This window comes from Oncorhynchus mykiss, chromosome 7 (assembly GCF_013265735.2).
Source record: "Oncorhynchus mykiss isolate Arlee chromosome 7, USDA_OmykA_1.1, whole genome shotgun sequence".
NCBI lineage: Eukaryota > Metazoa > Chordata > Actinopteri > Salmoniformes > Salmonidae > Oncorhynchus > Oncorhynchus mykiss.
In genome coordinates this window covers 65,115,438-65,187,526 of record NC_048571.1, presented here as the reverse complement: position 1 = coordinate 65,187,526, position 72,089 = coordinate 65,115,438, and the positions used below count along the sequence as shown (strand labels likewise).

Here is a 72,089-nt window from a genome sequence, read left to right as displayed (position 1 = left end):
AAAAACTCCAGTCACCCAAGTCATAGACTGTTCTCTCTGTTTACAACGTGGCAAAGCTTGCATGCCCTTAGGCGTATACACTGTAGCTCTCTCAAGGACCAGAGTTCAGTTAGTGACCACAGAACTACAGTCTCCCGGGACACACAGAACTCCGGTCTATGAATATCAGACACATAGAGATCGCCCCCTAGTGACGGGATAGAGCTCTTACAGATGCAGGAAAGGCCTCATTTCCTGAGGCCCAGTAGCATGCTCCGACATACGCTGCAGTACACAGGCTTGTTAAAGTACTTCATCCTCCAGACGTGCTGCCTGTCCATTTCTGCCATCTGAGCGAGGAGAGAGAATTCGAAAAGAAAGAGAGGAAGAGGCAGGGTTCCTTGTTAAAAACAGTCAAGTAAACAGTGGGGTAGTCTCGTTGCATGGTAGACTCATTGCAAAGGAGACACTGTGGCTGTGTGAAGAGATGAACAGCATGGTATAGTAAACAGCACACCAATACAAACAAGTATCTATTGTATGTGTGTACAGACTTTATTTCTGATACAGTCCTGTCAACAAAGTATGAGGGCCATGCATAGATAGATTTTGGATAAGACAGGGAGGGACAAGATAAGACATAACTTTGGGGTGACATTTAAAAGTATAATCTCAAACAGAATTGAATAAAGCTTTATCAAGATGTACAGTAGTTGAACCATTGAGCACATAACAAATGTTCTAGGACATAAGGAGTCTATTGTCATATGCTGAATTGTGTATACTGATTGAGTTAACCAGAGGAGCCAGAGTCTGACTGTCGGTGCTTCTTGTCTTGAGTCCCAGCAGCACCACATTGTTAATCCCAGCATCGATGACCTTCATCATGTCCTTCAGCACCTTAGGGACCAATCAGAGTAGTTAGGCTTCCATTGTTCCTGGTTCCCTGCCAATCAGAGTAGTTAGACACCCACCGTTTCTGGTTCCTGACCAATCACAATGCATGCTAAGTCTCACTGCGCTGCTGTGAGTGGACATCACTTCAAATTTCATTTCGTAAATTCATTTATTGGAATTGAATTTAAACCCAACCCAGCTAAATACTGTTAACGTTAACCACTCATAGCTATTCATTAAAACTCTCTAACCAGGAACTTGCCCAAGGACTGTATAACTGAATGCTGCGGAGTGTAGATTTTGGGCCCAATTCAATCAAGACCGGTAACTAGGTTACTGGGATGAGACAAAACAATTTGAGAAAGTGTATATTTAGATTAATGTGGTCTAATTCTTTCCATGAAAATAATGCTTGCTCCGTCGATCAAAAATAAAGGCATAATAATTCCAACATCAAAACATCAACACTTGCTAACTTGTCCCTGAAACCTGACGGGTAAACTACAAAGCAGATTGGTTAGATGTACTACGAATCTAGCTAGCTTCAGTTAGCTTCACATTTCAGCCCAGGCTTCATCCATATTACGAAGGGGGATATTGGTTCTGCCTCCACTGTAAACTCCAGCCAGGCTTGTAACTATCACGTTTCAGGTATGACCCAAATGCAGACTGTGTCGTTTATTACAGCAACAGGGGCAGGCAAACGACAGGTCAGGTCAGGCAGAGGTCGGTAATCCAGAGTAGTGGGGCAAAGGTACAGGACAGCAGGCAGGCTCAGGGCAGACAGAAAGGTCAAAACTGGGAAAACTAGAAAGCAGGAACAAATGAGAGACAGGATCAGAGGGAAAAATGCTGGTAGGCTTGACAAAACAAAACGAACTGGTAACAGACAAACCCGAGAACACAGGTATAAATACACAGGGGATAATGGGGAAGATGGGCGACACCTGGAGAGGGGTGGAGACAAGCACAAAGACATGTGAAAGATCAGGGCGAGACACATACTGCCAAAATGACAAGATGCTAAGTGTGTGGCGAAATCCTGCACGGAGCCTTCACCGTGCGCTGCCACTTTAAGAGCGCATCAGCAGTAAGGAAGGAGGAAATAAAAGACAGCTCTTTCAGCGCTCTGGGAAGGAGCGACAATTTGATTGTGTCTGCTATGCTGCAGATGTCCTTGTTTATTTTCAGCGTGTGTAGTTTATCAAGTATTTAACTCAAACATCGGTGTGACCGCTCTAGGTCGTGGTTGTTTTCGTTTGGGACCGCACCGGTTATGGATCGCATGGATTAGTAGTAACATTGTTGGGAAGCTTTGATATACAAACCAACAAACCATCAGACAGTACACCGGCAAGCCTGAAGACCACAGCTAAGATCTCCCTAGTTCTCGTTCTCTCTTTCCTCTATCGTTCCAGTGCTTTACCCTGCAACAGACTTAATATTTTTCAAATGCACTTCCCATTGATGTTTGTTAGAGCTGGACTACTGCCCTGCCAGAAGTATTTGGGTGAACATTTTAGTTAAAAGGGAGGTTGCTTGCAAGTTGTGTATTGTTATTTGAACTGTATTGAGGTGGGGTGTACTAATGAAATGTGGCTGAGAAGATTGTGGACATTTTTAAGGCCTTTGTTTTGTCTATGAACACCCCCCCCCCCCCCCCATTCACACCCTCTGCACTCCACTGGAAGGTAATACAGATGATTGCAAATCCTCTGATGACTGGGTTCTTTCTTGTAAATTGTTGCTATGAAGTTGCCGTTCAATTGCTTTGCCATTATTATTGTATGAGGTATTATTGGTGGGGTTACCCATGTGCTGTGACGTGGGTTTATATGGTGTGCTCTATTTTCTCTCCACTGGCTATCTGGCAAACAGGTTACACTCTCTATGCAGTCTCTTCTGCTGATGTGTGTGGGTCTTGTAGTGGTACTCTCTATTCCACTCTTTTCCTTTCGGCATGGTTAATATCTGCCTGGTGCCCGAACAAAATCGTTATAGTTCCGTATACACGGAAATCTTGCTTGTTTGTAGGTGACCAAATACTTATTTTCCACCATCATTTGCAAATAAATTCATTAAATCCTACAATGTGATTTTCTGGATTTGTTTTCCTCATTTTGTCTGTCATAGTTGAAGTGTACCTATGATGAAAATTACAGGCCTCTCATCTTTTTAAGTGGGAGCACAATTGGTGGCTGACTAAAATAACGGGAACACTAAAATAACACATCCTAGATCTGAATGAATGACATTTTTATTAAATACTTTTTTGCCCCACTGTATGTAAAGAAAAAAGTATTTAATAAAAATTTCATTCATTCAGATTTAGGATGTGTTATTTTAGTGTTCCCTTTATTTTTTTGAGCAGTGTACATCATATAGAAAGTACATTTCAGTCAAGTTGAAGTAATTTACTGAGCTGTCCAGGAGTCCGTTGCCATCTGTCGTAAAGTTTGAAAGTAACTGAAAGCACAAGGCTAAGAAATGAGTAAATCGATAACAAATCCTTTGTTTCCACTCTCTGCTCCCTGTCTCTCCTCACTGGTGAATTGAAAGCAGCTAAAATATAAACTTATCGGGGAACACAAACTATCACACAGAATTACATTGGTGAAAAGACAGTAGGCTACTCAGTACTCACGTTCCAGTTTGTCTGGCGTCTCTTCCTCCATCACAGAGAAGTAACATGACACATCTTTGAGGTAGACTTGACCTGAAAGACAAAGCCAGGAGTTTTATGTGGGTTTTATCCACTTCCTGCCCATATCAATTAAGGAGCCATTTACAGTACGCATCAAAGTATAACATATTGTTGGGCTATCGTAAACTCATGAATGTTCACATGGAAACAGTAGACAAAAGGGCTGTGAGACATGGGTTTAACTCGGGACACATGAAAGGTGGGGTGTATACCAAGGGTTACGGGGAAACAGAAGATGAACAGCAGAGGGACTAATCGTTTAGAGATGGGAAACGGGCCAAAAAAACAGGGGGAGAGATTGCGGGATTCCACCCGGAGGGGCAGATCCCGGGTGGATAGCCATACCTTCTGCCCGAGACGATGCCGGAGTCTGATGGCGATCCGCTTGTCGTTGATACCTGAAGGTGGTCTTGAGGGCCGACCTGGCTCTCCTCCAGGTACGACGACAGCGGTGGACAAACATCTGGGCAGAAGGTACGCCGACCTCTACCTCCTGCTCGGTGAAGAGCAGGGGCTGATACCCCGGGGAACATTCAAAGGGTGATAGGCCCGTGGCAGAGCAGGGAAGGGTTGTGTATTCCACCCACACAAGCTGCTGGCTCCAGGTGGTGGGGTTGGCGGAGACCAGGCAGCGCAAAGTTGTCTCAAGGTCCTGGTTGGCTCGCTCCGACCTGCCATTGGACTGGGGGTTGAACCCAGAGGACAGGCTGGCCGACGACCCAATGAGGGTGCAGAACGCCTTCCAGAACCCGGGACGAGAACTGAGGGCTCTGTTCGGAGACCATGTCCATGGGCAGTCCATGGATCCGGAAAACGTGCTGCACCATGAGCTGGGCTGTTTGTGGTTGGTTCATATGAACGCATGTTCTGCCCCTTCCAGCCAGTGTCTCCATTCCTCCAAAGCCATCTTCACTGCAAGAAGCTCACGATTTCCCACATCGTAGTTTTTCTCCATGATGTTGAGGCGATGGGAGAAGGCTCAGGGATGTAGCTTCAGGTCCAGGGCAGAACGCTGTGACAGGACCTTCCCCACTCCTACATTCGACACATCGGCCTCCATCACGAACTGATGGGAAGAGTCAGCATGAACCAGGATGGGAGCAGTGGTGAAGCGGTGTTTGAGGTCCCGGAACACCCGGTCAGCAGCCTTGGGAGAAGTGAGTGTTGACAGGGGGGAAGCCAGGGTGCTGTAACCGCGGATGAAGCGGCAATAGAAGTTGGCGAACCCCAGGAAAAGTTGCAGCTGCACCCTGGACGAAAGGCTGGGGCCAATCCACCACCGCTCTCACCTTCCCGGGATCCCTCTGGACACTCCCAGCAGAGATGATGTACCCCAGAAAAGGGGTGGTGGAGCGATGGAACTCACACTTCTCTGCCATAACAAACAGCTGGTTCTCCAGGAGGTGTTGAAGAACCTGTTGGACGTGGGGCATGTCCTTGGGGGGAGCCGGAGAAGACGAGGATGTAATCGATGTAGACGAAGATGAACTGGTTAAATATGTCACGGGGAACATTATTTACCAGAGTCTGGAACACAGCAGGGGTGTTGGTAAGGCCAAATGGCATGCCCAAATACTCGTAATGGCTGCTGGCCATGTTGAAGGCGGTCTTCCACTCATCCCCCTCCCGTATTCTCACCAGGTGGTAGGCGTTCCGTAGATCCAGCATGGAAAACACGGTGGCCCGCTGGAGCAGCTCGAAAGCCGAGGAGATGAGTGGTAGCGGGTAGCAGTTCTTCACCGTTATGTCATTGAGTCCCCGGTAGTCGATGCACGGGTGCAGGGTCTTGTCCTTTTTCACAAATAAGAACCCTGCACCGGCGGGAAAGGACATATAAATCCTGCAGTACAGTTGTCCCCGGGGCGGAGTGGAGCTAGGGAGAAGGTCAATCCAGCAGTCATATGGTCGGTGCGGCGGAAGCGAAGTGGGCTGGGCGTTGTTGAACACCTCCCAAAGGTCCTGATACTCCGCGGGAATAGTGGAGAGGTCTGGGGAACCTTCCGAGCCCCCAGGAAGATGTCCCGGGGCAGGTTGCGCTGACTTCAGACACTGGGCGAGGAAGAACAGACTCCAGCCCATGATGGCACCAGATGAGGGGATTGTGTCGCTGAAGCAAGGAGAATCCCAATACCAAGGATCATCAAAAGTTGTGCTATAAATTCTCGGACAACCCAAAGATTCCTAGATGCCCTTCCAGACTCCCTTGGCCTACCCAAGCACGTCATAGTACAAAAATTAGTTAACCACCTAACTGAGAAACTCAATTTAACCTTGCGTAATACCCTAGATGCTGTCGCACCCCTAAAACAAAAAAACATTTGTCATAAGAAACTAGCTCCCTGGTATACAGAAAATACACGAGCTCTGAAGCACTCTTCCAGAAAATTGGAACGGAAATGGCGCTACACCAAGCTGGAAATCTTCCGACTAGCTTGGAAAGACGGTACCGTATCGACGAGCCCTCACTGTTGCTCGATCATTATATTTTTCCAACTTAATTGAGGAAAATAAGAACAATCCAAAATGTAATTGTTGATACTGTCGCAAAGCTAACTAAAAAGCAGCATTCCCCAAGAGAGGATGGCTTTCACTTCAGCAGTGATAATTTCATGAACTTCTTTGAGGAAAAGATCATGATCATTAGAAAGCAAATTAGACTCTTCTTTAAATCTGAGTACTCCTCCAAAGCTCAGTTGTATTGAGTCTGCACAACTCTGCCAGGACCTAAGATCAAGGGAGACACTCAAGTGTTTTAGTACTATATATATCTTGACACATTGATGAAAATAATCATGGACTCTAAACATTCAAGCTGCATACTGGACCCTATTCCAACTAAACTACTGAAAGAGCTGCTTCCTGTGCTTGGCCCTCCTATGTTGAACATAATAAACGTCTCTCTATCCACTGGATGTGTACCAAACTCACTAAAAGTGGCGGTAACATAGCCTCAGTTGAAAAAGCCAAACCTTGACCCAGAAAATATAAAAACCTAAATCGGCCTATATCGAATCTCCCATTCCTCTCAATAATTTTAGAAAAAGCTGTTGCACAGCAACTCGCAGCCTTCCTGAAGACGCACAATGTATACGAAACGCTTCAGTCTGGTTTTAGACCCCATCATAGCACTGAGACTGCACTTGAAGGCGTCAGACAGAGGCTCTGCATCTGTCTTCGTGCTCCTAGACCTTAGTGCTGCTTTTGACACCATCGATCACTACATTCTTTTGGAGAGATTGGAAACCCAAATTGTTCTACACGGACAAGTTCTGTCCGTGTACCGACAACTACTGATCACAACTACTGGCCAAAATGACTGACCACAATCACTGACCACAAACAAAAACAACAAAACTACTGACCACAGCTACAGACCAGATCTGACCACAACCACAATTTCTGATCAAAACTACTGACCATAACCACACAAATACTGACCACATAACTACTGACCACAACCACAAGACTTCTGACCACAGCTACTGGCAACAACCACACAACTTCTGACTACAACCACTAATCACAACCACACAACTTCTGACCAAAACCTCAACTACTGAACACAACCACAGAACTACTGCCCACAACCATACAACTGCTGATCACAATTACTGATCACAACCACACAACTTCTGATCACAATCACACAAGGTGGCTTATGGTTGAGAAATTAAAATTAAATTCTCTGGCAACAGCTCTGGTGGACATTCTTGCAGACAGAATGCCAATTGCATGCTCCCTCAAAACTTGAGACATCTGAGGCATTGTATTGTGTGATGAAACTGCAGAATTTAGAGTGGTCCTTTATAGTCCCCAAGCACAAGGTGCACCTGTGTAATGATCATGCTGTTTAATCAGCTTCTTGATATGCTACACCTGTCAGGTGGATGGGTTATCTAGGCAAATGAGAAATGCTCACTAACAGCGATGTATTTGTGCAATTTAAACAAAAAACAGAAATACTATTTTTGTGCGTATTGAAATATTTCTGGGATCTTTTATTTCAGCTCATGAAACATGAAACCAACACTTTACATGTTGCGTTTACATTTCTGTTCAGTGTAGATCCGTCTCTTTACACTACCATAAGTATCTCTTGGACCTAGTTTGTGTCGTCAAAGTAGTGTAGTGTAAAGACGCCCTTAGATTCAGACTCTATTGTGTTCTATGTAAGCCATTGTTACAAATATTTATACAAACTTGAGTTGAGAAAATAAAAATAGATACATTCAACTGAATTATAAGTGAATTGTATATACATTTAAACAGGCATAACACAGTAATTATAAGGGAATATTACTTACATGAGTATTAATAACAGCCTACCCATCACCATTATTAACTCGTTTTGGAACATCAAATTACACTGTAGGTTAGTGTCCAAAATCAGTTCTAACCTTGTTAGTCAAACAAGTCCAAGGCGTCGTGTTAGATAGGCGCCATAGCCTACACATTGTGTGTTATCGGCAGATGGTCATAGCTCTTTCACTAGGCCACATTTGATTACAGGTGGAGATTAATCAATTATAAGGGAATGTAAGAACAGCTTACTTTGCATAAATACCTTGAAGTATGTCCTAATAGATGGCAATGGTGACGAGGGACAAGTGGACCTGAAAGAAACCCTGTGTCCTGTTGGGGAATAATCAGAATTGGTTGGTAACATAGGGAAGATGTTTTATATTCATCATATGTTTGTAAGTTACTTCTCATCAGAATGTGTCTGGATAATACTGTGGTGGGGTTGCAGTATCTGTTCTATGTCAAGACTAAGTTGCTTGGGCCGGAGAGAGGGGAGAGGTCAAGCGTGTATCTCTTGGCTCCACAATGTGTCTGCCCGTCAGTGTGTCTCTGTGATCTTGTCAAGATAGGATGGATTTGATATATGGCTGTTGATACGGAGGATTGGTTTATGGTTCTGAGTTTGAGAAAAGAGCATAGTTTAGGAGACAAAGCTGAACGATAAATTATGCCTATGCTGCCTGGCTATGTGTGTCTTCTGCTATTAAAGGATCTCAGTTGCAATGTGTAAGGGACTCTCAGAGAATTCATTGATAGACACTGAATTGATCTGAGAGTCACAGGGTTGTGATAGAGCTCATATAATTAAAGATGGACTTTGTGATAACTGACTTGTGTGTGGTTTGCTCTCATGATTTGGTAAATAGAGGAAATTTCCACGACAGTCCACAGCAGAATTCAGCCGAACATGGATGAAGTTAGGTGGCCATAGCAGTAGCGTAGCCGTCCTAAGTGAGTAGATGTTTTTAGTGTATTAGGGCCTTACATAAACAGATTTAGTGGGTGGGGAGGGGTTTGCCGCTGGCTTGCAACAAGTTACACTAGCACCACCTTGGTGACAATATAGGACGGTTCCTACGTATATATTTATGCGATAAGGGGTTAAAGTAATCCATTGGGACAGGAGGCCCTTTTTTCAGTTGAATTTATCTTTTGACAAAGGATAACTGACAGAATACGCCAGATTAAAAATACAAGAGCCACAGAATCACTGTCATCAAGAAGAGTGGATAGGTTAGAAAGGATACAATGTAGCTTCTCAGGGCACAGCAGGTAGAATATTTCCTCATCAATACATGAACAAGTTGAGACATGGTTTAGGCCATTACAATGTAATGTTTTTCATTGGGGAAGATTTCCCCTTGTATTTGGAAATAAAGTGTGTTTTTGTTATAAAACAAATTAACACGATACAACAATCCAAACCACCAGGAATTCTTATCTGTTTTAATGAAAACATATCTCGCAAAATAAAACTATGGATAGATACTGAAATGGAAGTGCATCAGTATGTGAATATTGATATATGATGGACATTTACAATAAATGTGTAATTCTAACCCAGTTGTGTGGTATTATTATCATCAAGTCAGTATGGCATCATCACAGTAACACACTAGTTCACATGAATAAGCAAAAAAGGTAGACAGGTGCAGCCCAAAACCAATTTCAAATATCAGGGGTACTTTCAGTTCGATTAAACGTTTGCTACGGTGTGTGACGGTTTGTATCCAAAAACCTTCTACTTTCTTGAACCAACTTTGATGTACGTTTGCTCTGATTGGTAGGGTGTGACTTTTATTTTATTTAACTAGGCAAGTCAGTTAAGAACAAATTCTTATTTTCAATGACGGCCTAGTGGTTTAACTGCCTTGTTTAGGGGCAGAATGACAGATCTTTACCTTGTCAGCTCGGGGATTCGATCTTGCAACCTTTCGGTTACTAGTCCAACGCTCTAACCACTAGGCTACCCTGCCACCATATGAAGCAATGAGTGACGTATTTAAAAGGGCAGAGGCCATGCTGACTGAGTTCCCCAACCCAATCGCTCCCCGTTTATTCAACTGGTCGTTGAAAAAAAACAGCACCGTTTCCATTTAATTGAATGTTACACACCATTTCCCCCTGTACTGAATGCAGCCCAGTTCCTGACTACAGGGGTGTATTAGTCCACACCATCAAACTGTAGCAAAACATTTTGCAACGAAAACTAGCATTTCTTACTGGATAAGTTCAGGTTCGTCCCTTCCAATATTAGGATAAGCTACATGATATACAGTGATGTGTTAGTGACATGCTATTTGACAACGATTAAAATAAACCAAACCTAAATAATAAAATAAAACAGAACAGACTTTTGGTTGATGTTATTTTGTACATAAATGCTTCGGTAGCCTCTGAGTCTTTATTTTCATACAAATTGGACCCACTTCAAACCAACTACATAAATATCATAAGAAAAACAGTTCAAACACAGGACTAACTCAGACAAATCATATACAACAATAACATCACAAAAAACACAATGTGTGAAACTCAAACCAAAAGAAAGTTCCACGTCTTCACTGTCCATCTACTACTCCTACCAGAATTGACATTCCTGATTAGCTCTGCATCCCGAGGATGAACAAGGGCATTCCTGATTAGCTCCGCATCGCGAGGATGAACAAGGTCTGTTGTCGACAAAGGGGAAGGTGAAACCATATTAAATGTGATACTGTAATGATGGAAAATGTCAATTGGTCCTTCCCCCCCAAAATGTGATAAAACACACTGCATTTACGTTCAGCACCCCCCCCCGCATCTATGTGCATACCGGGGCTCACATACAGCAGAGCACATCCAATAGGATTCACTTAACCAATCCAAGCATGCATGCCTTCTCCTGAACAGGAAATAATCCACATTTCTCAGCCCAGGGAGGAGAGAGAGTGCCATGGAAATAGATACAGAGAGCATTGATTATGCAAGAATGGGCTGTCATCAGTGGCCCAGAAGTTAATTGACAGCATGCCAGGGTGGTTTGCAGAGGTCTTGAAAAAGAAGGGTCAACACTGCAAATATTGACTCTTTGCATCAACTTCATGTAATTGTCAATAAAAGCGTTGGACACTTATGAAATGCTTGTAAATTTACTTCAGTATTCCAAAGTAACATCTGAGAAAAATATCTAAAGACACTGAAGCAGCAAACTTTGTGGAAATTAATATTTGTATCATTCTCAAAACTTTTGGCCACGACTGACTGAGACACGATCACAGCTCTCTTTTTTTATTAGTGGGAATTCAACAGATTTTTAGCTGAATTCCTGGTGATTTTAGTATTTTTTGGACCAAAAAAACTAAAATCCCCCAAAATTGCTAAAAGCTTTAGGGGGCCAAAAAAACAAACACTTGAAGGCTAATTTTGGCTCGTGGGCCACCTGTTGCCAACCTCCTGCCCTATACCAGTCTACTGGTGATGGTGTCATATCTCCCTAATCCCTGCTTTGTCATTGGCTCTTCCCCTCCTCTTACAGGCACCCTATTCCCTTTATAGTGCACTACTTTTGACCAGGGTCCATAAGGAACAGGGTACCATTTGGGATGCAACCGTAGTGTTACAGCATCCCCTGCTCCCTCCTCTACTCAGTTCAGGTCAGTCAGAAGTCTCCCTTCTGCTCTCCACCACCCTCAGCCGGGTCATAGTATCTCCTCCACCCCGTGGGCGAAGATCATGACCAGGCCTGGCTCCAGGATCATGTCCTCACCCATATGCTGGTTCTCACAGGCCATCACCACCACTGCTTGTTTCCCGGGGATACGCTTGGCCACGTAATTCTCATAGTAGCGCCGGTTCATCTGCCGCGTCTCCAGCGTGGCCAGGCCAGCGGGCCAGTTCCTCTCGTGGGCGTTCTCGATCAGGTCGTTGACGATGGAAGGTGGGCAGCCACTGTCAATGAGTGAGCGCTTGATGACCGCCTGGAGGACAGCGTCCGGTGTCGAGATCATGCCGCCCCAGCGGGTGACGCGCGCTGGCTGGAGGGAGTTCACCCACCTAGGAGGGGAAGTTGAGGAGAGGATGAGGGGGGGGACTGGGATATTATGATGGCTATTTCAATCATGTAATAACAACTAGATGTGTCCTAATACGTAGTTATTATAATCATATAGAAATGGGACGATAAACCGGAAGTAATCAACACCGACCATAAAGTACACTTATCACAGGCCTTTTGCTGATATTGTTCATTACAATAAGTATCCTATACTTGATAAATGTGAAGATTGAAATGAAATAAGTTGATGGATACCACAACCAAACTAATAGCTAGAAATAATTTAAAGGGAAGAAAAACTAAAACTGGTGCACATTAATGTTATAAACTTGTTCCATTTATCGTTATCGCATCAATTCAAACAATTTATTACGATAAGGATTTGTCTATATCGCCCAGCTCTATAATTATCACTTAAATTAATTATGCTTAAAAAAGGTGGTAAATGATGCAGCGTAGTAAGTTAAACTGTCTGATTGTAAAGTGTTCTGTGCAATTGAGTATTGCACCACAGTGCTTAATAATCCACTCACTCCAGGATCTCATTGTACTCAATAGTCTCTTCGAGGTTCTGCAGGTTGGGGTTGGCACTGCGGATGGCTCTCATGTATGCCTTCAACAGCTGGATGTCCCGTTTCTGGAGGCAGGGAGGAGACATCACACTGGGCTTGCAGACCACGCTGCCGCAACATCACACAAACACTCGGATGTACAAGCACTGACACACACGCGTGAAAGCATATATACACTTACCCACGCATACACAAACACACCCTGACGCACACACACGTATAACTGCAGACACACACGCAGACCTGCTCTGCTAGCTGGTGCTTGTGTTCAGCAGCAGTCTTGTCCAGGTCGGTGACCTTGCCCTGCTGTTGCTGCACCACGCTGCGCAGGTGTTTGATGCAGTTGTGGCTGGACACCTCGTCTTTAGGCATCTCCAGTCTGAAGGGACGTAGGGAGGACATAACAGCTGCTCAGCCGACTCACCTACAGCCCCAGTAAACTACAACCTTTAGTCAATACCCTACCCCCACAGCCCTGTTGACCCACTAACCCAGAGCTACTGTTGTAGCACCACTCGCCTACAGCAGTTTCCCAATCCGATTCTTGCGCCACTCTTGGGGTTGTGCTCATGCTCCCTCATATAGATGAAGTTTACAGTTAAACAGCTTTGCCTACATAATTTATATAAAGGATTAACAAAACATGCTCTAAAATAGAGCCTTGAGGAACCCCTTTGTTGGAGCCAACCCCACTCACCCGCAGCCCTGCTCGCACTGGAAGGGCCTCTTGGGGTTGTGCTGGCAGTCCCTGAGGTGCGACTGCAGCTGGTCGAGGCGCAGCACGGCGGTGCAACCGAAGCCAGCGTTGTCGCAGGTGATCTGCAGCTTGGACAGCATGTTGCGCATGATGCGAGGCACGGGGCGCAGGTGGGCCAGCGTCACCACGCTGCGGTCCACGGGGCATATCTGCTGCTGGGAGAACCACTGGGTGATGCAGGCATTGCAGAAGGCGTGCTCGCAGTGAGGGGCCTAAGGATGGAAGGAGTGTCACACGTAGGAAGAAAGGGACAGCAAACAAAGACCCGCTCCGGTGAAAAAGCACTGTGATGTTAGAAATAGATTTTCAGTTGATAATATAAAATGTATAATATGACAATTCTTCTGTTAAAAACATGTTTTGACAGAGAGAGACATGCCGATTCAAATGTCAAATTATTGGAATGACTAGAGGTAGGGTTGGGCGATATTGCCTAAAAAGCATATAGATTTTTTTCAAACTTATGGGCGATTCACGGAATACACTGGGTGTACAAAAAAATAACCTGTCCTTTCCATGACATAGCTTTCACCTTGATTCACCTGGTCAGTCTATGATCCTTTATTGATGTCACTTGTTAAATCCACTTCAATCAGTGTAGATGAAGGAGAGGAGACACGTTAAAGATGGATTTTTAAGCCTTGAGACAATTGAGAGAGAATGGACAACACAAAAGATTTAAGTGCCATTGAAAGGGGTATAGTAATAGGTGCCAGGCGCTCCGGTTTGAGTGTGTCAAGAACTGCAACACTGCTAGGTTTTTCACGCTCAACAGTTTTCCGTGTGGACTAAAAATGGTCCACCACCCAAAGGACACCCCGCCAACTTTACACAACTATGGGAAGCTTTGGAGTCAACATGGGCCAGCATTCCTGGGGAATGCTTGACACCTTGTAGAGTCCACGGCCGATGAATCGTGACTGTTCTGTGGGCAAAAGGGGGTGCAATTCAATATTAGGAAGGTGTTCCTAATGTCTTGTACACTCAGAGCAAGCTTTGTTGTACAATTTAAAGTAAAATACACTGCATTTAAAACAGTCAACAATAATGAATGAATGCAGGGCATGTGAAATTATTTCTAGACTAAATGTAAACCTTCCACAACCGTAAGACCCACTAATAATTACATTATTTTATCAAAATAATAAAAATTAAAAATTAACCAGAACCATGAATTATGCGCATTCACCAATAATGACTAACTTCTTGTAGCGGGCATTATAGAAAATTAAAACAGGTCTCATAAACAATCTCAAGCCCACATGCTAGTGAGTTGCCAGGTAATCTTTATGTTTTAAGTCTAGCCAACTTGCATCTATGTGCTAGCTAACAAGGTAGGACAGTTCAATTGTTATGAACGCACCCTTCTGTCCGTCTCTGTTTAAACAGCATGCTAGCCTCTTCACTTTGTTCAGATGCTGAAATCAAGTGGCCGACCTTATTTCTCAGAATGAGAACGAGTTAATGGTAGTGGTAAGTGGTACAGCAATGCACGCGCAACAAACTAAGTGTTCATTGATACTCCTGTTATAAACATAAAAAGGATATCTTTAGAAATGTTCACTTCTCCTTTCTTACAGTCAAATAATGTCTCCATGTGTTTCGGTGTCCATATGACCCATTCTGTTGGACCAAATCTCAAATGCAAATAGCGAGTTGAAACGGCTTGTCACAGAGGAAGAAGCGATCGCTCCTCTTTGTTATTGTTGTAAGTAGCAGAGGGAGGGGCTTGTTGTGTTTGGGAGGGCCGTGTGTGTGTGCGCGCGTGTGCGAAAGTAAATGGGAAGGTGCACACAGTACAGAAAGAGTGGAGGAGACGAGACCAAAAAGAAAACATGAGAACAAACTGTCATTTTCATGAATAAAAACATAATTCTTGCAAAATAGGACTTTGGAATATCGTGCAAAACCATAAATTTGAATGAATTCGATATATTGCCCAGCCCTAACCAGAGGCAGAGAGCATGAAGTATAGCAGTTCTGCTGTGGGTGAAGTGCTCATCAACGCAGGGGTGACGGTACTGATGACATCAGTGCGTGACGCTAAGCTAACGACGGTGGCTAGCTAGTTCTGCTGGCTACAATTGCCATTCCCACTGCAGTTCCTGGGTGTGTCAGGAAGAAAGCTACTGGTAGCAATGAATCCCCCAGATACTGAACCTTCTTGCCCTCTGTTCGTCATGCAGTCCCTGGGTAAGTTCCAAATGGCATCCTATTCCCTATATAGTGCACTACTTTTGACCAAGGCCCTGGTCAAAAGTAGTGCATTATAGGGAATAGGGTGCCATTACAGACACAGTCCTAGTTCTGGTTCTTCCCATCTCAGTGGGGTTCTGTGCTGCAAAGCTGCTGATTCACATTGGGCCCCAGAGGGAGTATAAATGATCATCACACAGCTGAGTGCAGATGCAAGCAAACTGAATTCCAATTCTTCCCTCTCAGTATACCATGTCCACATTCCTGTACTGCTGCCAGCATTCTGCACAAAGTCCAAGGACAGCTCTGAATGCATAGGCTACATTGACTGGAAGTGACGCTGAACAGTCACACTAGCTCCTTGCTGAATTAACCTACCAACACATGTTCCCACAGACACAGATGCAATCACTCACTCCTAAACACAGTGCAAAACAAAGAACACTAATAACACCAATTGACCAATCCCTAGGCTGGAAAAAGTGTTTTGTACTATAAAAAGCACAATCCAGCAACCATTTGCTCCAAGGGCAAACATGTAGGAAAACAATGCCATCCTCTTCAAGTGTGTCTATTTAAAGCTACTCACCTCATGGTTGGTCTCGATTTGGGAGATTGTTATGTTAGCAACCCTATGCTTTATTTACATTAACAGGACTAAGCATCGCCACTCACTTCTTCTATCCTGATTACTTACACCATCTTTACGCACCATTATAAACATAAGGCTCTTCTCATTCATCTAGAACAAGAATGGACAAACCTTCCTTCAGAGCTCATCTCTCCATATTTCCTTCTTCCCCCTATCTTCTGTCTTCTCCCATTGCTGTCACTGCATCCCTTTAAAAGTTGATTATCCTGTAAGCTCTCCTCCCTCTGCCCATACCCTTCCTGGCCAAGACGCGATTTAGCCCATTCTCATATGTCTGTTATCGCTCCCACCCATCCCATACAAGCATTGGATCTTCATCAATGGAGGTTTATCATAGAGAATTAAATTACAAGTCTAGTGATATAATGTATATAGAAATGCAAGAACAGCTTATCAGCAAGAGCACTTCGGACAAGATGATAACCATCTTTCTAGCATCACAAAATAAATGGCCTGCGCACGGCCTACAGGGCTGAAATGTCATTTTTTCTCCTTTCTCTACGACAAATCGAACAGCATGTGTGTGGTCAACGTGTTGACAAGAACTGGATCCTATTTGACTGAAATGGAACTGAATTCACAACACGCTGACAATTCCTTATTTTTCAGTGACTGAGGCAGCACTGATTTTTTTAAACATTGAATTGCACTGCTTCTCCAATGGCTGAAATGGTACAGATGTGCACGTCACTGACCTGCACAGGCTCCTCCAGGACTCCACTGCAGATGGGGCACAGCAGGTCCTCATCCACTTCCCCCTGGAACCGGGTAACGTCGTAGCCCATGGCACATCCCCAGATCCAACTACAACCTGCAACACAGGTGAGGAAATGGTAAGCCTACAGAGTACAAACCAACATGACAACCTACATGCCAACCCACGTGGAGGATTATAAAACGACATGGAACACCCTCAAAGAAAAAAGTATAGAATTCAATTTGCCAGAACATACCTTCCCTACCGTTACCCTTGTTTACATGAAGCTGCACTGGGGTCGAAACGCAATCAAGGTTACATTAAGACACTGTGGAGCCGGCGCGAGATATTGATTGGAAAACATACATCAGTGCAGGGATGGGATATGCCACTTATCCAAATTGTACCTTTATCCACACTGCTCCATCGAGAAGGTGTCTTCATGTACCCATGATTGCCTTCCGACTTCAGTGCAGCTCAGTGTAAACAAGCGTAACAGTAGGGTCGATATCTTATCGCTTAGTTCTCAATCATGTTCAAAATAAACAACCTGTATATACAGTGCATTGACTTATTCCACATTTTGCTGTGTTACAGCCTGAATTCAAAATAGATTAAATAGGCTTTTGTTTCCTGGTGTTTTTGTGATGGTAGAGTGTGCAAAACAAATACCCACTGGATTGATGAAAATAGTAATGATATCATTCTGCCAGGTATGCATGGTCTACTTAGTAGTTAACATTTAATTGAGGAAGTCTCCATCTACCAGACGACCGTTTTCATTAGCATCATCCTTAACGGCTACATAACGTGGTAGACGTGCATCACACACACAGACAGGGGTATTCTCGTTGCCTCTTCAGAAAGTGGCAGGAAATAAGAAATCACTGATGCATTCTCTTGATGTCTTATGATACATTTGGACAGATTAAATCATTTTCAATAAATGTAGTTTATTAAGATCAATACATTGTTGAATATTGTTGAATTCCGTTTTAATGCCTGGATTCCGTGAGGGCCCTAATTATCATATTTACACCAGAATTAGGCTCTCCACTACCCATTGTTCCTGCAGTGATGATTCACAATCTTCATCTAATGTTTTCATAATTTATCTGCAGATAATCGACCCCCAAATCCTAGGCCTACCAGTAGCCTATACAAATTAGGAAGCCAAATGAACAGCTCTCACCAATGCGATTCGGTAGGCTACACTGACTGACAAGAGATGGCCGCCTCGCTTCGCGTTCCTAGGAAACTATGCAGTTTTTTTTTTTTACGTGTTATTTCTTACATTGGTATCCCAGGTAATCTTAGGTTTCATTACATACAGTCGGGAAGAACTACTGAATATAAGAGCAACGTCAACTCACCATCAGTACGACCAGGAATATGACTTTCCCGAAGCGGATCCTGTGTTCTGCCTTTCACCCAGGACAAAGGAATAGATCCCAGCCTGCGACCCAAAACAAAGACGTCGTAAAAGAGGGAAACGAAGTGGTCTTCTGGTCAGGCTCCGGAGACGGGCACATCGCGCACCACTCCCTAGCATACTTCTCGCCAATGTCCAGTCTCTTGACAACAAGGTTGATGAAATCCGAGCAAGGGTAGCATTCCAGAAGGACATCAGAGACTGTAACGTTCTTTGCTTCACTGAAACATGGCTCACTCGAGAGACGCTAACGGAATCGGTGCAGCCAGCTGGTTTCTTCACGCATCGCGCCGACAGAAACAAACATCTTTCTGGTAAGAAGAGGGGCGGGGGCGTATGCCTTATGCTTACGAGACGTGGTGTGGTCACAACAACATACAGGAACTCAAGTCCTTCTGTTCACCCGATTTAGAATTCCTCACAATCTACCAAGGGAATTATCTTCGATTATAATCACAGCTGTATATATTCCCCCCAAGCAGACACATCGATGGCTCTGAATGAACTTTATTTGACTCTTTACAAACTGGAAACCACATATCCTGAGGCTGCATTCATTGAAGCTGGGGATTTTAACAAGGCTAATCTGAAAACAAGACTCCCTAAATTATATCAGCATATCGATTGCGCAACCAGGGCTGGTAAAACCTTGGATCATTGCTAATCTAACTTCCACAACGCATATAAGGCCCTCTCCCGCCCTCCTTTCGGAAAAGCTGACCACGACTCCATTTTGTTGCTCCCTGCCTATAGACAGAGACTAAAACAGGAAGCTCCCGCACTAAGGTCTGTTCAACGCTGGTCCGACCAATCTGATTCCACGCTCCAAGACTGCTTCCATCACGTGGACTGGGATATGTTCCGCACTGCGTCCAACAACAACATTGACGAATACGCTGATTCGGTGAGCGAGTTCATTAGAAAGTGTATTGAAGATGTCGTTCCCATAGCAACGATTAAAACATTCCCAAACAAGAAACCGTGGATTGATGGCAGAATTTGCGTGAAAAGGCTCTATTTTTGTCTCATCAGACCACATGACCTTCTCCCATTCCTCCTCTGGATCATCCAGATGATCATTGGCAAACTTTAGACGGGCCTGGACATGCACTGGCTTGAGCAGGGGGACCTTGCCTGCGCTGCAGGATTTTAATCCATGACGGCGTAGTGTGTTACTAATGGTTTTCTTTGAGACTGTGGTCCCAGCTCTCTTCAGGTCATTGACCAGGTCCTGCCGTGTAGTTCTGGGCTGATCCCTCACCTTCCTCATGATCATTGATGCCCCACAAGGTGAGATCTTGCATGGAGCCCCAGACTGAGGGTGATTGACCGTCATCTTGAACTTCTTCCATTTTCTAATAATTGCGCCAACAGTTGTTGCCTTTTCACCAAGCTGCTTGCGTATTGTCCTGTAGCCCATCCCAGCCATGTGCAGGTCTACAATTTTATCCCTGATGTCCTTACACCCTCTCTGATCTTGGCCACTGTGGAGAGGTTGGAGTCTGTTTGATTGAATGTGTGGACAGGTGTCTTTTATACAGATAACGAGTTCAAACAGGTGCAGTTAATACAGGTAATGAGTGGAGAACAGGAGGGGTCCTTAAAGAAAAACTAACAGGTCTGTGAGAGCCAGAATTCTTACTGGTTGGTAGGTGATCAAATACTTATGTCATGCATTAAAATGCATATTAATTACTTAAAGATCATATGTGATTTTCTGGATTTTTGTTTTAGATTCCATCTCTCACAGTTGAAGTGTACCTATGATAAAAATGACAGACCAAAACATGCTTTGTAAGTAGGAAAACCTGAATAATCGGCAATGTGTCAAATATTTGTTCTCCGCACTGTATATACTGTACTCGATACCATCTACTGCATCTTGCCTATGCCGTTCTGTACCATCACTCATTCATATATCTTTATGTACATATTCTTTATCCCTTTACACTTGTGTGTATAAGGTAGTAGTTTTGGAATTGTTAGGTTAGATTACTCGTTGGTTATTACTGCATTGTCGGAACTAGAAGCACAAGCATTTCGCTACACTTGCATTAACATCTGCTAACCATGTGTATGTGACAAATAAATTTGATTTGAGAGTCAGTGACTAACGTAATGTCTGGCAAGCTCGACAAACTAGGAAAGGAAATCCTTTGGTTTAGATATCATGGACATAAAGTATAACCAGGTTGCATGATTTAGGAATGGCAAAGGGATTAGGGCTGTCCTTGACAAAAACAAAAAAATCTTGGTCGACTGAGTTGTCTGTTCTTTTCGAGAAATAAATTGGTCAAAAGTTTTAAACGTGAATTTTTCCATATATAGACACACCCTGTTTGAATAAAATCAACAATATGTAGGCAACTGAGCTCATCTGATGCTTTAAGCACTGCGATTAAAAATGAACACACTCAAATTACTAAAAAGGAAACCATAGATCAATATAGTCTAACCAAAATTTTAAAAAACTGTTCCCGACCCTCCACCTCCCACTGCTGCTGGCCTTCGCAGTTTCTGCCCATTAAGCTCCTGAAGTTGCCAGTAAAAGGCTACACTAACGGTCGGCGACCTTTTCCATTTGGAGTGACAGGTTGTCGTACCATTTTTACCGATCTGTGCGCCAGTTATGGGTTTCATATGCACATTCTCGTGGAACAGTTTCATTTATAATAAAGTCTTCATCTCAAAAATCAATGTCATGTGGTTAATCAACATTCTATCTAAATTAAAATGATACAAACCTAAAAGTAACTTCTATTGCCATTGCCAATATGTAAAAATAGCCTACATTAAGCCAACAAATAAAAACACTGCAGCTCTCAGGTAGAAAATAGCCTGATAATTAAAAAAAAAAAAAAAAAATCACATTGGCTACACATGGCCTGTCTGCAAGGAACTTGAAACATTATATCAACTATTAACTCTGTCTGGCCTGAAGCTCTAGCTAACAAACTTGCAAAATTGTATAAAATATTCTGGGCCCTCAGAGTTTCCTGCCTCAGTGAGCTCCTGACAGACAGACACATTCCTTCTTGGACACTGCTCGGCGATGCAAATGACGACTTCCAAATCAGAACAGTCTATCGATTACAGATATAGGCTTGGATGTGGGAAAAGTTCCACTAGGATCTAGAAACTCTGGGCTAGACACTGAGATGAGAAGTCTTTCAGAATTGAAAGCAAAGGGATGTCATTAATAAACAGAATCTACTGCACACCATCTCTCTGATGTGATTTAATTTTGAGATAGCCACTGTTTATGAAGAGTCAAGACTAACTATAAATACACTTACCCACTATAGTGCAAGTGGGTTTTATTTTTGACTAAGACTAGAGGTAGTATGAACATTTATGGTGTGGATACTTCTTGGGTATCAGTGCACTTTGAAATAACTACCTGGATCTATCAAATGGTACTCCAATGAGTTGGAGCATGGATTAAATCAACAAGTAAAAGCCCAACATTCTCAATGAATATGGACAATACAACTAAAACACTGACTTTATAGTAATCAATGATCAAAAGGTCAAATTACAGGGTATTTATGGTCACAACTAGGAATCAGCCATTATTGACAGTAACCCTGGAGCAATCAGGATTAAGTAGCTTGCTCAAGGGCAGATCAACAGATTTTACACCTAGACTGCTCGGGGATTTGAACTAGGAATCTTTCAATTATGGGCCCACGCTCTAAACGCAAGGCTACCAGCCGCCCCCAGTACCTGTACATGTGTGATCAATGTCCACTTACCGGTGTCTTTTCTTCCTTGGGCCAGAATCCACAGACCTCCTACTCATTGAAATTAAGGACCACTGGGGCAGAATTATGGGAAGGAAAGGAGCAACCTGGGGCCTAGGTAATGATGTCCTGGAAAAATGAGTCTGGGGAAAAATAGTAACGTTATGCAACGTTGTTGGGATGAATAAAGTTACTGTCCCTTTAATTTACTTTATAACCAGTTTACGATATGACTAACGTTAGCGCTGTTTGTTACTCAAACACGTAACTCATCATTACTGTTCCAAATGGAATACCGTAACGTTAGCTATGTGGCTAGCTGCAAACAGATGAAAGATACATATTGGATACTTATTAGAAAATCTGACGAGCCAGTGTGCACGCAAGTTAGCCACAGCTGACTAACTTACGTGAACAAACCTTAGCTAGCTAATGTACAGCTTAGCTGGCTGGAACAAGGTGGAATCACACAGGAAAACGGAGAGAGAGCAAAGCTAGTGATTTTCGTCGAATTGAGAAACGTTACCTCTTGATATAACAATCAATGGTTAAATGGTATTTTAAATTACGTTTGCGTCAGTATTTGGGTTAGCATGCCAGCACGATATCCATGTTTTTCTTGATTCCCGTGACCACATTTCCACGTCCAGCCCTCACTCCTGCAGCTAAGCAACCAAATTGTCAAATCGTTGATTGACAGTTGACTCCACCTATCTTCGGTACGTTCAGTGTCCCTTCTCAGATAAAGGGCCTATCACATGATTATCTCTAAAGCACATCCTATATAGTCCATTTCCATTGGACACAATTTTGATTGACATTAAATTTGACCAACAATGCAGCAGGGGACAAGTCTTCACTACTGTAGTGACATACTGATGCTCACGAAAAACAACTAGCTAGCCAGCCCTTTTACCAACAGGAAAACAATACTTATATTTAAACTGACTTGTCCCATGGCTTAAAATCCCTTATATCGGACAACGCAGCTGTGAACGACAATACACACCGTTGAGGTAAAGTTAATGTCATTTGTAGCTAACAACCTGGCACCCAGTTAGCTAGCTATAACTAACGTTAGCTAGATTGCTGCCATAATGCTCATAGGTCATGGTAGTGAGTGGCGTTACTGCAGCTTGGTAAACTAACTACACCAGTTGCCAGATTGGTCCTTCTAACTACTTTACAAGTCAACCTGGGTTATATACTTTCTAATCGTGTATTCATACTCACGTCAACATTTCAGTGCTGCTTTGGTCTAAAGTTGACTTAGCTACAGTTGTGGATGCATGACGAGGATCTGAAAGATGACGACTGAGACCCACGTCAAGGACATCAAGCCAGGACTCAAGAATCTCAACGTTATCTTCATCGTACTGGAAACCGGTGAGGGTGGGCTGTTTCAATTACTAACTCATAACAGTATTATTAGGAATCAAATGTTAATGATCTTGTAATGCACTGGGGTGGCAAAAAAAAGTAATGTAAATTCTTACACACAATATAATGTTTCAACAGTGAGTAACATCCTTCTTGTATGCCACTATATAGTCTAATGAGAACTGTTCATGTTGGTTTATTTGAATCATGCCAGGCATCAAATAACTTACCTGTGTTGAACCTTCCCTCTTTTTTTCCACAAGTGAATGTTTACGCTCCTCACAATGAGATATGACACTTTCCTTGTACAACTAGTTTGGTCCCGTCTTTGTAAAAAAAATCAAAAGCTACGGATTTATTTGTCCCTCATAACCCCTCACACAGGACGAGTGACAAAGACGAAGGATGGGCATGAGGTGCGGACCTGTAAGGTGGCCGACAAGACAGGCAGCATCAGCATCTCTGTTTGGGATGAGGTGGGGGGACTGATCCAAACCGGTGACATAATCAGACTCACTAAGGGGTGAGTTAGTCACATCCCAGTCAACACCTCTACTGCATGGACGAAGCTCCAAACCTACTGCTGAGTATAAAATTAATACAGAAATAAGACCACCCAGTCATCATGTTAGCTTTACCTAACCGCATGAAGTAATTCGGATGAATATGTGCCATACGTTATTAGTAGTCTGCAATCTTGTATTGAAATTGCTGCCTTTTTCTCCAGATATGCATCTGTGTTCAAAGGTTGCCTGACTCTGTACACAGGCAGAGGTGGAGAGCTGTTGAAGATTGGAGAGTAAGTCCTGTAGTTGCAGCCATGTAACTGTTGCTGAGAGATGCATGTAATGTCATAAGTTACTAGTCTAAACTAATGTCCACTTCAGGTTCTGCATGGTGTACTCCGAGGTGCCAAATTTCAGTGAGCCTAACCCAGAGTATTCTAACATGGACCAGATGAAAAACAAGACGGTAAGGGGTGTTCTTTACTTAAGGATGTCTTACTACAGGATGCTTTACAGAAGGATAGGGGGGAAATATTGTTAAGTACCTTTCTCTTGTACTGTTTGTGAACAGATTATTTCATTCCCAGGTACTCAGTGACCAAGGAAACATACTGAACAATAATTCAGCTGGTAAGTCCACTATCAGAGACCAACAAAAGTAGTGACATCAAATGGAAGTGTTTCGGCAACTACTTTTGTTCGTGTTTTTCAACAAAAGTAATTTTGACCTCTGCGGCTTAAGGTGCTATATGCAACAATTCCACCTGCATGTCTCCCTAAATGTCAATGGCATGTCTGTAGCAGTACACTAAATTGCTGCTTGAAGCTGTAAAGTTGCTTATTTTACCTGTGAGTGGCTGGTTCAGCCACCTTCAGTGTATAAGCAGTAGTCTTCATTTTAATGGTGAACATTAACAACTTTTCCTTATCACTTTATGAACATTAATTTGTACATTACAATTTCTTATTCTAGGAAATGACACTACCAATGGGAACGGTGTAAATTCACAAGGTTCCGGGAGCTCAACTACCCCTCTGCAGGGAGGGCGGGCTGGCAGTGGTGTCGGCAGCAGGGCAAACAATCCAGGAGGGACCACTGTCAATGGAAAGGAGACCAGACGCTCTACCAAAAGATGATTAGAGAAGAGAGAAGCAAAGTCCATCACGTGCCAGAAATTTCAAATGAGAGACTCTACCACTGAAGACTCATGTTTCTTTTACAAACTGTGTAATCAGTCTTTATATATGTATTATTTAGTTTTTGTTGAAATTACCATGATCATTATTTACTTGTCTTTGTAAAGTGGGTTAAGAATTAGCATCTTAATTAGGTTTGTTTAAGGAACACGGTTCACAAAAGCTGTAACGAGTTTCTCTTACATTTTTTTTTTTTTTTACAATTAAGGTGTTTAATGGGAAGTCATGTGTTTTTCAAAGGAAGACAGGCAGGGATGTTACCATCCCTTTGTTTAAAATGTGATGCTTTTTTTTAAACAATGTTTTTCTTTAATTTTCTGCACTCAATATGTCTAAAATATAAAATTACTCTTAGTTAATGTGCTGTGTAGGCTCTGTGTTCAAAAAGTAGCCTAAGGCTGACAGATGGGTGTGTAGTTGGATTTTGGCAATCAGAAACACAAGCATATACAGTTGAAGTCGGAAGTTTACATTACACTTATGTTGGAGTCATTAAAACTTGATTTTCAACCACTCCACAATTTTCTTGTTAAACTATAGTCTTGGCAAGTCTGTTAGGACATTACTTTGTGCATGACAAGTCATTTTTCCAACAATTGTTTAGATTTCACTTATACTAAACTGTGTCAGAAGTTTATACACTAAGTTGACTATGCCTTTTAACAGCTCCAGAAAATGACGTCATGGCTTTAAATGATGTCAATTAGCCTATCAGAAGTTTGAGTCAATTGGAGGTGTACCTGTGAATGTATTTCAAGGCCTACCTTCAAACTCAGTGCCTCTTTGCTTGACATCAAAAGAAATCAGCCAAGACTTCAGAAAAAAAACTGTAGACCTCCAAGTCTGGTTCATCCTTGGGAGTAATTTCCAAACACCTGAAGGTACAAAGGTACATCTGTACAAACAATAGTATGCAAGTATAAACACCATAAGACCACGCAGCCGTGGTACCGTCTCCTAGAGATGAACGTAATATGGTATCTATATCCACAGTAAAACGAGTCCTATATCAACATAGGAAGAAGCCATTGCTCCAAAACCATTAAAAAAAATCTGATTACGGTGTGCAACTGCACATTGGAACAAACATCGTACTTTTTGGAGAAATGTCCTCTGGTCTGATGAAACAAAAATAGAACTGTTTGGCCATAATGACCATTGTTATGTTTGGAGGAAAAAGAGGCTTGCAAGCCGAAGAACACCTTCCCAACCGTGAAGCACGGTGGTGGCAGCATCATGTTGTAGGGGTGCTTTGCTGCAGGAGGGACTGGTGCACTTCACAAAAAGAGGGCATCATGAGGAAAGGAAAATTATGTGGATATATTGAAGCAACATCTCAAGACATCAGTCAAGAAGTTAAAGCTTGGTCGCAAATGGGTCTTCCAAATGGACAATGACCCCAGCATACATCCAAAGTTGTGGCAAAATGGCTTAAGGATGACAAAGTCAAGGTATTGGAGTGGCCATCACAAAGCCCTGACCTCAATCCTAGCGAAAATTTGTGGGCAGAACTGAAAAAGCGTGTGCGAGCAAGGAGGCCTACAAACCTGACTCAGTTACACCAGCTCTGTCAGAAGGAATGGGCCAAAATTCACCCAACTTATTGTGGGAAGCATGTGGAATGCTACCCAAAACGTTTGACCCAAGTAAAACAATTTAAAGGCAACGCTACCAACTACTAACCCACTGGGAATGTGATGAAAATAAAGCTGAAAAAAAATCAACTATTATTCTGACATTTCACATTCTTAAAATAAAGTGGTGATCCTAACTAACCTAAAACAGGGAATTTTTACTAGGATTAAATGTCAGGAATTGTGAAAAACTGAGTTTAAATGTATTTGTCTAAGGTGTATGTAAACTTCCGACTTAAGCTGTATAAAAGTGAACAAAAAACAAAGTAGATATTAGGCAATAGCACTTTATTTAAACAACCAATCCCAAGCCACAACACTGAATGACAAGACTCATAGGCTGCGGCATACATTGTATAAAATTGATAAGGTTTCAATGCCTTGGTTTGTTAAGTTTCTCCTGTAATGTCAAAGGTCAATGCAGATTACGTTGTTTGATTCACTCAAATCATTATGCATGTAAAATGTTTGTAACAAATAACCATTCACTAGCACACTTAATGATATACCAAGGCAAAGTGCTTTCAAGGATTGCATTATCATGTCATGACAGTTGGATATTTGTTCAGGAGTGGGAGGGGGGGGGGGGGGGGGGGGGGTTGTATGTCTCTTTTAGGGCATCTCTTAACCCCTAATGCTGCATCGCACATTCCTCCGCTTCAGTCAAAATCTCAAAGGTCTGGGGGGGGGGGGGGGGGGGGGGGGGGGGTAGTATGACAAATGATTCATTTATTTTATTTTGAATGCTTAAGGCTGGATACGATAACATTTACCTTCACACGTAAACACCACATTCATAATCAGACTTCAGTAAGAGCCTTAGTTATTTGTTGCTTTTGTAATGAAGTTAGATGCACACACATTCTCCCAATCTCTCGTAGTTTCACACAGTTACAACTGTAAACTTGATGTTTAGACATATGGCTCAACTTACAAACGTACAGTAAAAACCCAGATGATTACTGGTGGTTAAAGGATACTTTCAGGGGGTTAAATAAAAGCAATCATAAAGTACCTTGTTGCGACAAGTATCTGAAGGATAGCAAACATGTACCACAGACGAGGTTCACGTGTATGCTACAACAGACCTTAAAGAGATTTCATTCTGATCATAATACAGTTTGGCTTCACATTCCAGTGGCTGTTGTGATATATTATTTTTCCTTTCATTTTACATGCTCGTACACACACACACAAAATCACATTTGATTTGTCTTTTAGATTAAAAGTGATTAATATGCGCTCATTTTTGAGACACAAGTATAGGTGGTTATGAGCTAAGAAGACAAAGATGAGTTGTGCATCAAGGAGGTAGGCAAAACATGATCATAGCAATTACATTAGTAGCAAAAGTAATCTTTACTTTCAGAATAGCATGGACTTTGTATCTTGCCAATGAGATTCCATTTTGGATGAGAGACCGTTTTTCCCCATTTCAATTCCTTAATTGTAATTGATATATTTTCTGAGGTAATATGATTTTAATATCACACAATGTCATGCTAGTAAAACCTATATAAGATTTTTTTTGTTGTTGCTGTAAGCAACTGAAGGCTCTAGAAAATACACAATACTGAATGCAGGCATGCTCAAACTCTCCACCAGGCAGCAGTAGCCGTAACTTACTTCAAAACAGAGCCTAAGGTGCAAGAGAAAAGAGTGAAAAGTTGATAAAAGGCCTGAAAAAGCATTTTATGCAGTTTCACTTGCTCACATTGCACCACCTGAATTTATAATTAGGCCTAAATGAAGCTCAATAAACACTTTCATTATCACCTACAGTTCACACTGAAGTCACATGAGAGGTTAACATGCTGTCCTAAACATTGGCTTGGCATATCCTATCCATTCTAAGGACCACAACCAGATATGCAATTTTTTTTAACCACTTGTCCCTGACATGAAATTCTTGACCAATTCATAACTTAAACCCGCAACTTCTGAGATGGTGAAAAGAACTGCAGCGAAACAAGGAGCCAATGAAATTCTAGCAGAAGCAATATGGACAGGACACTGCTAGCCAATCAAAGCACATAATAATTGAAGGTCATAGCCCATAGACACGGCCTGTTATATTTTGCCTGGCTGGTCTATGGAGTAAACAAATCCCTGCATCATACAAAGCAATGTCCAATGACTGAATCAAAACAAGATGCCTCTGCCCTCCTGAATAAGAGCTTAATATATCCAGAACCAAAATAAAAAAGGAGGGCTGTTAAGGCAAAGGACACGGCCAACCACCAACCTCAAGCTTTCAATTACACTAGAGTTTTACATTTTATTAAAAGGGTCAGTTAATGCATATTAGGCTAACACACATAATACGTAGGATACTGTACCAGAAACCAGTAGGCCTAACCTTACATATTATAATCTTCAAATATGCTCAATTTAAAATATTCCAATTTATGGACTCAAACCAAAAACTATTACAGACCATAGCACCAGAATCTTACAAACATCACTTGTGTTTCAAAGGGAATGTACTTCGTGTTACCAATTAGAACAATTAGAAACAAAATAACAATATTCTTTATGGTATTTGTAAACCAGGAAAGTGTGTAAAGTAGCACAATAGCCATCAACGAAGACACACTTTTTCTTTGCCCTTTTGCTGATAGCAGTTCATATTGCCATCTCACGCTCACATTCTTGACATCATACTCACTAATGAAGACATGACATCTAACTGCCCAAATCATCACACAAACACAGAACTCTATGCCTACTCACTGTACTATAAAAGTAATCACTACATCCTTAAGTTCTATGGCATAGCAATCCATTGTCTTTCTTGTCCACAAAATACAATCTTCTACCACCACCTCAACCGAACCCAGTGCCTTGATGTTACCTTGAAGATTACATATATTATACTTAGAACATATCGCAATACAGAGAACAATTTATATAAAACACAAACATAGATGCCCAAATAAAGGGGTTGCATACAAACTAGCTATTAAAATGTTTAAGCTTCAACTTTTAAGTCTTGATTATCTTAAGTGTGTTTTTTTTTGCCTTCAAATACTTGAAATACGGTTAGAAGGGGTTGTACAGACACCAACTAAAACTACATCCCGATCAAATTAACATATACACTGCTAAAATGGTACTACAAATGTCAAATATTAAATCTCTCTCTCAGCTTTATAACAATTCACCATGTTGATTTCAATACCATTTAGTTGAGTAAGTAAATCAACAATCTCCACACACTACTGTCTGCAGTGCATTTTTAGTGATGTGCTTAGAACATCCAGCAAAGTGCACTTGCCAATATTGCTTTTGTTATGAATTCACACTAAAACTTCAGTATTATCACTACAGTGATCCAAAACTATTTCACTGTGTGGTTTTTCAGGTCCCTTAAGAAAGGCTGTCCATTGAAAAATATGGCAAGCCATGCAAGACTAAGGCAAGAATCAAACAAGAGCTAAATAAACTAGTCAAGTTGTACATCCAGGTGTTTGGATTTATGACAACAGCACGAGTGTTTCTTTGGATTTGTGCTTTGAAAAATGTATCCAGCCAATTAACATTTTCTCCAGGATTCAAGCCACAGTGGACCACATGGATGATGAGATTGGGAAGCACTATAGCATAGCATCATGTTTTGTATTATGAATGAACAATGGCTCACTGACTTCACCCTGTGTGATTGTGAGTAGTTGTGCGACCTCAACTTTTATCAACAATAAGGCTTTCAGTTGGCATGAATGGAAGACCAATTTCGTGATGCATAAAAAATACAAATCTGACTTCACTATTTGCTCAATTGTTTTCTAATGACACAGTTTAGTATACCTGTTTGTATCAGGACAAAGTGTCAGTCAGGATTGTATTGACAGTAATAGAGGATCTGAGTTTTGCCGTTTACAAGTTCAAATAATATTCTTTAACCTTAATCTTCAATTTTCTACGAGATCAAAATAGATTCCAACCCCATAATTTTGAGCAGCCATGTGACATACAGTATAACAATGCACACAACTCTCATAAATAAGGTACTTTATGATGGATCTAAAACCAGTGCCGTTCTGAGACATCTCTCTTTTGCCTACTAAGGCATTCCTTTAATGGAAATATCATGATTTAATATCCTTATTCACCTATTTGCATTGTCCATCCTATGGGTAGTTGTCAAGAAGCAGTCAAGTCATGAAGAAACCATCAAATCAAAGAGAAAAAAGTTAAATGTTTTCATGTTGCATAATATGTATCAGATAACATTTACTCTCCAATGAGGTTCAATACATTAACAAAATGCACTGGCTTGGATAAAAATCATTGCGAGATATAACATCTTGAGGTAAGCTGTTCAATGTCTGATTATGGCTAATCAAGTAATACATGAAGTCACACAATATAAAGTGTCGACGTTACTCTCCACTAAGACAAAACCATTGCATCCCTTTAAAGAGTAACGTTACTCTTAGATAGTATTTTTGGAGTGAGAGGTCAACTCAGTAACTGCGCTTAAAGAGGAAGAGAAAACGGACAAAATAAAAGCAATTGGTGTGTCGACATTTTGTCCCTGAAGTTTTTCAAAGCAGCCAACTACTGGGTTGAATAAAGTGAATCCAAGGATCAGTATGCTTTGTTTTGATCATAGGTATATGTTGCTAAGCCTTAACTACAGAGGCACAAGAGAGACAAACGTATTCAACCAGTTCCCTCTAGTTAATTCAGGACCAAACAAACTTTGGACAGTACAACAGGCCACACCACCTATGAGGACTATAATGCAGAAAAGAGCACTAGCTACATGCGTGCCGACAAAAAAATGACAGTCTCTGTAAGAAGAAAAGGCCAGAAGTCTGGAGTCAATATATAATTGTTAAATTCTATAACCAGTTTATTGTGTTTGTTTTTATTTATTTTCTCCATGACCTAAAGTATATGTGCCACGATATACAGGGGTATGGGCAATCCCACATGAAAATGGAACAAATGTCAATTGTTTCTCAATAATAATGTTAGACACGTGCCAAATTCTGCAAAATTACACTTCTTACTGCTACATTTCAAGACCTTATTTTTAAAGTGGGTCCAACAGTTTTGTTCCATTTTAACAAGCATTTGGAAGTTATGATTGAATAAGCATGGAAATTTTTTCCACCTAGTGTAGTTTGACAAATTAACAATGAAAGCATAAACATACTATGCAATCAAAGAATCTGAACGTCTCAAATAAATATGTTGTGTACATAGACATAGGACAGACATGCAGCAGTTAGAATCATGGAAGAACTTAAAGGGGATACTTCGGGATTTTTGCAATGAGGTCCTTTATCTACTTCTCCAGTCAGATGAACTCGTGGATACCATTTTTATGTGTCTGCGTACAGTTTGAAGGAAGTTGCTAACCAGCGTTAGCGCAATGACTGGAAATCTATGGGTCTCATTGGGCCTCATTGCCAAAACCCCAAAGTATCCCTTTAATATTGAGCTTCATTCATGGATCTATACTTAAGACACAATTCCATCCATATCAAGAGGTGTTTGTTTTGGTGATCAAATGTACATTTATGACGGACTATAACATGAGATTTATTATTTTTAACTTCTTGTTAAAATCCACTTAAATATAACTTACGGCATCTTACATGTTAATTTATTCACTATTTTTGTGAATTGTAGCCATTTTGAAGAATTCTTTGATAACACTACACCGATGACAAATAGAGATCTAATTCAGCAGTTTAATTATGCTTGGAGAAGAGAAAACATCTGTGTACTCTTGATTCAAAATAATATTTTAAATGGAAATAAAAGAAAAACACAATGGTAACTGCCTAGCTATTGCCTTCACCCAATGAGTTTTCAAGTAATGAAGGACACCGATGTCCTCGAGGTACAGTCATTGGCAGATATCCCAGAGGAATACACTATGGACAGCATCACCATGGGGATCACTGGCATAACCAAAAGAAACCAACAGCCTCTTTGTTTCTAACTTTATCCCTTCCACACCTAATTTAGGAGGTTATTTAAAATCAGCATGACATAAGTGTTCGTTCTCAGATGAATGCTTTCTCACTTGAAGGACAATAGTGTCAAAAGCAATAAAGTTTTTCCTATTCTCCAATTTCAACATGACCCTACTTAGTCTTTCTTTCCACTCACATATCTGATGGCAACATTTTACAAGTTGCCCAAAATCAATAAGTACCCTGAATTTTTCTCAAAAGAAAAATGGAAGGAAACAAAGATGTTGAATATGCTTCCTTTCAATAGTTATTCCCCCAACTTAACATGTAACTCAGTTTACAGTATTCTGACTCAACTACTTTTGTGCAATTTTACCGTCTTCTACTTTACTAGCCACCCTGCCATATTGTGTTTTCGATCACGCTCCCAAATAAAATTTGGACTTGATCAGTCTTGCATCATGCAAAATACAATTACCTAATGCTATGCATTTCACTCCTCCCCTTGCCCAAAGCTCCCATATCACTTATTCCTACAATCTGAAGCATTTTGAGAAAGTTGTCAATTTTTGCAATTTCAGCCATTGTAAGGTATTATTGTCATTTGTCAAAGTTGACCTTTACTTTTTTAATCTCCATAGACACTTCCTTTTTCCATGGGCAGACAAACAGGGATTTCTACGGCACTTGTGGGTCTAGGTAACAGCATGGGGTGTTTTTAAGGACGACTGTTTTGATATGGTATTGATTGATGTAAGACAAAAAGGGACACATTCCCAAATGCAAATCAGATACGGGCCACAAAAAAAAATGGAGTAACAAAACAACGATTCATAATTTGAGAGATATTGTAAGGCAATCTTGATAGAAAAAATGGCGAGTACATGATTAACAGGAGGGATAGCTCCTGTGCCAACTGTTGACAAAATAAAACTTGAGGAAATAAAATAATCCCGTGATTACAAGAGTCACAATGATTATATTGGAGTGAGGTTTGTACTGATAGACAAGGCAGTGCCTTCAGAAAGCAACAAAAAAAATAATCACATTTTGTCCTGAATACAAAGTGCTATGTTTGGGGCAAATCTAACACAGCACATTACTGAATACCACTCTCCATATTTCCAAGCATAGTGGTGGCTGCATCATGTTATGGGTATGCTTGTAAGCCAGCAGCATACCACCCTGCAATCTCACTGCTGGCTTGCTTCTGAAGCTAAGCAGGGTTGGTCCTGGTAGAGAGACCAGATGCTGCTGGAAATGGTGTTGGAAGGCCAGGAGGAGGCACCCTTTCCTCTGATCTAAATAAAATATCCCAATGCCCCAGGGCAGTGATTGGGGACATTGTGCTGTGTAGGGTGCCGTATTTCGGATGGGACGTGACTCTCTGTTGTCACTAAAGATCCCATGGCACTTATCGTAAGAGTAGGGGTATTAACCCTGGTGTCCTGGCTAAATTCCCAATCTGGCCTTCATACCATCATGGCCCTCTAATCAGCCACAGCTTACAATTGGCTCATTCCTCTCCCCTGTAACTATTCCCCAGGTCATTGCTGTAAATGAGAATGTGTTCTCAGTCAACTTACCTAATAAAATATGGGTTAAAAAAAAAGGACTGGAGAGTTTCAGGATAAACACAATAAATGGATTGGAGCAAAGCACAGACAAAATCCTAGAGCAAAACCTGGTTCCATCTGCTTTCCACCAGACACTGGGAGATTAATTCACTTTTCAGCAGGACAATTACTTAAAACACAAGGCCAAATCCACACTGGAGTTGTTTACCAGGAATACAGCGACTGTTCCTGAGTGTTACAGTTGACTTGATTCGGCTTGAAAATCTATGGCAAGACGTGAAAATGGTTGTCTAGCAATGATCAACAACCAATTTGAAAGAGCTTTAAGAATTTTAGAAAATATTAAAATGGGCAAATTTTGCACAATCGAGGTGTGCAAAGCTCTTAGAGACTCACAGCTGTAATCGCTGCCAAAGGTGCTTCAAACAAAGTATTGAGTCAGGTATGGGAATACTTAAGCAAATTAGGTATTTCTGCATTTTATTTTCAATACATTTGCAAAAATGTCAATAAAAATGTTTTCACATTGTCATTATGGGGCATTGTGTGTAGATTGGTGAGAAAAAAAGTCATATTTAATACAGCCTGAATTCAAAATGTAACACCAAAATGTGGAATAAGTCAAGGGTATAAATACTTTCTGAAGGCACTGCATGCACCACATTGTTGGGCAATAGACTAACCCATCCGCTGAATGCAATAATACCCTTCAATGGCTCAAGATAAAACACAATCCTTCTGCATCGATGCACGAGGAGAAGGCAGAGGTAAAGATGTTGCTTTAGTTCATTTTTCATTATTGTCCCCATCATTTCTATTACTTTTTTCTTAGTTAAACAGTGCAGCAAAAATGTCAGTTATTCAACAACCAAAACCCCTGCTTTAATTTAGACATACATTTTTAAAAAATCAGCAATTGACTAATATGGCTCAGTGGACGTCTGCAAATGTATGTAATATCTTACATTTCTGCACTTAATCAAACATGTTCTTGAGTTTCATCCCATTTTTTTTTTTTTTTTTTTTTTTTTGAAAGGCAGTGCAAGTATACTTTCCGTTTGAAATGTATTTTGGGCTGCGTACGTGTGCACACCAAGGTGTGACCCTCAACTCTTCACTGCTCCCTTATGCTGATCCCAAAGAGAACCATGACCCTCCAATTAAACCGTGTCTCTCATACAAGCACCCACACATCACACATGATCGTGAAGATCAGTCACCAGTTCATCTACTCTCATCTCTCCATTGAAGGTATTGTCTTCCCTAAATATAAGTTCATATCTACATAGGTAACCTATGTAAACACACACATACATATAGCGATATTAAATATACAAAAGTGCTTATTCTTGAAATAAGTGCTTTGGGTCAGGACTGAGTGAAAATAGAGTTGCTTGTTGTTGCATTACTGAAAATCGAAAAATGCTTTCCATTGTTCTATTGCCCTAAAAATCACAATACTAGGGTAAACCTTGTCCACAGTGTAAACGGAATGGTTAAATAGGGAGGGAGGAAATAAAAAAATAAAAAAGGGTATTGGTGGTATATCATGATCCTTTTTAGGCTTCTAACCTCCACACACTTGACTTATGCTTTCTTCAGTCCCACATGAAACTTGTTCCAAAAGGGGATTTTTGTTTTCAATGTCGTATCTAACCAGCCTAACAAAACCATAGGCTAAACCAAATCTATGGTCAATGAAATGTCACACAATATAAGATAAACAATGGATGGGACCTAGTTGTGAGAAGTTCATATTTAAACCAACCCAAAAAATTCTAACATAGCAAGTCACCCTTGAACATAATAAGAACATTATTTAATGGCTTACTATTCGATGTGATCTCACGTCATTGAACTAAACCTTCTCTGACATCATATAAAAAGGCTTATGTAAAATGCCACAAAAAGTTCAGGTAGCTTAATACAATCATTTTTTTCAGCATATTAGTATAAATGTGAGGAACAACGACGACACTGGTTTTGGCATTTGCTATTCCTACATGTTAGGGATAGACTTCGTCATCTTGTTTTTTTCTTAAACGCTTTGACATGAAATACCTTGTAGAATACCAGTACTGGCCACGGAACAGATAAGCTGTTTGTTCTCTCTGTTGATCTATTTTTTTCCTACATTCTTTTTTGAAACAGTTCCTTCCCAGCCATATGGTTGAATGCACCAGGAACTGACAATGAATCTCAGTCTGCAAAATGATTCAGAAATTGATGCAATGTTTTTTTCTTATATAAATAATAGTATGTACATCTAAAGATGTGCTAAATGGTTTCGATATTCCATTCAAAGAGAACAATTCTAGGGGTAACATTAGGTTACACAAGTGATGATAGGACTGAGGCATGTCGAGAAAAAAAAAACAATTCAACTGAGGAAGGTGGATGAGGTTGTCAGTGTATCACACGATAGAGGTATTGGTACCAGACATGCCTACATGGTGTTCTTGTTGACGCAAAAGAGAAACGGGAGCACACATACTTGAAAATGGGTGTAAAAGAAATCAATCACTTTTGGTATTCTTTGAAATTCAAATAAATAAAATACTCTAAGACACTTCTTAAACAACTTCCGAGATGCAGTTACTTATATATAAAAGCCATTGTGACGCTGATAATCATACATTTAAAAAAGCTTTTAAAAAAAAAGTAGCTGTCCATACATAACCATAGCAACGTAATGCAGATATTTTAGTTTTCAGTGTTAGCCATATGTTGTGAAGAGTAAAGATACCGGTACATTACCACTACTTTCACAATTTCACTATCTAAGCCAAACTACATTTATGTAATATTGAAAATACATTAACAAAATAGGATAATGCTTAATATTACAGTACACCATGGATTTGAAATGTTCCTGAATTCCAATTAGTTTATGGAAGTGTGAGTACGGTCAAATACTGATAGATTTTGTAATCTGAATTTTTTCAAAATCGCTACAACCACATGAAAACAATTACAACAGAGTGAACATAATTTGAATTATGTTCTAATTAACATAACTAACAATCTTCATAAATAGCTTAATAAAGTGAAACACAAAAAAACTAAATTGATTCAACTAATGTGCAAAAGAAGACAGAAGCAAACCAGTATGGCTGTTTGGCATGAATAGATAAATAGATAAAAAAAAATGGAAAATTACATGAACCTTTCCACTATAGCAAACAGCAGGGAAATAAAAATGCTATAAGAGTTTGAAGGCTGTCTGTGACTGAATATTGCTTCCAATTCCAAATAACGTAAAGAGTCAAATTAAACATTACATGTAGATCCGCATTGACGGAAACCGTGAACACAATCCATGGAAAAGGCAGCAATATTTTAGCAGCTATATTAAAAACACGTATTTTCTCATGGCTCTGTTGTGCAAACATATTTGACTGACAATTCACAAGTAAATGTGACGTTGGTTTACATTGTGTAAACAAGTGTTAATACAACAATAGCTTATACCGCAATCAGTATGTGTGCTAAACCCATCTTTCTTTAAAAAAACAAACAGAATTTCATCCTTTAAAAATGTCCCACTAGAATTGTTCTCTTTTTAAGTCTCAAATAATCAGGGATAAGGTGGGAGATCAGAGGGCATAAACTAGTTGGGGATGAGGGGGTGGGGTCATCTCTTAGTAATTCTCAGTGTTCCATAGGCACAACATTGTTTAAATATCCAGAAACGCCTACGACAGTGACAAGCGGTAGTGGGGTTCAGGCAAGAACCACAACCTCTTCCTTTAGTATGGACTCCTTGAGAGGTGGGCTAATGCAGAAACCCCCAGTCAGGCAGTGTCTGGACCCGTTGGATGGTGTCACTCAGATGGCCTTAGCCATTAGGAAGTGCTTGTTGTCGGATGTCTAGGGGAGTAGACACCAGCTTGTAACCACTTATTTTAAAATCTATGGGGTTTCTGTGCAGAGCTTTCAACTCTCTCTCTCTCTCTTCAGAGACGCACAGCACGGGAAATACCCACACATGCTGCATATTGCACCAGTTTAAGTCAGAGGAGAAGTTGGAGGCACCGTTCTCCTTCTACTAGGTCATCGCTTTCACTGGGATTTGCGAGGTTAGTTTATTCGTTGTTGAAGTGCAATATCAAAAATTCACCAAAAATGGAAATTTAATTTAGAACTAAAATGAAACTATCTGTAACTTGTCACACATGCTTGTAAATCTGTTAATTCAACAAAAACATCCATGATAATATCGTAAGGGGTAAAAATCATCACTGCTGGTAGGATTTAGAGGGACTCCGTGACGAGCTCTGTCCTGGACACTGGACAGAGGGTGTCTTACCTAAGTCCAGGCTAGTGACAACAGACAAATAAACAATGAAAATGATGCCAGAGGAGAGAGGCAAATAATTGCATATAGGTTTGACAACACCCATTAGGGATTTCGTTTTTCTTCAAACAGACAGACACACGCACACACATCCAAACACACACACACGTGAAACTAAGTATATTCCTGCTCTTGTTGTGTGTTAGAAAGGGGGGGGGGTTGTAACCCGGATCATAGTGGATTAAAGAGGGGCGATCCGGCTAGTTAGAGATACAACGGGACAGGGGCACCTAGGGTATGGCGGTCTGAGGGGGAGCAGGTTTGGGGGGGAGTTTTATCTCACTCGGTGAAGCAGCCGTCCAGGCCGATGGTGCCATGACGGTCCTTGGCGTAGGTGTGGCGCAGGTTGCCGTTGGGCAGGGGCCCGCAGGCGGCGATGCCACAATGCTTCAGCAAGTTGAGGCCAAAGGAGGAGGCGGCGCTGGCGTCTTTGGGAGGGAAAGGCTTCATGGTGGAGAGGATCAGGGCCAGGCAGTCCGCCACATCCTTGTTAGGGGCACAGGCCAGGGCCGGGGTGTGGCCTGATGAGAGGAGAAAGAAACAAAAACACACAATTGATTAAAAGACAATTCACATTTAGGAAGAACAAATTCTCTTTTATAAAATTCTCAATAACAACCTGGTTAGTCAAGAGGGCTAAGCACTTTTACTCAGACACATATACACACCAAAACGAGATAAGCAAATGGCCACCTCACCCCAGTGGCATAGGCAGAAATTGATGTGTGGATGGGCCTGAGTAAGTGACTGGGCCAACATTTTCCAGAAAAAATACGGCAAAATTCCCGTCATATTTAAGTGAAAATTTGTTCAATCATATTGTATAATTGAAAACACAAAAAATGGTACATTTGACAAAGAAACACTACAAACTAGGGATGTGCACGGTTATTTGAATATCTGAATGGACGTTAGTAGTCGAATAATGGTGAGTATTCATTTTTGGGACCAAAAAAATGTATAGGCCAAATTTAACATTTCTACTTTTCTAAATGACATCAAATCAAATGTTATTGATCACATACACATGATTAGCAGATGTTAATGCGAGTGTAGCGAAATGCTTGTGCTTCAGGTTCCGACAGTACAGTAATATCTAACAATTCCACAACAACTACCTAATACACAAATGTAAAGGGATGGAATAAGAATATATACATATAAATATATGGATGAGCGATGGCCGAGCGGCATAGGCAAGATGGTATATGCACACATATGAGATGAGTAATGTAAGATATGTAAACTTTATTAAAGTGGAATTATTTAAAGTGACTAGTGATCCATTTATTAAAGTGGTCAATGATTTGAGTCTGTCTGTATGTAGGCAGCAGCCTCTCTGTGTTAGTGATGGCTGTTTAACAGTCTGATGGCCTTGAGATAGAAGCTGTTTTTCAGTCTCTCGGTCCCAGCTTTGATGCACCTGTACTGACCTCGCCTTCTGGATGGTAGCGGGGTGAACAGGCAGTGGCTCGGGTGGTTGTAGTCCTTGATGATCTTTTTGGCCTTCCTGTGACATCGGGTGCTGTAGGTGTCCTGGAGGACAGGTAGTTTACCCCCGGTGATGCGTTGTGCAGATCGCACTACCCTCTGGAGAGCCCTGCGGTTGAGGGCGGTGCTGTTGCCATACCAGGCAGTGATACAGCCCGACAGGATGCTCTCAATTTTGTGCATTTGTAAAAGTTTGTCAGAGTATTTGGTGACAAGCCACATTTTTTCAGCCTCCTGAGGTGCGCCTTCTTCACCACGCTGTCTGTGTGGGTGGACCATTTCAGTTGGTCCGTGATATGTACGCCGAGGAACTTGAAGCTTTCCACCTTCCCCACTACTGTCCCGTCGAGATGTAGGCATCTCGTCGTTGTTGGTAATCAAGCCCACTACTGTTGTGTCGTCTGCAATCTTGATGATTGAGTTGGAGGTGTGCATGGCCACGCAGTCATGGGTGAACAGGTAGTACAGGAGGGGGCTAAGCACGCACCCTTGTAGGGCCCCAGTATTGAGGATCAGCGAAGAGGAGATGTTTCCTACCTTACCAATTGGGGGCAGCCCGTCAGAAAGTCCAGGACCCAATTGCACAGGGTGGGGTTGAGACCCAGGGCCTCAAGCCTAATGAGCTTGGAGGGTACTATGGTGTTCAATGCTGAGCTGTAGTCAATGAACAGTATTCTTACATAGGTATTCCTCTTGTCCAGATGGGATAGGGCAGTGTGCAGTGTGATGGCGATTGCATCGTCTGTGGACCTGTTGGGGCGGTATGCAAACTGAAGTGGGTCTAGGGTGACAGGTAAGGTGATATGATCCTTGACTAGTTTCTCAAAGCACTTCATGATGACAGAAGTGAGTGCTTTGCCTTCTTGGGTACAGGAACTATGGTGGCCATCTTGAAGCATGTGGGGACAGCAGACTGGGATAGGGAGCGATTGAATACGTCCGTAAACACACCAGCCAGCTGGTCTGCACATGCGGCTAGGGATGCTGTCTGGGCCGGCAGCCTTGCGAGGGTTAAAACATTTAAATGTCTTACTCACGTCGGCCACGGAGAAGGAGAGGGGGAGTCTGCAATCCTTGTGTCATTGTTCCATACAAGGATATACCGTGACGTTCTAAATTATTAAATTGAATAAAACAAACTTCGCAATGTCGTTTTTATGACGTGTGCCCCATAAAAAGACTGGTAGCCTTCACGTGTGTAGCTATTTTATGTTGGTCAAACAAAAAGTCTCAATTTGTAGCAAATGGAATTAGACTTCACTAAATGCAATGCAAAGTTAGTTTAATGAGGAATAGGCTACAACGAGCAACCAACAGGCAGGCTGTTTTATTTGAATGGGGTTGGTGAGTAAGTACATCACGTGTCCTCAAGAATTAGCCTAGCTAGCTAGCTTCTCTAGGCTACTCCAGTCAAGACAGGCACTGTTATACGTGATGATAAATAATATTGTGGCTGATAAAAGTTGGCTGCAGCCAAGTTGCCTTGGGTACGGCATCTCTCCTACGCAGTCTGCTCGCTGCCATCTGACCGGCCCCTCAGCAGCTGCAGCAATAGAGCAGTGCTCAGGTTAAAAAACGCATATTTGAGATATCTAACGTACTTTTTAAAAACACATTTCATGCAATTCTACAACACTATACATGTCTGGAGACATTATGAGAATCTATAATAGGCTATTACAAAAAAGACAGGGTAGGCTATTCTGTTGACACTGACAAACTTCCAACAATTAAAAACTAGAGGAAATGATTGTTCTAAACTTTCCAGTGGCACTGTCTCACTCAATGATAAAGTCAGTGAATATGCGTACTTATCGGGGATATGGCCGACATGCTCCACTAGTGTAAAGACATTAGTCCCTGGTGTAGCTTACTACAACGAATAAACTACACTACATGCTGAAATCATTTGAAAGGATCAATTCGGAATATATGTGACTTTTGTGTTTAACCCGTGATTGAATTTTGAAATATTGTGATAGGCTACTTTAGAAGATTCTCACCCAGAAAGACTCAAAGCTGTAATCGCTGCCAAAAGTGATTATAACTGTATTGACTCAGGGGTGTGAATACTTAAATAAACAAGATGACTTTTATTTTCAATACATTTTCCAAAAAATCTAAAAACATATTTTCACTATGTCATTATGGGGCATTGAGTGTTGATGTTTGAGAAAGAAAATACATTTCATGAATTCAGGCTGTAACACAACAAATGTAGAATAAGTCAAGGGGTATGAATTCTTTCTGAAGACACTGTATATATTTTAAGCCAGCCTGATTGGTTAGGCCAGTATTCAATCTGGCAGAGCATCGACCCAGCCAGGCCCTGCAGTGGCTTTGACTATGCCTCACCCAGAGGGGTATACTACAATTGAAGCAAGGGTTTTCTAAAGCCAGCCAGCTTCAGTTAGCTTCACATTCCAGCTCAGGCGGGCAGGTAGCCTAGTGGATATAGCGTTGGACTTGCAAGCGAAAGGTTGCAAGATTGAATCTCCGAGCTGAAAAGGTACAAATCTGTCGTCCTGCCCCTGAACAAGGCAGTTAACTCACTGGTCCTAGGCCGCCATTGAAAATAAGAATATGTTTGTAACTGACTTGCCTAGTTAAATAAATGGAAAATAAAAAATATAAATAAAATCCATACTACGACGGTAAATATTGCTCCTCCGCCTGCCGCTAATCTAGCAGGCTTGTAGGTGCTCATGCATGTGGCTAGTCGAATGCCAAACTCTTCATTGAGACAATGCTGAAACATCCATCCATGGTCGAGTCAGTGCCACATTGTCATTTGTGCCGAAATCAAAATGAAAGAAAAGTTATGGTGTGAAATAAGCTTGAAATGACTTATCATTAATGGTGTGCTCATCAATCCACGTGCACCTTTTTTTTTTACCCAAATAATTGTATTAAGTCATACACAAGTTTTACTGTGTGAAGTTTCAAATGCATTCCGTTATTATTAAATGTGCTAGGTATTTAAAAAAAAAATTTAGCACACAAACCATTTGATTAACAAAATATTGAAATCCGTAGTCTTCCTCAAATGAAGAGCATGATGACGGTCCTCAACTCGCGGCTCGGACACTTCATTTCAGGGAAAATTTAGTTAGTCATGAGTTAGCCTGCCCTGGAGCAGGTTAGTTCTGAAGGATTCATTGCCATAGAAATGTACCTGGCTAAAAGGTGAGCCACTTTCGTGGTACTGGTTATCCCGAGTTGAACTCAGTTAACGAAAGTTACCTCGTACGTAGGATAGGGCTCTGGTCTTTTTTCACTAACCGACACTGGTGACTCACCCTCCTCATCAACAGCCATCACGGCTGCCCCCCGGCTGAGCAGCACCTGCACCACCGTAGCCAGACCATTCCTCGCAGCGATATGAAGGGGCCTGAGGAGGAAGAGGGGAGAGATAAGGGATAGACAGTCAATAGACCACCTGGGCAAACAAATCGCTAGGTTATTACGGTGTTAAACAGCCCCAGCTTCAACTCTAACTTGTCCCAACTCTTGGAGTTAGGAGTCACACCGTTTGAGAGTTGGAAAGAGCTGAGTGAGAGCTGAAGCTGGGGTTTTCTACAGTGTTGAACAGTGTCATTAATGAAAGGCTGAGTAGCTGAGATGATGGCTCACATTTGCAGTGCACCGTTTGTTGCATTGATGAGGGAGGGGTCGCTGATCTCTCCCAGGATTAACAGGGCACACATCTCATGAGCCTGCCGGAGAAAACACATAAAGTAAGTAAGCCTTGTCCAAACCAGAAAGGCTCCTCCTCTATGGGCCAATCTTCTGTCCCTGTAGCGTGAGACAGCTTGATGTACCAGTTCCCCCTGGACACTACACCAGTCTGTCGCCGGGAAACACTAGGATTGGAAGATCTAGTACTCTGATGGTTAAACTCAGATGGAAACACACATGCCATTTCCCTGCCACCTAATTTGTGCATTGGTATCAACAGAAATACAAATGGGCAATCTAAAGGATAAAGCACTTTTTCCAATGAAACTTGTTGTGTATTTGGCTACAGTGGGTCAGAATTCTAAATAACATAGGGTTGTGTGTCAGCTAGATATTTGATGGAGTGTCTTGCCTTGCTGCGGGACTTGAGTGACCGAGTGAGTGAGTAGGGATGGGCATTTTAAATGTTTTTATTATTTGAGTACTTGCACAATTTTTTTTGGAGCACCCGATTGAGTATTATTATTAGAACACAAGACCCGCACCGGAAAACAATGTGTGCATTTATCTACAGGTAACTGACAAATAATGGAAACACTTGAGTAAATGAGGGATACAAAGTATACTGAGAGCAGGTGCTTCCACACAGGTGTGGTTCTTGAGTTAATTAAGCAATTAACATCCCATCATTCTCAGGGTCATCACAGATTATCCATTATATTGACTAGATATTCAAGTGGCCACTCTAACAATTAAAATAAATGTCTTCAAAAATGTAAGGGAATCGGGAGGATGTAAGATCAGGTGGGACCACTCAAGCCAATGACAGAACAGATACACGTGTGATCAACAGGCATGTTATAAAAGCTGCGTTTCAAACACAAAAGACACTCCCTCCTCCCTCCTTGGGGGAATCCCCGCGGCCATCTTTGCCGTCGGTCCAAACAATTAGCTAAGCAAGGGAAATTGGCATTCGTAAGCCCCTCAACCCTTGTTTGTGATCGAGTGTGCAAGTGTACAATAAAGTTCACTACGGGGCCTGAAACTCCACATAATTCAATTCACAATGATTGTAAATCCGCTAAGAAAAGTTAGCCAAAACTTAAAACCAACATCAATATGGAGAAGTCAACATACCACTAAGTAAAAAATAATGTAAATAAGTTAGAAATTGTAGTAAAACACGTGTCAAAAAAGTAATTATGTTTGGTTAGCTTGCGCATGCAACTTTCCCTGACATTACACTTATACATGGATATGTCCCATAGGATGACAATGCCCCCATCCACAGGGCACAAGTGGTCACTAAATGGTTTGATGAGCATGAAAATGACATAAACCATAAGCCATGACTGTCTCAGTCACTTATGGGAGATTCTGGAACAGCGTCTTAGACACCATTTTCCACCATCATCAACAACACACCAAATAATGGAATTTCTCGGGGATCAATAGTGTTGCATCTTGTGATGGGAAGAAAAATTGATAGTTACATATCTGGATATCATTTTTTGACAAAATATCGTATCGTTTTGACAATATCACAATATTATTTTTTACACTAGTTGACTGTACCTCCACCAAAACGTCAAAGTTTGTTCTCCATCTTTTTAAATAGGGAGCCAATTGTTTTCAGCACTTTTATTTCCATGACTGATCAAAACTCTTTTTGTCATGGCTCTCTCTTGTCCCTCTGTAGCAGAGCAATGTTTAGAACATCGAATCACAATAAAATCACAGTCTCTTCCCTCCAATAGTTACAGACATATGTAGAATCTATGCCAAGGTGCATTGAGGCCGCTCTGGCTTGTGGTGGCCTAACGCCCTATTAAGACACTCTGTTGGTGTTCCTTTATATTTGACCTGTATATGCTAACAACGCTACTGGGTTTTTCACGCTCAATAGTTTCCCGTTTGTAAAGAAGGATCCACCACCCAAAGAACATCAGGCCAACTTGACAACTGTGGGAAGCATTGGAGTCAACATGGGCCAGCATCCCTGTGGAACGATTTCCACACCTTGTAGTCCATGCCCTGACAAATTGAGGCTATTCTGAGGGAAAGGGGTGGGGGGGTTTGGTATACTCAGTGTAAATTCGTCAATTAAAAATACAAGTGCCATTTAAGATTCATTATTTAACCCATACGTTTAAGATGGGGGAGGGGGGGTTCTACTAAGCCATATGGTTTTGAGTTTAGCCCATACAAAGGCATTGAATAACAGATTCACTCCATGGAGCAACAGATAGTACCCCACCCCCCAAAAAATCGAAAGGAGGTTTGTTTTTAAGTGTCTATCCAATATCTGAGATATAAGATCAGGAGACATTAATATATATGAAAATATATATATATATATGAAAATATATATATATATATATATATATATGAAAATATATATATATATATATATATATATATATATATATATATATGAAAATATATATATATATATGAAAATATATATATATATATATATATATATATATATATATATATATATATATATATATATATATATATATATATATATATATATATATATATATATATATATATATATATATATATTTTTTTACATGTATTTAACCCCTCTCCATATATACAGTACTTCCATAAATGTTTCACTGGTACCGGTGGACCTCCAGACGAGTCTTGCGAGGCTTGTGGCTGTCCTAGAGCAAAACAATCGACATGTACAGTAAATGTTCACCTTTACACAGATGGGTCATATCAGTGTGAAGGCTAAACTGTTCGGACGCTACAGACAATTTTGTGAGAAGACCGATTTTCTCATGGTCTGACAAACACCGTTCCAGCTCTGTCACCTTTCACCGCAGAGGTAGAAGTATTGCATAGGTGGCGGATTCACACCTATCCAATGCAAAAAAAATGATATCTCTAGCTTAAACTGACAGATTTAATGGGGATATTTGTATTATGTTAATTCGATTTCTGCGGGGGCAGAAAACAAGTCAGTATCTGGTGTGACCAACACTTGCCTCATGCAGCGCGACACATCTCCTTCGCATTGAGTTGATCAGGCTGTTGATTGTGGCCTGTGGAATGCGGTCTCCCTCCTCTTCAATGGCCTACTGTTTAGAGCGTTGGGCCAGTAACCAGAAGGTTGCTGGATCGAATCCCCAAGCTGACAAGGTAACAATCTGTCGTTCTGCTCTGAATAAGGCAGTTAACCCATTGTTCCCTGATAGGCCGTCGTTGTAATTAAGCATTTTTTCTTAACTGACTTGCCTAGTTAAATCAAATAAAAAATAGCTGTGAAGTTGTTGGATCTTGGCGGGAACTGGAACACGCTGTCATACACATCAATCCAGAGCATCCCAAACATGCTCAAAAGATGACATGTCTGGTGAGTACGCAGGCCATGGAAGAACTGGGACATTTTCAGCTTCCAGGAATTGTGTACAGATCCTTGCGACATGGGCTAGTGCATTATCATGCTGAAATATGTGATGGCAGCAGGTGAATGGTACAACATTGGGCCTCAGGATCTCATCATGTATCTTTGTGCAATCAAATTGCCATTGATAAAATGGAATTGTGTTGGTTGTCCATCAGTGTTTGTTGTCCAACGTTGACATCAGCAAACCGCTCACCCACACGACACCATACACGTGGGTATGCAGTTAGACTTACTGCCAAATTCTATAAAACGAAGATGGAGGCAGCTTATGGTAGAGAAATGAACATTAAATTCTCTGGCAACAGCTCTGGTGGGCATTCCTGCAGTCAGCATGTCAATTGCACACTCCCTCATAACATGAGGCATCTGTGACATTGTGTTGCGTGACAAAACTGAACATTGTAGTGGCCTTTTAAGTAACATGCCGTTTAATCAGCTTCTTGATATCTCACACCTGTCAGGTGGATGGATTATCTTGGCAAAGAAGAAATGCTCTTTAATAGGGATGTAATCAAAGTTGTGCCCAAAATTGTGACGTCAACTTTTTGTGTGTATGGAACATTTCTGGGATCTTTTATTTCAGCTCATGAAACATGGGACCAACACTTTACACTTTATATTTTTGTTCAGTGTATAAAGTTAGTGAAAACCATTTCTAAGATGCATACTAAGTTTTTCCAAACGCACTTCACTCGTGCATAAGAGAGGGAGGCTTGTGCTGCCAGTGCTGGCACATGCACAGATCAAATACACCGCTGAGATGCCGATTAAGCTGTTTACATGTCCTAATCATTTGAAAGTTTGCTCAGAAACTCAGGTTTTGTTATTGGCGTATGCTTACTTCCTTTATCACCTTACGTCGATTCAGATAAGCAGAGTAAGGTGCTTACATTCAAAGACTCAATCATGGACAAGGAGAGTTGAGGCTGCTTTGCGTGATGTATTGTCGTCTTCCTTCTTGGCTGTGAGCGATTGCCTGTGCCAAATAATGTTTGTACCATGTTTTGTGCTGCTACTATGTTGTGCTGCTACCATGTTGTATTGTCATGTGTTGCTGCCATGCTGTTGTCATCTTAGGTCTCTACTCATGTAGTGTTGTCTCTCGTCGTGATGGGTGTTTTGTTCTCTATTTTTATTTTAAATCCCAGCCCTCGTCCCTGCAGGAGGCCATTGTAAATAAGAATTTGTTCTTAACTTACTTGCCTAGTTAATTAAAGGTAAAAAAAATGAATAATGCCATACTTGGCCTTCTGCCATAATCAGTTTAATATTGAATAATTAGTGTGCATACTCAATTATTCCAAAACGGCAGCTCGTTGTTGGAACACATATTTCCCTACTTCAATCAACCAGAGAATGTAGCTTGAGTATGTATCCCATCCGTTAGATAAGTTTTTAATAGGCATTTATTTCTGAGCGCAAGTGAGAGAGACACGGAGGGGAAAGGGAATTTATGGAGAAGAACTGTGTGACGCTTGGCTTGGTTTCATGTTTGTTGTGCCCCGGAAATGCACTTGTAAAAATGAAAACACCAGGGTCAAAGCAAATGAACGTTGTCTTAAGAGACCAAAAAATAAATACATTCGGGAAAAAATGTAATTGGCACATTACACCAAATTGTAAAAATAATAAAAATATAATCTCTGGTTAAAGATTGAGTTTTGACATGCGTTTGAGTACTCATGCCTATGAGTGAGTGAGTGAGCGAGCGATCAAGCATGCGTGCTCCCACCTTGCTGCAGGCCAGGTGAAGGGCGGTGTTGTCGTTGACATCCAGCAGGGTCAGGTCTGCCTTGGCCTGGTGCAGCAGGACCTCTGTTGGGTTAACACATCTCTAACAATTACACAATCATCAGTATCATCATCATCATCATCATCATCGTCGCTAAGCTGCAGAACAGTCCACAACAAGCTTCCTCCAGTTGCTATAGTCACTATCAGTTCATAAATACATGTAATACATTAATATAAAATAAAACAAATGACATATCACACTAATAAGACTAAAGGTTCAGTTTTCATATTTACTGGATCAATGATCACATTTCCTCATCTCTGGTCACTCACCGACGGCTGCAGTCTGTCCGTTGTTGGCGGCAACCATTAACGCGGAGTGTCCGGTGGTGTCCACCGCATTGACCTCTGCCCCCTGAACCAGGGCCAGCTGCAGCCCGGCCACACTCTCTGAATAGGCAGCTGCGTGCAACGGGGTCCTTCAGGCACAGCCCAGGTCAGCCACAACCAGGCAGACAGACAAGTAAGCAACAGTGGCAAGCTGCAATACACTAGACTAGAAATATCACCGTACGAAAATGCATAGAAAGAAACTCAAAATAGACATGACACGCACCTTCCTTTGGCATCTCTGATGTTCACCATCTGAGTTCCAACGGTCTCCACCAGTAGTTCAGCAGCACCATCATGGCCATTTATTCTGGAAAGGAGCAAGAAAACATCCTCCAGCTCTCTTATCAAAAAGGAGAGCAACATTCTGATGGATTCAATGCCAGAGCTGATCAACTGATAGAAGAATACAGAAACCAGAAGTAGTGCTGTTTGATTATAAATGCACTATGCATTATGTGGGTTGAATTCTGTAACACAGAATAAAACAATAAATAAAAGTCTTATGATGGTAGTGACTGCCCATTACTACTGATCACGTATTTACCATAATTTATTCACATGACTTTAATAAAATATTTCAGTTGTGTATATTACATTTATTTTACAAGATTATTATTATTTAATTCCGTGTCATCATCTCATCTCTATAGAGCTGCAGTATATGCTGTCTGCCAAAATCTGATTTGAGTAATTCTTCAAAGTAAATAACGCATACTTTTGAGACTGCTGAATACCAACGTTCAATCACCTACAGTTTCCCAACTCCGGTCCTCCAGTACCCCCAAAAGTACACATCCAAATCTCGAGCTTTGATAACAAAATAGATCAGTCGGTGAAGCACTTGCGAGGCACAACGGAGCATAAATTAAAATAATTTGCTTTTTTATTTGACTGGACTGATGGTACCTGCATCTCATGATCATGGTGCTTTCAAAACAACTGGGAACTCTGAAAAAAGGAGGCCAAATCAAGATGTCTGTGAACTTCAGGTCAGAAAGTCGGAGTTCTAGAAAGATGCCAGAGTTTCCGAGTTGGATGACCATTCAAAGCGATTTTTCCCAGTCGGATCTCGTTTTTCCCCCTTTAGTTCCCAGTTGTCTTTAAAACACTTAAGTCGGAAATGTCAGAATTCACAGTTGTTTTGAACAGGCATTAGTCTCAGTGGAGTGAGGGAGAGAACAGCAGAGGGTCCACCCTCTCACGGTCCCTGCTCTTTCTTCCTTTCCTCTGGGTGAGACTGATCAGAGAGAGGGGACACCGTCCACCTGATGCCACCTGATGTTCAAACTGAAGTCGCACTGCATCTGCCTCATGCACAAATTCATATTATTCCTATGACCAGGGAAAGTGCTTTAAAATAGCTGCTAATAATAATAAAAATGCAGGGCTATCGATAGACTTGGCTACTCATTCATTGCAGTGCGAGTGGCAGTAGAGAGAGAAGCATGCTGTGTTTGTAATAGTGTTGAATACAAAGTGCTGACAGTGATGAATACAAACTTAAACATGAACCCACACATAAAAACAGCAGCTCTTTGCTGTAATCTTTGACAGTCTATCTGTGGTCATGGTTTTAAAAGTTAATAAATCTTTTGTAGGCTAGTATCAAACTTTGCTGTGGCCGTGGAAGCTGCAGGTAGCTCAAATCACTATGCCCTTCCGATTGAGTAGGTGCACTCAATCTAGCCACAGATCTCCCGGTCATCCAGGTAGGCGGAGTTTGTCTTTTCAGACAAATCAAATAGTTCAAAATGGGAACACTTTGCCTACCCGGTGCACAGGGCTTCTGATTGAACTACACCTCCAGCCAACATCGCAACACGGAAAAGAGAAGGGAAAAAAAGAGCTGATGGCTTTATCGTCGGCTTTTCTACACAAATGTTTGGTGATTGACTGTGATTGACTAGGAATGCCTTGAAGATCGACCAGTCTATCGTGATTGACTAGGAATGCCTTGAAGATCGACCAGTCTATCGTGATTGACTAGGAATGCCTTGAAGATCGACCAGTCTATCGTGATTGACCGGTTGGTGACCACTAATGTTGAATACTGGCCTGTTGGAAACTACAACTCCCTACTACTGTGCACAGTCCAGGTTTGATCTGATTTCTAAAAGAGAAACTGCAGTGAGAAAATGCGCGTTGAGCTCACAGAAAAAAACTAAATGGAATTAAAATAATTGAACAGATGTTGGTCGATAAACTAGCAACATTTCAGTTAATCACTCAGCACTACCTAGAAAGGTAGGAGGAACCAGTCGTGGTACTCACAGAGCACAGTGCAATGGGGTGAAGGGGTTTCCTTCCTGTATGCTAAAAGGTTTGTGGTCAAGAAAAACATCCAAACAGTCCTCGTGCCCTGAAAGAGAAAAAAGATGAGTCAGACAACGGTTCACAGTTTAGGAGCAACGAGTTCTCTCCATGCCAGAAAGCCAAATCCTATAATTTGTGAGTTATTCACCAGGGTTATTTGTAGCCCCTCCATGAAGGCGTGTCTCACCGTGGTAGGCTGCCCAGTGGGCGGGGGTGTATCCGCTGTAGTCCAACAAGGAGTCCAGGGGGTCGGTGCTTGTGGCACCCTGCAGCAGGCTGCGCAGGAGCTCCATGTGGCCGCAGGAGGAGGCCAGGTGCAGGGGTGTGCGTCCCCGGGACTCCCTGCACAGAGCAGAGGCCCCGTGCTCGAGCAGGGCCGACACACAGTCCTCACAGCCCATCGCCGCCTGGAGGAAGAGACAAAACAGTTACAGAGGATGAACCCATCACTGCTAAGAGGAAGGAAGGACAGAAGGAGAAAAGAGAAAGGAAAGAGAAGAGAGAGAGCGCCGCGAGACGGAGAGAGTGCCGCGAGACGGAGAGAGCGAAAGAGAAGAACAGATGAAAGGCATAAGTGTTTTTGAACCACCACAGTAGGTTGGGCAAGGTAAGACATTATATACACATGGTGGAGAAACTCACAGCTCTGTGTAGAGCAGTGCGGCCTCTCTTGTCAGCGGTGTCAGCCCCGGCTCCCTTCTCCAGCAAGATGTGGACACAGTCAGTGTGACTACCCAGAGCTGCCAGCATCAGAGCCGTCCTGCACACGCGCACACACACACACACACACACAAGGTTAAACAGGGAACACTCTACTAGAGCATTGTTGTAAAAAAAGAAAAAAAAAGAAAAGCTGACATTGTAGGAAACTAGAAAATCCTCTGTCCTTCCTTTCTAGTGGGTGCACATAATGTTCAATAAATTAATGAGTCACTCACTGTCCCTGTATGTCGACGATATCGATGACGTCAGCCTTCTCTCCTCGGTTGACCAGCATGAGCAGACAGTCTGTTTGGCCGTTGGAAGCTGGAGGAGGTGACGGAGACAGTCAAATTTTGAGACAAGCACATACAATGAAGAGCAGAGAGAACGCAACACAGAGAGGTGTGAAAATATGAACATGTGCTCAAACATATACAAACACCAAGAGGATCAGAATCTAACCACCACCCAATAGAGTGCAACATACACACACACCTGCGACATGAAGCGGGGTCCACTTGCGGCGGCGCTCCTTGAGGTGGCAGGAGGCCCCGTGGGACAGCAGTACCTCCACGCACTGAGCATGTCCCCGCTGCGCTGCCAGGTAGAGGGCGGTGTGCCCCCCCGCGTCCCGAACATCCAGACTCACCAGCGTCTCAGACAACACCCCCAAAGCCTCACAGTGACCATTATACGCCTGGATGAGGGAAAAGGGCAGGGAATACAAGACTGTGAGAATGGCAGTGGGTCACTGTGTTAATGGGATATTTATTTCACTCCAACTCCAAACCAGCACCTCATAACAGTGTAAGAATGGGGGTCATGCGGATAAATGGGTCAATGAATTGGGTGACTGTGTTAAATGGATAGTTCACTCCAACTTTGAACTGGCACTGTAGAACAAAGAGAGGGCCGTAATAAAACTAATGTAACAGTCTAATCAGAAGTTAAACCAATAGACATAGTACAATGAAACGGAACGTCGGGCCAGAGGAAACGAGGCTAAGCGGGTGTACTGTACTCACGGCTAAGTGCAAAGGGCTAACTGGAACACTGCTCTCCACGTCTCCCAGACAGTTGAAAGACATCTCCAAGAGCTGGGGAACAGAGGGACAAAGGGAGGAGTTTGCAACCTGTACATACCATTTACTAAGATCACTGCACTTCCCAAAGGAAGCCAGAAACCGGTACACATTCATCTGAGTTTATCCCTCTGAAAAGGAAGCAACAGTAAATGCTGTACCGACACTTTACCAACAGCCAATCTCAACTCTTAAAAAGGGGTGGCTGAAAAGACAACTTAATTACAAAGGCCATTACCAGTTCCAAAGCCTTACATTTCAGAACCATTTTGAAGTACAACTTTGGATGCATCTCAATACTCTAAATTTATGTCTTTTCCTCTTCTTTATCTGCACTGATCTGAAATCAACAGCCTAGTGAACGCAATATGGTTGGATGTCTACTAGGACTTTGCAGTCACTTGTCCTGTTGTTTCATAGTGCAGACAAAGACGAGGAGGGTAAGCCCCTATTGAAAAGACACCATGATTTGGTCTCATCTTTCCCGGTATGTCTGTAGCACACACACACTGGTAGTCCCTCCTCCTACTGACTCACCAGCTCCAGGTTCTGCTTGTTTCCGTGGGCTGCTGCATAGTGGACTGCGCTGTAACCCTTGGTGTTCCTCAGAGCTGGGTCAGCCCCATTATCCAACAGATACTCTAAACAACTACACATACAAAGGGGGAGAGGACAGACATGTTGGTTATGTCAACCAACAAACTGTTGGATACACAACTACATTAACACAGAGAATAACGGTGAAAGGTCAATCAACAAGCCGTCAAATACATGGGCAGGTTAACCTTAACTGCAAACCATTGCCAAATATAATACATTTCTAAATGGTTCCCATCTTCTGAGAAAGCAAAATGTTAGGGCTTGGTTAGATTGTTTCTATCAAACATAAGACATGCAGACTAAATTATTATTTTTATTTTTTTACCTTTTTTTTACCTTTAACTAGGCAAGTCAGTTAAAAACAAATTCTTATTTTCAATGAAGCCTGTTCAGGGGCAGAACGACAGATTTGTACCTTGTCCGCTCTGGGATTTGAACTTGCAACCTTCCGGTTATTAGTCCAACGCTCTAACCACTAGGCTACCCTGTCATGGTATGGGACTTACAAAAAGGCCTCCTTGGCCCTCTCCTCACTATGGTGTCCAACTGAGTAATGTCTGTCCACTCTGAAACAAAAACAAAATGTCAGTCAAATTTTGGTCTGGTATTGTTTAGCCCCCCCTGTGTGTGTTATCTGTGTGTCTCACCGGCGGAAGGTCTGTGAGGCAGCGGCATAGTGCAGGGGGCTGCAGCCCTTCTGGTCCAGCTCGTTCACCTCGGCACCAGCACTCACCAGGGAAACCGTGCACTGGTAGCTCCCATTCGCCGCAGCGTAGTGCAAAGGAGCTCTGCCATGTGAGACGGGAGAGAGAGGAGAAGTCACACTCACAGGAGAAGAGAATTAAATAGAATTCACTGAATGACAAAAACATTACGGGGAAAAAAAACATTTGTTGAATTCTAGAATGAGACCACACCTTCCCAATGTGTCCTTGTTACTCAAGTCGGCACCACTGCTCAACAGCAAGTTAAGACATTCAACGTTTCTGCCATCAAAGAGAGAACAGAAATACAAATGAAACGATTTTACAACCACTACCAAAAAGCTCACTCTTCATTCAAAATGTGTGTGCACGCGCGCTCACCCTCCAGAGGCAGCGGCGTGCAGGCAGGTCCTCCCTGAGCTGTCTGGGGTGTTTATGTCAAACCCGGCTGACAGCACATGCTCGTTGCTCAGAGATGATACAATGCTGTACAGCTGACCTGCAGAAAGCACAACACAAAACGGGAAGTGATGTCATACGTGGTGACCACATTGGTCTGTTTCCTAACATGACACTGAATGAGGAAAAGCAAGAAGTTAAAGAATGTGTTGTATGTAAATGCCCGCTCACATTCTATCTGATAGAGCACTACTTAGGTCAATTTGAATGTACACCTCCATGAAACTTGATTAGTTTCAATCATACAGTTTCCATGGCTGTGTCTAAAGGCTTACCTGAGGAGAGTAACTTGCGACAACAGTCTGAAAACCCGTAGAGCACAGCCAAATGCAATGGAAACATCCCATTAATCCCTTGCCTAGAGAGAGCAAGGAGAGCGATAGAGGAATATTAGAGACCGGGAAGGAGATAGTGCTGACAGCAGCTTCTCAAATATGTAACACACAATGAACAAAAACACAGTTCCTTTGGAAAGTATTCAGACCCCTGGACTTTTCCCACATTTTGTTACGTTACAGCCTTATTCTAAAATTGATTAAATACAACCATTTCCTCAGCAATCTACACACAATACTCCATAATGCGAAAACAGGTATTTAAATTTTAGCATACAGGTAAACAAAAAACAGAAATACCTTATTTACATAACTATTCAGACCCTTTGCTATGAGATTTGAAACTGAGCTCGGGTGCATCCTGTTTCCATTGATCATCCTTGAGATGCTTCTACAACTTGATTGGAGTCCATCTGTGGTAAATTCAAATGATTGGACATGATTTGGAAAGGCACACACCTGTCTATATAAGGTCCCACAGTTGACAATCCATGTCAGAGCAAAAAACAAGCCATGAGGTCGAAGGAATTGTCTGTAGAGCTCCGAGACAGATTTGAACCAATCAGGCCTTTATGGAAGAGTGGCCAAACGAAAGCCACTCCTCAGTAAAAGGCACATGACAGCCCGCTTGTTTGCCAAAAGGACGCAGAACATGAGAAACAAGATTCTCTGGTCTGATGAAACCAAGATTGAACTCCTTGGCCTGAATGCGAAGCTTCCCGTCTGGAGGAAACCTGGCACCATCCCTACAGTTAAGCATGGTGGTGGCAGCCTCATGCTGTGGGGATGTGTTTCAGAGACTGGGAGACTAGTCAGGATCAAGTACAGAGAGATCCTTGATGAAAACCTGCTCCAGAGCACTCCAGACCTCAGACTGGGGCGGTTCACCTTCCAAAAGGACAACAACACTAAGCTCACAGCCAAGACAATGCAGGAGTGGCTTCAGGACAAGTCTCTGAATGTCCTTGAGTGGCCAGAACCAAGACTTGAACACAATCTAACAACTCGAGAGACCTGAAAATAGATGTGCAGTAACGCTCCCCATCCAACCTGACAGAGCTTGAGAGAATCTTCAGAGAAGAATGGGAGAAACTCCCCAAATACATGTGTGCCAAGCTTGTAGTATCGTCATACCCAAGAGGACACGAGGCTGTAATTGCCGTCAAAGGTGCTTCAAGAAAGTTCTCAGTAAAGGGTCTGAATACTTAAGTAAATGTGAAATTCCATTTTTTTATTTTATATATTAGCAAGAAAAATATAAAGAACAGTTTTTGCTTTGTATTTTATGTAGCTTGAGAGAAAAAAAAATTAATCAATTTTAGAATAAGGCTGTACCCTAACAAAATCTGGAAAAAGTCAAGGGGTCTGAATACTTTCCAGAGACGCTGTATAAACGAAACATGCAATAATTACAAAGATTTTACTGCGTTTAAGTTCATTTGAGGAAATCAGTCAATTGAAATCAATTATTTAGGCCCGAATCTATGGATTTCACGACTGGGAATACAGATATGCTCCTGTTGGACACAGAAACCTTAAAAGAAATGGACCTCACAATGGGCCTTAGGATCTCGTCACAATATTTCTGTGCATTCAAATTGCCATCGATAAAATTTAATTGTGTTTGTTGTCAGTAGCTTATGCCTGCCTGCCCATACCATAACCCCACCACGGGGCACTCTTGACAACGTGGACATCAGTAAACCACTTGCCCACATGCCGCCATACACGTGGTCTGCGGTTGTGAGGCTGGTTGGACGTGCTGCCATAGTCTCTAAAATTATGTTGGTGGCAACTTACAGTAGAGAAATTAACATTCAATTTTCTGGCAACAGGTCTGATGGACATTCCTGCTGTCAGCATGCCAACTGCACGCTCCCTCCAAACTTGAGACATCTATGGCATTGTGTTGTGTGACTAAACGGCACATTATAGAGTGACCTTTAATCATGTTGTTTAATCAGCTTCTTGATATTCCACACCTGTCAGGTGGATGGATTCGCTTGGCAAAGGAGAAATGCTCACCAACATGTATGTAAACAAAAGTTGTGCACAACATTTTTGAGAAAAACTCATGAAAAGTGGGGCCAACAATTTACATGCATTTACATGCGTTTCTATTTTTGTTCAGTGTAGGAGAGATTTGAGTTTTGCTGCTAGTTTTGTTGAGAGGTCCATTATGTTGCATAAGTAATGTGAGAGCTGATCCTCTGACATTCAGAAGAGACATTCTGCTTTTGCCATAAAGAACGTCTACAGTGGAGTTCTGTGTCTGTTCCGTCACTCACCTGATTGTGTGTGTGCGTGTGTGTGTCTCTCACCTGGCCGTGTCAGCACCATTAGTCATCAGGGTGCTGATCAGCAGCTCGTGGCCGTGCTTAGCAGCAACGTGAAGAGGAGTATTGCCATATTTATCTACACAGTCGATCTCCCCACCTGCACACAGAGGAGAGAGGGGATGTGGTCGGGACAGAGAGGAGAATTGCACAATACTGTTTTTGACACAGCTATGAGAAGCTATGTGGCTGTTGGAGTTGGTGGTTGCTATGGGCTGGTGGGGATGAGTGTTGGGTATGTTTGGGTGGTGCACTTCAATAGATGTTTGTTACCCAAAATACTGCAGGCACTTTTCACAAACACCCTATCACTGTGTAGTGTGTGATAATGTTGTATTCATTTTTATAATATTGCAAATATTACTATTATTTTGGATGTGTGTGTGTGGTTACCGTTTTGGATAAGGATTTGGGAGCGAGTGAAGCGCCCGTGAATAGCGGCCATGTGCAAAGGACTCTTCCCTTCTTTACTCTGTGAGAGAAAAATAGAACACACAAAAGCAGTTCATTGTTAGGTAAATAATTAAGTTATCTTAAACCTCTGTTGACTAAGACCGCGTCCCAAACGGCATTCCATATACACACATATAATGTACTAATATTGAGTTGCACCCCCTTTTGCTCTCAGAAGAGCCTCATTTTGTTGGGGCATGGATTCTACAAGGTGTCAAAAGTGTTCCACAGGGATGCTGGCCCATGTTGATTCCAATGCTTCCCACAATTGTGTCAAGTAGGCTGGAGAACATTTGGGACGGTGGACCATTCTTGATAGACACGGGAAACTGTTGAGCGTGAAAAAAACCCTGTTGTGCCTTGCTGACACCTACTACCCTACAAAGTTCTATGGCACTTAAATCTTGTCTTGCCCATTCACCCTCTGAATGCCACCCATACATGTCTCATCGCTTAAAAATCATTTTTAAACTTGTCTCCCCATCATCTACATTGATTGAAGAGGATTTAACAAGTGAAATCAATAAGGGATCTTAGCTTTCAAATGGTTAGTCCATGTCATAGTAAGAGCAGGTGTTCCTAATGTTTTGTACACATTCTGCTTGTGCATATACACTGCCGGCGTGCAGAGACCCATTATCAGCAACCATCACTCCTGTGTTCCAATGGTACGTTGTGTTAGCTAATCCAAGTTTATCATTTTAAAAAGGCTAATTGAAAGCCATTTTGCAATTATGTTAGCATAGCTGACAACTGTTGTGCTAATTAAAGAAGCAATAAAACTGGCCTTCTTTAGACTAGTTGAGTATCTGGAGCGTCAGCATTTGTGGGTTCGCGTAAAGGCTCAAAATGGCCAGAAACAAAGACCTTTCTTCTTAAACTCGTCAGTCTATTCTTGTTCTGAGAAATGAAGGCTATTCCATGTTAGAAATTGCCAAGAAACTGAAGATCTCGTACAACGCTGTGTACTACTCCCTTCACAGAACAGCGCAAACTGGCTCTAACCAGAATAGAAAGGAGTGGGAGACCCTGGTTCACAACTGAGCAATAGAACAAGTACATTAGAGTGTCTAGTTTGAGAAACAGATGCCTCACAAGTCCTCAACTAGCAGCTTCATTAAATTGTACTCGCAAAACACCAGTCTCAACGTCAACGGCGAAGAGGTGACTCCGGGATGCTGGCCTTTTGCCCCCCAGGATGGGGAGGAGGACGGTGAGAGAAACAACAAAATCCCCAAGAATCACTGTGAAATAATTGCAGGCCTTGGTGGAGTCTTTGGGTCACCAGGTTTCAAAAAGCACCATCAGACGCTACCTCCACATCCAAAGGCTCTTTGGAAGGGTTGCCTGAAGAAAGCCCTTAATGACCCCAAGACAAAGACGCAAGCGCTTGGAGTTTGCCAAACATCGTTTAAATTATGACTGGAAGAAGGTGCCCTGGTCAGATGAGACCAAAATTGAACGTTTTTGTCAGATACAGATTTGCATGTTTGGCGTCGAAACAGAGATGCATACAAGGAGAGGCACCTCATACCCATGGTGAAATATGGGAGGGGGGGCAGTGATGTTTTGGGGCTGTTTCAATTCCAGAGGTCCAGGGGCACTGGTTAAGATTGATGGCATAATGAATTCTACCAAGTATCAGGCAATTTTGGCAGGCAATTTTGGCTGACATTCTGGTTCCCTCTGGCAGAAGGCTGGGACTTGGCCGTTGGTGGACTTTCCAACAAGACAATGACCCGAAAACATACTTCAAGATCCACACAAAAATGGTTCTGTGACAACAAAATCAATGTTCTGCCATGGCCATCTCAGTCGCCGGACCTCAATCCAATCGAATACCTGTGGGCTGAGTGGAAGAGGGCAGTTGATAAAAGCAAACCCAAGAATGTGAAGGATCTTGAAAGGATCTGCATAGAGGAATGGTCAAAAATCCCTCCAAATGTGTTCCTTAACCTTGTCAAACATTACAGGAAAAGACTCCATGCTGTTATCCTTGCCAGAGGTGGTTGCACTAAGTACTAAATGAGGAGCGCCAATAATTATGAAACCTTGATTTTGGTTACATTTATTTGTATTAAATAATTGAATGATTTTGGTTGTTTCCATTGAAACATTAATAAAGTACAGTATTTCTCACGTTTTCTCACGTATTTTGAGTTTCTCTATAATTATATTGTTTATGTTTTTTTAAGTATTGTTTGTGCATTGCCAGTAATTTTGGAGCCCACTGTACATACACACACGCATTCAGAAAGTATTCAGACCCTTGACTTTAACATTTTGTTTCGTCACAGCCTTATTCGGAAATTCATTTAAACGACAAAGCAGAAACAGGTTTAGACATTTTTGCAAATGTAAAGAAAAATACAACAGGAAATACTACATTTACATAAGTAATCAGACTTTTTACTCAGTACTTTAAGCACCTTTGGCTGCGATTACAGCTGAGTCTTCTTGGGTATGACGCTACAAGCTTGGCACACCTGTATTTGGGGAGTTTCTCCCATTTATCTCTGCAGATCCCCTCAAGCTCTGTCAGGTTGGATAAGGAGCGTCGCTGAACAGCTATTTTCAGGTCTCTCCAGAGATGTTACATCGGGTTCAAGTCCGGGCCACTCAAGGATATTCAGAGACTTGCCCCAAAGCCACTCCTGCATTGTCTTAGCTGTGTGCTTAGGGTCGTTGTCCTGTTGGAAGATGAACCTTCTCCCCAGTCTGAGGTCCTGAGTGCCCTGGAGCAGGTTTTCATCAAGGATCTTTCTGTATTGCACACTGTTCATCTTTTCCTCATTCCTGACGAGTCTCCTAGTCCCTGCCACTGAAAAGCAACCTCACAGCATGATGCTGCCACCACCATGCTTCACCTGGATGGTGCCAGGTTTCCTCCTGGTGACGCTTGACATTCAGGCCAAAGACTTCAATCTTGGTTTCATCAAACTAGAGCATTTTGTTTCTCATCATCTGAGTCTTTAGGTGCCTTTTGGCTAACTCCAAGATGGTTGTCCTTCTGGAAGGTTCTCTAATCTCCACAGAGGAACTCCGGAGCTCTGTCAGAATGACCATCGGGTTCTTGGTCACCCCCCTGACAAAGTCTCTTCTCCCCGATTGCTCAGTTTGGCCGGGAAGCCAGCTCTTGGAAGAGTCTTGGTGGTTTCAAACTTCTTCCATTTGAGAATGATGGAGGCCACCGAGTTCTTGGGAACCTTCAATGCTGCAGAAATGTTTTGGTACCTTTCCCCAGATCTGTGCCACGACACAATCCTGTCTCGGAGCTCTACGGACAATTCCTTTGACCTCATGGCTTGGTTTTTGCTCTGACATAAACTGTCAACAGTTTTTACATAGACAGGTGTGTGCCATTCCAAATCATGTCCAATCAATTGAATTTACCACAGGTCAAATCCAATCAAGCTGTCGAAACATCAAGGATGATCAATGGAAACAGGATGCACCTGAGCTCAATTTCGAGTCTCATAATAAAGGGTCTGAATACTTAATACAGTTAATTTGTAATATATTTGCTCAAATTAACAAAAACCTTTTTTCCCAATGTCATTATAGTATTGTGTAGATTGGTAAGAATAAAAATAATTTTTTTTAGAATAAGGCTGTAACGTAACAAAATGTGGAAAAGGGGAATGGGTCTGAATACTTTCAGAATGCACTGTATATACAGTACCAGTCAAAAGTATGGACACACCTACTCATTCAAGGGGTTTTCTTTATTTTTTTACTATTGTCTACATTGTAGAATAACAGTAAGGACATCAAAACTTTGAAATAACACGAAATTAAGAGGTAACCAAAAACATGCTACAAATCTAAAGATATGTTATATTTGAAATGATTCAAAGTAGCCTCCCTTTGCCTTGATGACAGCTTTGCACACCGTGGCATTCTCTCAGCCAGCTTCACCTGGAATGCATTTCAATTAACAGGTGTGCCTTGTTAAAGGTCCATTTGTGGAATTATTTTCCTTCTTAATGCGTTTGGGCCAATCAATTGTGTTGTGACAAGATAGGGAGGGGTGGTATACAGAAGATAGCCCTATTTGGTAAAATACCAAGTCCATATCATGGCAAAGAGAAATGACAGTCCATCATTACTTTAAGACATGAAAGTCAGTAAATACAGAACATTTCAAGAACTTTGAAAGTGCCTTCAAGAGCAGTTGCAAAAACCATCAAGTGCTATGATGAAACTGGTTCTCATGAGTACTGCCACAGGAAAGGAAGCCTCTGCTGCAGGGGTTAAGTTCATTAGAGTTAACTTCACTTCAGATTGCAGCTCAAATAAATGCTTCACAGTTCAAGTAACAGACACATTTCTACATCAACTATTCAGAGGACACTGCGTGAATCAGGCCTTTGTGGTCAAATTGCTGCAAAGAAACCGCTACCAAAGAACTCCAATAAGAAGAGACTTGCTTGGGCCAAGAAACACGAGCAATGGCCATTAGACTGCTGGAACTCTGTCCGTTGGTCTGATGAGTTCGAATTTGAGATTTTTAGTTTCAACTGCCATCTTTGTGAGACGCAGAGTTGGTGAACGGATGATCTCGGCATGTGTGGTTCCCACCGTGAAGCATGGAGGAGATGTGATGGTGCATTGCTGGTGACACTGCCAGTGATTTATTTAGAATTCAAGGCACACTTAACCAGCATGGCTACCACAGCATGCTGCAGCTATAAGTCATCCCATCTGGTTTGCGCTTGGTGGAACTATTATTTGGTTTTCAACAGGGCAATGACCCAACACACCTACAGGCAAAGTAAGGACTATTTCACCAAAGAGAGTCATACAACATATTCTCAATTGGATTGAGGTCTGGGCTTCGACTAGGCCATTCCAAGACATTTAAATGTTTCCCCTTAAACCACTCGAGTGCTGCTTTAGCAGTATGCTTAGGGTCATTGTCCTGCTGGAAGGTGAACCTCCGTCACAGTCTCAAATCTCTGGAAGAATGAAACAGGTTTCCCTCAAGAATTTCCCTGTATTTAGCGCCATTCAGACCAGTTTCCCAGTCTCTGCAGATGAAAAACATCCTCACAGCATGATGCTGCCACCACCATGTTTCACTGTGGGGATGCTGTTCCCAGGGTGATGGGAGGTGTTGGGTTTGCACCAGACATAGCGTTTTCCTTGATGGCCAAAAAGCTACATTTTAGTCTCATCTAACCAGAGTACCTTCTTCCATATGTTTGGGGAGTCTCCCACATGCCTTTTGGCGAACACCAAATGTGTTTGCTTATTTTTTTCTTTAAGCAATGGCTTTTTTCTGGCCACTCATCCGTAAAGCCCAGCTCTATGGCATGTACGGCTTAAAGTGGTCCTATGGACAGATAAGTGGTCCTATGGACAGATACTCCAATCTCTGCTGTGGAGCTTTACAGCTCCTTCAGGGTTCTCTTTGTTGCTCCTATGATTAATGCCCTCCTTGCCTGGTCCATGAGTTTTGGTGTGCGGCCTTCTCTTTGGCAGGTTTGTTGTGGTGACATTTTCTTTACATTTTTTAAATAATGGATTAAATGGTGCTCCGTGGGATGTTCAAAGTTTCTTTTTTTTTTTTTCTTCACCCAACCCTGATCTGTACTTCTCCACAACTTTGTCCCTGACCTGTTTGGAGAGCTCCTTGGTCTTCATGGTGCCGCTTGCTTGATGGTGCCCCTTGCTTAGTGGTGTTGCAGACTCTGGGACCTTTCAGAACTGGTGTATATACTGCGATCATGTGACACTTAGATTGCACACAGGTGGACTTTATTTAACTAATTATGTGACCTCTGAATGTAATTGGTTGCACCAGATCTTATTTAGAGGCTTAACAGCAAAGGGGGTGAATGCAAGCACCACTTTTCCGTTTAAAATTTTAGGAATTTTTTGAAACAAGTTCTTTTTTCCATTTCACTTCACCAATTTGGACTATTTTGTATATGTCCATTACATGAAACCCAAATAAAAATATATTTAAATGACAGGTTGTAATGCAACAAAATAGAAAAAAAGCCAAGGGGGTGAATACTTTCGCAAGGCACTGTATATACACATTTGTGCACTATATAAGGAATAGGGTGCCATTTGCGGTGCAACCAATCCCTTTTTTCCCAGCCTACTCGAACTGACCTGCATGTTGACATCAGCACCGTTGTTAACTAGCAGCTCGAGGCAAAGCGCCCCGTTGGTGGAGACAGCGGCCAGGTGCAGCGGCGTGCAGCCGCGCTGGTTTGGCTGGTTGACGTTGGCGCCTCGGTTCACCAGCTCGTTGGCAACCGCCTCCTGGCCTGTGTAGCACGCCATGTGGAGCGCTGTGTTCCCAAAAGTGTTGGGCTCGTCAATCTGACGCAGAGATAAAGAGAAGGTAGAAATTACACAACAACTAGAGATGATGGTGGGGTTTGGGGATGTTATATGGCCTGGAGATAAAAAACAATAAGCACATTTCAACAATAGGAAACCACCTGACACATGGAGTGACCATATGATGGTGACCTGATGGAGCCTCACTCCCTGACCCCTCACCTCTGACCCCAGCCGCAGCAGGTACTTGACCACCTCGATCTGGCCGCTGGCAGCTGCGGCGTGGAGCGGGGTATAACCTCGCTTGTCCCTGCACATGGCGTCCGCACTCCGCGACACCAGTAGCTTCACGATCTCCAGATGCCCTGAGGGAAGAGGAGACCATACAATCATGGAACATATACAGACACACACGGATAGGTTAATGAAATCCAAATCAATCTTCTGCTTGTGCGTGAGGATATGTGATTCGGCAAAGATTCTCTTATCTTTGTACAGTGTATTTGGAAAGTATTCAGACCCCTTGACTTTTTCCACATTTGGTTACATTACAGCCTTATTCTAAAATTGATTAAATAAATAAAAAATTCCCTCAATCTACCCACAATACCCCATTATGACAAACCGAAAACAGGTTTTCGTACATTTTTCCAAATGTATTAAAAATAAACAGAAATACCTTATTTACATAAGTATTCAGACCCTTTGCTATGAGACTCGAAATTGAGCTCAGGTGTATCCTGTTTCCATTGATCATCCTTGAGAAGTTTCTACAACTTGGAGTCCACCTGTGGTAAATTCAATTGATTGGACATGATTTGGAAAGACACACACATGTTGATATAAGGTCCCACAGTTGACAGTGCATGTTAGAGCAAAAACCAAGCCATGAGGTCAAAGAAATTGTCCGTAGAGCTCCGAGACAAGATTGTGTCGAGGCACAGATCTGGGGAAGGGTACCAAAAATTGTCTGCAGCATTGAAGGTCCCCAAGAACACAGGGGCCTCCATCATTCTTAAAATTGAAGAATTTTGGAACCACCAAGACTATTCCTAGAGCTAGCAGCCAAAAGGCACCTAAAGGACGCAGACCATGAGAACCAAGATTCTCTGGTCTGATGATTCAACTCTTTGGCCTGAATGCCAAGACTAACATCAGGAAGAAGCTTGGCACCATCCCTACGGTGAAGGATGGAGATGGCAGCATCATGCTGTGGGGATGTTTTTCAGTAGCAGGGACTGGGAGACTAGTCAGGATGGAGAAAAAAATTAACAGAGCAAAGTACAGAGAGGTCCTTGATGAAAACCTGCTCCAGAGCGCTCAGGACCTCAGACTGGGGTTAAGGTTCACCTTCCAACAGGACAACAACCGTAAGCACACAGCCAAGACAGACCAGGAGTGGCTTCGGGACAAGTCTCTGAATGTTCTTGAGTGGCCCAGCCAGAGCCTGGAGATCGAACATCTCTGGAAAGACCTGAAAATAGCTGTGCAGCGACGCTCCCCATCCAACCTGACAGAGCTCGAGAGGATCTGCAGAGAGGAATGGGAGAAACTCCCCAAATACAGGTGTGCAAAGCTTGTAGCGTCATACCCAAGACTCGAGACTGTAATCGCTACCAAAGGTGCTTCAACCAAGTACGGCGTAAAAGGTCTGAATACTGATTTCATTCATTTATTAAAAATAAAAACATTTCTAAAAACATGTCTTCTCTTTATTATTATGGGTTGTGTGTAGATTGATGGGGAAATGTGTTTTATTTAAATAATTTTAGAATAAGGCTGTAACATAACAAAATGTGGAAAAAGTCAAGGGATCCGAATACTTCCCCAAATGTACTATATATAAAGATGCCTTGATGGGAAGTCTAGAATGCAAGTTGATTTGTAGATCAGTGAGTCTGCTCAGTGCACAGTGCCTTTGCTCAGACCAATGAGAGAAGTGTCAGTAACCTCCTTTAATGCGGCTGAATTACCTGACGCATGAAAAAAGTGAAGACCGGACTTATGGAAACATGAAATGCCGGTACAATTTTATAAACGCCGACAGACAATTTGTTTGTTCAATCTTTTTGTATTTGTAAAATTAATAATGCTAGAAATTGTGGTGGAAATGCCTTTATGCGCAAATATTAATATAATAACCATCATAATGAAGTAAACTTGGAGTCACGTAATTTGTTCTGTGGTCCTCCCACTACGACTCGGGAAAGCATGCAGTTTATTAGGCTACAGATGAAATAAGTTAGGATGAATTTCACAGGAGGTGAGTGCAAGGTGATGAAAAAATATTGAGGGTCTTATTCTGGTGACATGATGATCGATGCTTGGATGTCATTTGACAAATAAAAATAATATCGCTCTTATCCATAAGAATATGCGAGCTGTTGGCTAGAGTGCATGTGCCAAGACCAGAGTGGGTACATTTGCTACAGTTCTTGAGAAAATGCAATGGAAATCCATTTAACTTGTATTTTTCCATTCGGTACATGGGAATTTAACAGCAAAAGTTATTTTTATATGCACAATGTCATCACGTACAGCCTTTAATCTGCAAAAAGTCTGTTTGATGGAAACATCTCTGGAGGGAAAATGCCCATATTTTTCTATGCAGATTTCAGAATATTCGCATTCAAATCTGTCGCAAATTGGATGGAAACCAAGCTTCTTTCAGGAAATGTGTTCGTTCTAAGGTCCAACCCACCGAGGTATGCGGCCCAGTGGATTGGCTGCCTCTCCTTCTTATCGCTGGCACTCAAGTTCGCCCCTTTGTTGAGGAGCAAATTCACCATCTGGAAACAGACAGGAGATAGTGAGTTAAAACCAGCACACTCAAGACACCTTTCTGAGTAGAGGATGAACAGTTAATCACCTAGGCTACGTCTGAATTTGCACCAAACCCCTATATAGTGGACCCTATGCGGGCCCTGGTCAAAAGTAGTGCACTATATAGGGGATTGGGTGCCATTTCAGTGTTACTCATAACCCTCCACCCTATGACCTCTAACCTCCACGTGGCCACTGTGTGCTGCATGGTGCAGAGCTGTCCTGCCGGAGCGGTCTGCTACGTTCAGGCTGCTCAGCTTGGGGATTAGGGCCTCAGCGCAGCGTGTGGCCCGGTTCGCCGCCGCCACGTGCAACGGCGTCTGCCAAAACTTATCTCGCAGATTGACCTCCGCATCCTGCTTCAGAAGCAGCCCCACAGCCTTCTGGGAAAGACAGAAGGAGAATAAATAAAAAGGATGAGGAGTGTGACTATCACTTACATTCATATAGATACTCATTCAAGAAAGGAGGTGATGGGTTATAAGTATGCAAATTAATTTCAAAAGCTGAGCAATGCTATTAAGACTGATGAGGAATTCAAGTGAAATGACTGTAGAAGGATTTACATATAGTACTTGGCATCATGGTCTTACTTCATTCCGTGAGGCAGCTGCCCGATGCAGGGGTGTCAGCCAGCCTTGATCCTTAGCATTAACACTAGCACCTGAGAGAGAGCAAGAGAAAACTCAGTCAACCATTCTGTAGCTTTCAGCTCAACTGCACATTCAGCTAATCACAATGCCCCTCTGATCTCAGATGGTCAGTGACATTTGCACACGTATCTGGTTTCATTAGCAGTATATTCATTTAGGATAGGGCTTATCAACCTCTGACTATAGGGAAGGGTTTCAATGCTGGTTGATATTCTAACAGATAATGAGATGAACCTTTATTCCATAATATGATAGGGATAATTGAGTGAATAATGCAAATCCCTCTGAAAAGTGTCTGTCTCATGCTGGAGAACGTTACCTGAATTAATGAGGAGGTCCATAATGTGAACGTCGCCCAAACACGCAGCAGCATGTAAGGGGGTACGGCGTTCTTGGTCCTGAGGAGAGAGAGCGCAGACAGAGAAAGAGTCAGCAAGAACCCAGATTAAAGCCCACAGTTGGTTTTGATCACATCATTGTATTAAAAACAAACAGCAAGTTGAACGATACACCTCAAAGGCCGAGAATAGAAAACGTAATTCCGCTGCTAATAGGGTTGAACTTGAAACCAACTACATAAAATAGCTTTTAATTACAGGATATTGAAAATACAGAAAGAAATAGCCATCCTGCAAAAAACTCAAGTAAAAAGGTATGTCATACATGTTGGCCTGTAGCCCGTCTCCTCAGAATATTCATTATGAACTTTTTTTTCACAGAAAATGATTAGTTGTGATTAGGTATGCTGTATATACAAATGTGGCAGGGAGCAAGATCATATGTTTATTTTTATTCATTCTGTAAACCAAAAGGGCTTGAAATCCACCTCAGTGAGTAAAATTGCTCAGGCATCTATAGCCTGTTAATGGACCCTGTCCTCCGTACTGGAATGTGTGTGTGCAGTGTAAACCCACCAGTGAATGACTCATGACAGTGAAAGGAAGGAAGGGAGGCGTGTGGGGAATGAGGGCTCAGGCCCGGTCTCACCCTCGCAGCCCTAGTAAGGAAATTACTGTCTTATTCTCCATACGCATCATTCATTCACTGACTGACTGGAGGAGGAAGCCGTTTGAGGATTTTGGGCCTCCGGGACAAGAGGCTGTTTAAGGACAAGTATCCCTGTGGGTTTTGGGCGTACAAGTCAAAAATGTTATCTTGCACAGCAAGAATTCATGTTTGGATGCATGTAGGAATCAAAACAATGTTAACCATGTGAAAGTGAAGCAAAGGTAGCTCAACTGCATATTACTTTTGCTGTGGTAGAACAGAATGTCTTCTTTGACTTGAAGCAGTGATTGAATAGCCCCAGGGTTTGTGGCTTCAACTAAGTATGGACAGTGATATAATATTTGACCTCTGCCAAATATTGACTCCATTGTAAATGCAAAATATTTTAATATACAATAGAAACTGATTTAGGTTGTTGTGACATTTAACAAATTGCAGCTACTGATTTTACATATTGGCACCAAGCCATATTTGAACCAATGCTGATTGAAAGCATGCACTCAGCAATTTGCGACCCCTTCCTCTCCACTGTAGAAGTTCCTTTCCACTTTCTACACACCCCTATTCACATTAGGTGGCCTCACCTTGCCCTGTTTCAGCACCTGTGAAACTAAATGTTAAGACTGGCTGTGTGTGTATTAAGTGTACCTAGAGAATGGTGTCAGGGCTCTAACCTGACAGCCAGCTGGTCTGATTACCAGAGGGGTGGACTGAACGAGTGAGGAATCTAGACTGATCGGCCACACACTTGGATGGAAGAAGATACTTTCAATCTCTCAATGCTAAGCTTTTCCTCCCATCGATCCCTTAATCGCAAGCTAATATGTTCCTTGTCTTCAAATACATGGAGCATATGCACTTGTGTGCAATGCAACCACACACACACACAAAATACAGCTTACACTCAAGATGGTTCTTGAAGAGAACAACATGCACAGATACTGTTGAAATCTGCGACCAAGAATCTGAAGTGTGAAATACTGTGGGTATAACATTACTGCTCCACATAGCATTATTTATTTACTCTGTGGCGTTAACTATATCTGATTCACAGTTGATAGGAAGGTCAAATCAAATCCAAGTTTTAGGTCACATGCACAGGAGGTCAAAGCCTGTAGAGGATTGGAGAGGTAATCCCTTGCTGTTTAACTGGCTGGCCCATTAAGAAAGTGTCTAGTATGTGTACCATAGGAGGTGTGGAGTAAATTGATTCCCACAGGGTCATGTTAATGTGTAGCGAGCCATCTTACCAGTGCATTGACTTCTTCATTCTTGTGCAACAAAAACTTCACTTCCTCTGCATTTCGGCTAAATATAGCCTGGACCAGCAAAGTCTGGAAGAGAATAAAGACACATTAAATATTTTCAGATTGATATAGGATGGACCTGCGTTACCTGGTCCAATTTCTTGCAAACTTCTTTGCATTGTGCTGCTGCATCATGCAAGTTGATATTATAACAGGTCATTGTCATAGACAGGTGTGGGATCTGGGCATTAGGCTATAAAATGTGTGACGCTTCCCTGATAACACGGGGTGGATGAACGACATTAGCTAGCTATCCACTTGACTGGGAATTGTTAAACTGACAGACACTATTTGTCATATGTGGCAGCGTTAGCTGCGTGCACCCAACACAACATACTTCGCTTGGAATTGGAAAACGCCTCACGCACGCAGTAATTCAATCGTAAATGCTGATTACATTTCTGTACCACATGCAACTATAAAAAGTTAGCGGAATACACAATTATGTCCAGTTAGCTCGAAACTTTACCAACACAGTAGTGACAGCCCAGTCCATAGCTAACTAATGCGGACTGCAGAGACGACGTATCGACCTAGATAGCTAGTTTCCTAGCTGTCAGCTAGTTGGCTAAGAATGTGACCGTCATTACTCCTATATTGTTGGTTATTAACGTCTAAACAAGTTGTTCATACTGAACATCATAAAATCCCAAATGCTTAGCCAGATAGCTGGCTACTATTCTGAATATGTCATCGTCCATACCGATACCAGCTAACTACGTTAGCTATGGGATGATAGCCTGGTTAGGGAAGCTGGTGTGTACATGATATTGCCACATTTAGTAGTTAGGCATTAGCAAGCGAACAAATCAGCGGATATACTTTTAGCAAACAATACAGTCCCACGTTATACTTCATTTTATTGGAGCATGTAAAATGCGATTACACTGTATCGTTAAAATGGCCATAAACGAGCTTAGGCCAAGCACCGTGCGTAGTTAGCGAGACCTAGCAAGCTAACGTTAGCTAGCTATCTATCAAACCCGCCCTCATAAGGAAACAGTGATAAAGAAAACAACGGTTTCCAAAAGGAATACTAGCTTTAATTCGCGTTACCTACCTGGTCTATTATGTTAAGTATTCCCATCTCCTAGTCAGTCAGGCCGGAGATCCTTCATTAGGATCGGGTGGAGATGTAGCTAATTGCGATATTTTTGTTTTATTGTGGTAATTGTTCGGGGAAGGGTTTGTTCTGCGTCCGTGTGTGCTAGCCGTTGTTTATTGCACTGATAGACACAAGTGGTGCGTACTTGAACGGCGGCCGTCGGTAAAAGCTAGTATGTACAGTAACTACAAGCAGCGACATACAGTGGTCACTTTGAATATTGCACTACAATCTATCCATAAAATGTGTAAATGTAATAGTTTTAGTAACGTCGTAACTATATCAGAAACAAAACATCTGTCTGCAATGGATATTATACCCTCTAACGTTATCTGCCTTATTCAAGAAAACTAGCTGGACTATTTTTTTTGTGTTAGGTAGATATTTCAACTTCTTTTTTGGGGGGGTTGAGATAATTAATCTTCTGTAGCAAGATTTACAAAGTGATGAACATATGGCTGAGGGACAGCTATTGGGGAACGGTGGAGGGATTTTGGAGGGTTCGGGTTCACGTTTTTTGGCCTGGTGGGAGACCTGACAACACAGTAGTGAGCAGGGCATTGACCCAGGATGCTTCTGTGTGTCGCTCTGAAGGGGAGTCTGTTGGATGACTGGTATGATGTAGCTGTTGAGCGGCTTCA

The 72,089-nt window shown here is 42.0% G+C and overlaps 3 protein-coding genes across 10 annotated transcripts; 1 reads left to right on the top strand and 2 right to left on the bottom strand.

Annotated features, from left to right (window-relative positions):
• Window positions 1-9,219: 9,219 nt before the first annotated feature.
• Window positions 9,220-22,660, bottom strand: LOC110528256 (E3 ubiquitin-protein ligase NRDP1). Of its 6 annotated transcripts, none has more exons than XM_036983839.1 (8): window positions 22,537-22,660; window positions 21,980-22,110; window positions 18,166-18,248; window positions 16,791-16,906; window positions 13,188-13,459; window positions 12,734-12,869; window positions 12,452-12,555; window positions 9,220-11,917 (listed from the first exon to the last, which is right to left on the bottom strand). In XM_036983839.1, exons 1-8 carry the CDS (start codon window positions 22,603-22,605, stop codon window positions 11,563-11,565), a joined length of 1,266 nt encoding a protein of 421 aa, XP_036839734.1. In that variant the 5' UTR covers window positions 22,606-22,660; the 3' UTR covers window positions 9,220-11,562. The 6 variants fall into 6 exon arrangements, with proteins under 6 accessions (XP_036839734.1, XP_036839735.1, XP_036839736.1 ...); XM_036983840.1 differs by having other exon boundaries at window positions 22,494-22,650; XM_036983841.1 differs by having other exon boundaries at window positions 22,378-22,643.
• Window positions 22,661-22,814: 154 nt separating this feature from the next.
• On the top strand, window positions 22,815-25,563 carry LOC110528257 (SOSS complex subunit B1). 2 transcript variants are annotated; one of them, XM_021610165.2, is made up of 7 exons: window positions 22,815-22,983; window positions 23,214-23,353; window positions 23,732-23,870; window positions 24,075-24,146; window positions 24,235-24,319; window positions 24,441-24,483; window positions 24,827-25,563. In XM_021610165.2, the coding sequence occupies exons 2-7, from the start codon at window positions 23,275-23,277 to the stop codon at window positions 24,988-24,990; spliced, it is 582 nt and encodes a 193-aa protein (XP_021465840.1). In that variant the 5' UTR covers window positions 22,815-22,983; window positions 23,214-23,274; the 3' UTR covers window positions 24,991-25,563. The 2 variants fall into 2 exon arrangements, with proteins under 2 accessions (XP_021465840.1, XP_021465839.1); XM_021610164.2 differs by having other exon boundaries at window positions 23,214-23,359.
• A 9,079-nt stretch (window positions 25,564-34,642) lies between these two features.
• Window positions 34,643-71,604, bottom strand: LOC110528255 (serine/threonine-protein phosphatase 6 regulatory ankyrin repeat subunit C). 2 transcript variants are annotated; one of them, XM_021610152.2, is made up of 28 exons: window positions 71,404-71,604; window positions 70,287-70,370; window positions 68,348-68,426; window positions 67,969-68,039; window positions 67,558-67,758; window positions 67,254-67,341; window positions 64,775-64,917; window positions 64,379-64,591; window positions 58,196-58,274; window positions 57,788-57,902; window positions 55,407-55,489; window positions 55,054-55,171; window positions 54,886-54,954; window positions 54,616-54,756; window positions 54,475-54,534; window positions 53,906-54,017; window positions 53,312-53,383; window positions 52,782-52,983; window positions 52,523-52,610; window positions 52,227-52,344; window positions 51,772-51,991; window positions 51,543-51,630; window positions 49,495-49,578; window positions 49,212-49,357; window positions 48,877-48,959; window positions 43,676-43,758; window positions 43,342-43,433; window positions 34,643-39,072 (listed from the first exon to the last, which is right to left on the bottom strand). In XM_021610152.2, exons 1-28 carry the CDS (start codon window positions 71,428-71,430, stop codon window positions 38,831-38,833), a joined length of 3,201 nt encoding a protein of 1,066 aa, XP_021465827.2. In that variant the 5' UTR covers window positions 71,431-71,604; the 3' UTR covers window positions 34,643-38,830. The 2 variants fall into 2 exon arrangements, with proteins under 2 accessions (XP_021465827.2, XP_021465829.2); XM_021610154.2 differs by having other exon boundaries at window positions 38,872-39,072; window positions 43,325-43,433.
• Between the last annotated feature and the right edge of the window lie 485 nt (window positions 71,605-72,089).

Coding starts and splice junctions, on each gene's coding strand:
- LOC110528255 (XM_021610152.2), bottom strand. CDS start 71,430: ATGGGAATACTTAACATAATAGACCAG. Junction 67,342..67,557: donor CACACAGTGGCCACGTGGAG/GTTAGAGGTCAT, acceptor GTCTGTTTCCAG/ATGGTGAATTTGCTCCTCAA. Junction 51,631..51,771: donor CCACTGGGCAGCCTACCACG/GTGAGACACGCC, acceptor TTTCTCTTTCAG/GGCACGAGGACTGTTTGGAT.
- LOC110528257 (XM_021610164.2), top strand. CDS start 23,275: ATGACGACTGAGACCCACGTCAAGGACATCAAGCCAGGACTCAAGAAT. Junction 23,360..23,731: donor CGTACTGGAAACCGGTGAGG/GTGGGCTGTTTC, acceptor CCCCTCACACAG/GACGAGTGACAAAGACGAAG. Junction 24,320..24,440: donor ACCAGATGAAAAACAAGACG/GTAAGGGGTGTT, acceptor TTTCATTCCCAG/GTACTCAGTGACCAAGGAAA.
- LOC110528256 (XM_036983839.1), bottom strand. CDS start 22,605: ATGTGGTCACGGGAATCAAGAAAAACATGGATATCGTGCTGGCATGCT. Junction 18,249..21,979: donor CCAAGGAAGAAAAGACACCG/GTAAGTGGACAT, acceptor TTTGGGTCGCAG/GCTGGGATCTATTCCTTTGT. Junction 12,556..12,733: donor AGCACCAGCTAGCAGAGCAG/GTCTGCGTGTGT, acceptor CCCTGCCTCCAG/AAACGGGACATCCAGCTGTT.